This window comes from Bufo gargarizans, chromosome 3, assembly GCF_014858855.1.
Source record: "Bufo gargarizans isolate SCDJY-AF-19 chromosome 3, ASM1485885v1, whole genome shotgun sequence".
Taxonomy (NCBI): domain Eukaryota; kingdom Metazoa; phylum Chordata; class Amphibia; order Anura; family Bufonidae; genus Bufo; species Bufo gargarizans.
In genome coordinates, this window is record NC_058082.1 from 609686324 (window position 1) to 609758412 (window position 72089).

The following is a 72089-nucleotide window of genomic DNA, read 5'->3' on the forward strand; positions in this document are numbered from 1 at the left end:
GCCTGACTCCGTTATACCCAGGGTCAGAAAGTCGCAGCGGTTGGCTGCGCGCTCTATGTAAGATAGGGCTGTTTCCTTATGGTAGCTTTCTGGGTTTGCTTTGCAACCCTTTTTGGCTCACTCAGGGATCCGTAGCTCCTTCTCCTCAGCTGTTCCTTGTCCAGCACTCCCAACCTCCTTATATTCCCCTCTCACACTTCTCTGGTTGCCAGATATGGAGCTTCCTGCCTGGACTTCTATACTAACCCACTGGAGCTGTGTTGCTGCGTTCTCTGGTTGTTGGTCCAGAACGTTTCCCTCTGGATTCCTGTTGAACCTTTGTGGTCTGCTGTGGTCGCCCACCTGGGTTTATGTGTTTGTCTGTATTGTCTGTCCTCTCCCTGGTGTTTCCCTCTTAGTGTCAGTGGTGCGGACTAGCAATCCCACCGGCCCATTCACTATCTAGGGCTCATTTTAGGGAAAGCCAGGGTTTAGGCACGTGATCGGCGTACGGGTGAGGAACCCGTCTAGGCACGTCAGGGCAGTCAGGTGCCAGTCGCGAGGTGAGTCAGGGGTCACCACCTTTCCCTCTCCCTTGGACAGGGCTTTCCCTTTTCCCTCCCTGTGCGTGACGCCGGTCATTACAATGAGGCTGCTGGCAGTGGCTGAGAGTGCTGGCTGCGGCTGGTGGCTGGACTGCTGTCACAAAGTGCTGGCTGTGGCCGAGACTGCTGGCACTGAGTGCTGGCTGTGGCTGAGACTGCTTTCTGCGGCTGGTGGCTGAGACAGCTGGCCCTGACTGGTGGATGTGGCTGTTGCTCAGACTGCTGACTGTGGCTTGTGGCTGAGACTGCTGGCACTGAGTGCTGGCTGGAGCTGAGGATGCTGGCACAGACTGGTGGCTGTGGCTGGTGCCGAGACGTGGCTGTGGCTGAGACTGCTCTCTGTGGCTAAGACTGCTGACTGCGCCTGAGACTGCTGGCACTGACTGGTGACTGTGGCTGAGACTGCTGGCACTGTGACTAGTGGCTGTGACTGGTTGCACTGACTGATGGCGGAGACGGCTGGCACTGACTGATGCCTGAGACAGCTGGCACTGTGGCTGGTGGCACTGGCTGATGGCTGAGATGGCTGGCACTGACTGATGGCAGAGACGGCTGGCACTGACTGCTGGCACTGACTGAAGGCTGAGATGGCTGGCACTGAATGGTGGCTGAGACTGCTGGCACTGTGACCTGTGGCTCGTGGCACTAACTGATGACTGAGATGGCTGGCACTGACTGGTGGCTGAGACTGCTGGCACTGTGACTGGTGGCACTGACTGATGACTGAGACGGCTGCACTGACTGATTGCTGAGACTGCTGGCACTGTGGCTGGTGGCACTGACTGGTCGTGCTGAGACTGCTGGCAGCGACTGGTGGCTAATACTGCTGGCAACAGCTGCTGTCTGTGGCTGACAGTACTGGGACTGTGCGGCTCTGTGATGCAAGTAATGGCGGCACTCCAACGTGGAGAGCACACCATAGGAGGCAGTGATTGGCTGGCACGCAGGTGTGGGCGGTGCGGTTGCGTGTTGGGCGGCTGTGATTGGACGGCACGCTAGTGTGGGCGGTGCATGTGGACCACCGTGTGTTGATTGCCTGGCGCGCCGCGCACTTCAATTATCGGCACACAGACACACAGCACGCACACATTGCTTTTATTAGTATAGAAGATATACTGTGAATTATATGATGGGTTCATGTATAATGTATTCTAGGATAATTAGAACAATGTATATACTGTACAGTCGTGGGCAAAAGTTTTGAGAATTAAATAAATAATGGAAATTGGAAAAGTTGCTGCTTAAGTTTTTATAATAGCAATTTGCATATACTCAGGTGCAATCACTCTTCATAACATTCTGCATATACAGAATGTTATGAAGAGTGATCAGATGAATTGCATAGTCCTTCTTTGCCAAAATTAACTTAATCCCCAAAAAAACCTTTCCACTGCATTTCATTGCTGTCATTAAAGGACCTGCTGAGATCATTTCAGTAATCGTCTTGTTAACTCAGGTGAGAATGTTGACGAGCACAAGGCTGGAGATCATTATGTCAGGCTGATTGGGTTAAAATGGCAGACTTGACCTGTTAAAAGGAGGGTGATGCTTGAAATTATTGTTCTTCCATTGTTAACCATGGTAACCTGCAAAGAAACACGTGCAGCCATCATTGCGTTGCATAAAAATGGCTTCACAGGCAAGGATATTGTGGCTACTAAGATTGCACCTCAATCAACAATTTATAGGATCATCAAGAACTTCAAGGAAAGAGGTTCAATTCTTGTTAAGAAGGCTTCAGGGCGTCCAAGAAAGTCCAGCAAGTGCCAGGATTATCTCCTAAAGAGGATTCAGCTGCGGGATCGGAGTGCCACCAGTGCAGAGCTTGCTCAGGAATGGCAGCAGGCAGGTGTGAGCGCATCTGCACGCACAGTGAGGCGAAAATTTTTGGAAGATGGCCTGGTGTCAAGAAGGGCAGCAAAGAAGCCACTTCTCTCCAAAAAAAACATTAGGGACAGATTGATCTTCTGCAGAAAATATGGTGAATAGACTGCTGAGGACTGGGGCAAAGTCATATTCTCAGACGAAGCCTCTTTCCGATTGTTTGGGGCATCAGGAAAAAGGCTTGTCTGGAGAAGAAAAGGTGAGCGCTACCATCAGTCCTGTGTCATGCCAACAGTAAAGCATCCTGAAACTATTCATGTGTGGGGTTGCTTCTCATCCAAGGGAGTGGGCTCACTCACAATTTTGCCCAAAAACACAGCCATGAATAAGGAATGGTACCAAAACACCCTCCAACAACAACTTCTTCCAACAACAGTTTGGTGAAGAACAATGCATTTTCCAGCATGATGGAGCACCGTGCCATAGGGCAAAAGTGATAACTAAGTGGCTCGGGGACCAAAACGTTGACATTTTGGGTCCATGGCCTGGAAACTCCCCAGATCTTAATCCCATTGAGAACTTGTGGTCAATCCTCAAGAGGCGGGTGGACAAACCAAAACCCACTAATTCTGACAAACTCCAAGAAGTGATTATGAAAGAATGGGTTGCTATCAGTCAGGAATTGGCCCAGAAGTTGATTGAGAGCATGCCCAGTCGAATTGCAGAGGTCCTGAAAAAGAAGGGCCAACACTGCAAATACTGACTCTTTGCATAAATGTCATGTAATTGTCAATAAAAGCCTTTGAAACGTATGAAGTGCGTGTAATTATATTTCACTACATCACAGAAACAACTGAAACAAAGATCTAAAAGCAGTTTAGCAGCAAACTTTGTGAAAACTAATATTTGTGTCATTCTCAAAACTTTTGGCCACGACTGTATAATAATAATAATGTTCTCTGTGTATGGTATACAGCAGCACACAGGGAAAATACAGCCGTGTGTCCTGACATGTGGTCGTCCGGTTGTTTACATGAGTGTTGAAGAGGGGATTTTTGCTTCCTGGAGAATGGAGATTTATGTATATCTCCGTTTTCCATCCCTTCTATTATATTCCTAGAATTGCCCTTGTTTCCCATACAACCCGAATATCCTGTGTATATCTAAGGCTCCTTTCACACTAGCGTTCGCTGGTCCGCTCATGAGCTCCGTTTGAAGGAGCTCACGAGCGGACCCGAACGCAGCCGTCCAGCCCTGATGCAGTCTGAATGGAGCGGATCAGCTCAGACTGCATCAGTCTGGCGGCGTTCAGCCTCCGCTCCGCTCGCCTCCGCACGGACAGGCGGACAGCTGAACGCTGCTTGCAGCGTTCGGGTGTCCGCCTGGCCGTGCGGAGGCGTGCGGATCCGTCCAGACTTACAATGTAAGTCAATGGGGACGGATCCGTTTGAAGATGCCACAATATGGCTCAATCTTCAAGCGGATCCGTCCCCCATTGACTTTACATTGAAAGTCTGGACGGATCCGTCCCAGGCTATTTTCACACTTAGCTTTTTTTAGCTAATATAATGCAGACGGATCCGTTCTGAACGGAGCCTCCGTCTGCATTATTACGATCGGATCCGTTCAGAACGGATCCGATCGAACGCTAGTGTGAAAGTAGCCTAAACCTCTTCCAGTCCTTCATATACCACAGGAGCAACACACAACCCTCACAGATACTTATATATAAAAATAGTTTACTGATAACATAGAGATGACAAAGCAATGGACATTATACATAAAGATACAGATAACACAATACATAGAGGACACCACCACACACAGCCACCTCCGTTCCTGCGCACCCTGGATGCTAAGCAAATGTGGCTAATAATGTGTATGTATATACAGTATATTCAGAGTCCACTAATATATAGTCTACTGGATCTACTCTTCTAACCAACTCACATCCAGTACCTGACCATTAGTATATGTACATATAGAGAGTACTGCATAAACAGCATATATAATCTATTGGTAATACAATTGCCGACTACAAATATCTATATGTACACATATAAAGTCTACTGGGATATTATACTTATATACATACCCACATACGCACACATATAACTTAGCTTGCTCCTGAAGTGCTGTTGGTCCAGTGGGTGGCAGGAAGAGAGAGCCCACCCTCACTCCCAACTTTCACCTATATGTTGCTGTGTCCCAGCCCCCCACCATAGACTCCACCCTGTGACCACCCAAATATCTTCCCCCATCTCTTGGTCAAGAGGATGTTGTTCAACTGCCTTAGATATGCTAACAAGGGACATAATGCTGCTGGCCATACTGAATGGATGAATACCACTGGGTCCAATTATTAGGCATATTTGTGTGGTCATCAGGATGAGGCTCTGGCTGAAAGCCATATTTCCCTTAACAAGTGTCCTCTGCCCCCTTCCTTCTTGTGTTCCCCACCCCCCAGGCTGAGACTGGGAGGGTTGGCTGCTGGCCCCTCACTCCAGCCTGAGGTCTCAGCTCTCTGCTCACAGAGTAGTGTTGATCGCAAATATTCTAATCGCAAATTTTTATCGCGAATATCGGCACTTCGTGAATGTTCTAGATTTTTTTTTTCATCAGTAACTTCCCTTCTTGCTTCTGGGCCAATGAGAAGGCTGCAATGTCATTGTCTGAGCTTAGCGACATCCCTAGCAACCAATAGGAAAGTTGCCTACCCCTTACTATATAAGAACCTCCCCAGCAGCCATTTTCTGCATTTTTTTTTTCTTTTGCAGTTCTGAGAGAGCAGTGGCATTGCTGTGCTCTGTGCTTTCATCTGGATCCTATTCCATATCCAATTACATTAGATAGTTATCTTATATATATATATAATACAGATAGTGGGAGATAGTCAGTGTAGGTTAGATAGTAAATCCCATGGGCTATTGATTGTGTTGTGAAGAACATGCACGGTGGAGACATCTCAAAGAGATTGGCTCAATTGGAATGTAGATGAATCTGGAAGCTGAATATGTTACACCCTAACAGTTTAAATTAGTTGTTTGGCTTTTCATCCTTCCTATAGATATTCTTCTAATCTGCATACTTATTGTTTTAAATATAATATACAGTACAGACCAAAAGTTTGGACACACCTTCTCATTCAAAGAGTTTTCTTTATTTTCATGACTATGAAAATTGTAGATTCACACTGAAGGCATCAAAACTATGAATTAACACATGTGGAATTATATGCATAACAAAAAAGTGTGAAACAACTGAAAATATGTCATATTCTAGGTTCCTCAAAGTAGCCACCTTTTGCTTTGATTACTGCTTTGCACACTCTTGGCATTCTCTTGATGAGCTTAAAGAGGTAGTCACCTGAAATGGTCTTCCAACAGTCTTGAAGGAGTTCCCAGAGATGCTTAGCACTTGTTGGCCCTTTTGCCTTACCTCTGCGGTCCAGCTCACCCCAAACCATCTCGATTGGGTTCAGGTCCGGTGACTGTGGAGGCCAGGTCATCTGGCGCAGCACCCCATCACTCTCCTTCATGGTCAAATTGCCCTTACACAGCCTGGAGGTGTGTTTGGGGTCATTGTCCTGTTGAAAAAAAAATGATGGTCCAGTATGCCTTCAATTTTGAATAAATCCCCAACAGTGTCACTAGCAAAGCACCCCCACACCATCACACCTCCTCCTCCATGCTTCACGGTGGGAACCAGGCATGTAGAGTCCATCCGATCACCTTTTCAGCGTCTCACAAAGACACGGTGGTTGGAACCAAAGATCTCAAATTTGGACTCATCAGACCAAAGCACAGATTTCCACTGGTTTAATGTCCATTCCTTGTGTTCTTTAGCCCAAACAAGTCTCTTCTGCTTGTTGCCTGTCCTTAGCAGTGGTTTCCTAGCAGATATTCTACCATGAAGGCCTGATTCACACAGTCTCCTCTTAACAGTTGTTCTAGAGATGTGTCTGCTGCTAGAACTCTGTGTGGCATTGACCTGGTCTCTAATCTGAGCTGCTGTTAACCTGAGATTTCTGAGGCTGGTGACTCGGATGAACTTATCCTCCGCAGCAGAGGTGACTCTTGGTTTTCCTTTCCTGGGGTGGTCCGCATGTGAGCCAGTTTCTTTGTAGCGCTTGATGGTTTTTGTGACTGCACTTGGGGACACTTTCAAAGTTTTCCCAATTTTTCGGACTGACTGACCATCATTTCTTAAAGTAATGATGGCCACTCGTTTTTCTTTACTTAGCTGCTTTTTTCTTGCCATAATACAAATTCTAACAGTGTATTCAGTAGGACTATCAGCTGTGTATCCACATGACTTCTTCACAACGCAACTGATGGTCCTAGCCCCATTTATAAGGCAAGAAATCCCACTTATTAAACCTGACAGGGCACACCTGTGAAGTGAAAACCATTTCAGATGACTACCTCTTGAAGCTCATCAAGAGAATGCCAAGAGTGTGCAAAGCAGTAATCAAAGCAGAAGGTGGCTACTTTGAAGAACCTAGAATATGACATATTTTCAGTTGTTTCACACGTTTTAGTTATGTATATAATTCCACATGTGTTAATTCATAGTTTTGATGCCTTCAGTGTGAATCTACAATTTTCATAGTCATGAAAATAAAGAAAACTCTTTAAATGAGAAGTTGTGTCTAAACTTTTGGTCTGTACTGTATATTCCTATATATTTTTTTATAAGTTTCACTTTTTTATTTAACTTTTTCCTCACCTTTTGAATATTTGTGAAGAAAAGTAACAATTTTCTATTATTGTTATTCTCGGTATGTATCACAGGAGTTCACATTTTACCATTCTGGTTTATAATTTTTTTCATAATTCTTCATCACCTTATATTTATGTACTAAAAGTTATTGTTTTTTTTATTATTCATTTTTCTTTTCTATTTTTCATTATTTTTTATTCTTTATTAGCATTTTTTTGGCCATCCAGTGTGGATTTCTGTGCTTAATTATAGGGATAAAATTAAGTGAAAAATATGGCGAGAGAGAGAAGGGAAGAGAAGGAGGAATGAGCAAGAAAAATAAAAAGTAAAAGCTTTCTAAAAATATGGTGTGTGTATATGTATATGTACGTTTTGATATATATACATATAGACATTGTTTTTGTGGTATGACAAAATATGAAATATTTTTATTTATTTTTTAATTTATCAATACACTGTTTGTTTTTGCCTATGTTGTTTTTATGCAGTTATTCACTAATTTATTTGTCTTCACAGGTTTTTTATTTTTAGCACATCACATATTTAACATGTCATTATTTTTATATAAGTCACACATATTTGATTATTAATTATTATTTTTATTATTTACATCCATTCACTAGTCTGTTTATTTCATTTTCACCCATCTTCATTTGTATTTCACACCACATATCCACATATATGTGGCACTATATACACATATTTGTCACTTAGATTAAATTAATTAGATTTTATTAATTTATTTATTCCATAATCAAGTGCTTCACGATTTATATATATATATTTTTTATTCAATCATGCTATCACTAGCTATTCAATCTGGCTAGATATGACAATATGCGTTGGGCCCGCGCGTGCGATATACCACGTCTCGCCCTGTCGGCATTTTCGCAATCTAAGTATCGCCATTTTGCCAGGGGATATCACGTGTTTGATGGGCGGTCATGTGACTACAATGTCACCGCTGACATCGCGCAATGTTTTGCTTCATATCAATGCTCTTCCATTCTGTCTCTTCCCCTTTCGGTATACTCAGATGTTTCACATACGGCTTTGATTGCGCAGCGGAGCCTGTGATTGTTTGGCCTTGGCATTTAAAGTGTTTCCCTCTGAGATGACGCCACCTGCAGACAAAGGCGCGTCGGGGCTGGCTCCATCCCAGAGGAGACACATAATGGATAAATAGACTCTTGGTTCTGTATGTATTTAATATTTTTATGCACTATGCACTTGAGTCACCATTTGTGTCTCCTATGTGGATGTCACCTTCCTTTCCCCTGCACTTGTTTTTATGTATGAATTGTCAATCATTAATTATGTCAATAAATTATATTTATACTGGCAATTTTTAATAGGTATATGTATGTTTTTTCCATAGGCATGTGTGGATTGCATATTGCATGGTGTTGATTATATATGGGCGGTTGTTCTATTTTTTTATGCTTGTTTGAAGATTTTTTTGGCTTACATTTTTTGGATATATTAAATAGTGATATAGTGTAGGTTCCAGTGCAGGGTGTTAGGTAGTGTGATAGGGATTACTGTTTCTTTGCTGTGCATACATACATGCTACAGACATAGTGCTGTGATGTCACAACAATACTTAGTGCACCAATCAGTAATATCTACTCAGACCTGATAAAATGTGAAGTTGCATGTATTGCGCAAAAATATGCGCATCATTAGTGCCAATTTGCACAATCGCATAATTATTTTCGCGATTGTGCAAATCGGCACTAATGATGCGCATATTTTTTGCGCAATACATGCAACTTCACAAAAATAATTACTGCAGATTACAAATTCTAGAATTTGTGAATTTATTGCGAATATTATGCAAAAAATTTGCAAAATATCACGAAAACTAATATTGCCTATGCCGCTCATCACTATCACAGAGGACAGGCCCTGGGAATGTAGTTCTGACTGCAGAGAAGGGGGAAGGGAGGAGAGAAGGTAGTCCCTATGGAATTCCGCGACCGAACGGATGGCTCTGGGTACAGTGCACAGAGTGGAGGGTTCTGGGTTAATACCCAAGCAGTAAGGACTTAGGTTCATCGGTGGAGCAGTGCGGTACTCAGTTACAGGACAGGGATCATTCCGCTGCCAGAGCAGGAGGGGGAGGAGAGTATCCGCGGCGGCTTCACACACAGCATGGTGGCTCCTGAGCGGGGAAGCATCAGCCGGGGCCGGGAGAGCGCTGAGCATTGAGGCGCACACTCGCGATGTACAGGGGCCACACGCAGACATGGACGCCGTGCTAAGGAGACTGCTGGTGTGCAGCCTGAGCTGCCTGCTGAGAGGTAAGTGCGGGGTCATGTGACTGCAGAGTCTGTGGGGGCTGAGAGCAAGGGGGTGACTTGGAGAAAAGTCGAGAGAGGAGGTGTGGGCGGCATGGTTGCGTGTGGGGTGGCTGAGCATGCACACAGGGCTTTTATTAGTATAGAAGATGATTGTAAAGCTAGCACTGGGGGTTTCCTTTTCAATAGTTAATCAGTCATGTGCTGCATTAGTCAGCACAGGTTTAGGGGATGCCAAATTGAGAAATTGACCAGGTTCCCCATTTCCTAGTTAATCAAACTGTTTCTTTGCAGCGCTGGGGTTCTAGGTTTGAATCCGACCAAGGACAACATCTGCATGGAGTTTGTATGTTCTCCCCGTGTTTGTGTGGATTTCCTCCGGGTACTCCGGTTTCCTCCCACACTCCAAGGACATACTGATAGGGACCTTAGATTGTGAGCCCCATTTGGGACAGCTTGATGCTAATGTCCCCAGCGCTATATAAGTGAATAACATAAATAAATTATCTCGAGACAGGCCCAACATGGTAAAATATGAACTCCTTCATGGGCTTGAAACACCAATTATTACCTTCAGATCCCAAGACTGCCAAGGATTTAACCATTAAAAGGGCTATCCCATAAAAGATATCTGTTCTATATTATCTGTTCAAAGTAAGGACAGCACTCCGACCCATAGTAGTGAAAGGAGCATTCTTAGGATACACCCAAAATCTGGCATGTATCACTTATCTTTTGGGTAGGTGAAAAATACCCTTCGTGGGATAACCCCATTAACTCTGTCATTACCCTTGACCACCAGGATTTTTATAATTAATCCTATTACTGACCTAGACCAACAAGGATGAACCAATAACCCCTTCACTCTCCCAGACCACCAGGTATTTTATAATTGATTTCTTGTGTCATGTCCTTTTTAACCCCTTCACCACACTTGACCACTGGGTAATGTTAGCTTTAAACTTTTTACCGATCTTGATTAAAATGTAATCTTAAAAAGGAACTAGTATTATTTACAGGGTATTATTTTGTAATTGAATGGCAGTATTATTTTACAGTACATATGCTATATAAATATATATATACTTCTTGTACAGGCATACATGTCTGCTTTTACATGCTCCCGATATGGTCAATTTTGTATTCCTGCAGTTGTTCTGTGGTATATTGTAATGGGGGGACATGCAATTTGTGTCCTGAGATTAAAGGATCCCAGTTATCTATTCTTAGGTAAATTGATTTTATCTTGTAGTTACCTGTGGACGGACACCTAATAAGTCCAAAGATCTGGTTGAAAACCCGTGAACAGTTGTCACTATTGGTTATGACTCCAGTAACCGCCACCACCACTAGTCCATGCTTAGAATTCACACAACTTAACCTTTTGCTGTCAGGTATTGGTGTAAATGTTAGTTTTTGGTATTGTGTCATTTCAAGCAGTTTTGAGCTCACACATTCATCTCCAGTGTATTTGTCGAAGGAATTGTCATGTACTATTGAAAATATTACATCCTTCCATAAGATATTGGGGTCCCAATGAGGTTTTTCCTGCCCAGGAGAGGGGTTCTGAGCATTCAGATGGCTGTAGAACCACTGGCAAAACTGTTGTCCAAGTTCATGACAGTCAAATACCGGAAAAGGTTGCTTGCCTCTATTAGTTACCTGTGAATAAAGAATTTTTACATTAATTGAGAATGATAAAAGAAAGATGGTTGGGTGAGGGAATACATTTTAATATTGCACAGCGACATTGACCAAAACCATGAGTTACTGCAACCTTTATGTGCCTTTGAGGGGTTATCCCATGAATGATGGGAAAAAGAAAAGGAAAGAAAATCAGAAATCATATTGTATATAAGACTCTTTTTCTAACCAAGCTATAACTAGCCCTGTACCTCACATGGATCCAGAGATCTCCCTAATCATTGCTTCAATTGGTCTGCTACATCCTCTTAAGGCTTGCAGCTCAAAGGGTGTGTCCTTCCTCGGGGGGCATGTTCTTTACGCTGCTGTTCTCTCCTTATCGCAGCTCAGGGGGCGCCTCTTTTCTGCTGAAGCTCTTTTCCTATAACTGTCACAGCTTCTTACAGTAGATATGTCTAGTGGCAGTGGAAGGATAGAACTGAGCATGTGTGGCTTCCTCAGTAGGTGGACATGCACATTACTATACAGATTAAAAACCAGGTAGCGCCAGTATTTTTGTAACAGAAAGTAAATTACAAAAATAACAGTTTTTCATGGTGAATTATATTAAAATAACATTTAACGGTGGCACAGCCCTTAATGTTTCCTAATGGATAAAATTTGCAGTCGTTTAAGGGGTTATCCCATGATTAATGTAAAAAATTAAAATTAGACATCATATAGTACAAGACAATGTCTTCCTAATAAGAGATTGGTCCAGATATCTCTTCATTCATTGCTCTGCTAGCTTTATATCAAGCTGATAGCTAAGGGGGGGGGGGGGGGGTGTTGTGTTTCTGCTGCACTTCAGGGGGCGTGTCCATTCTGCTGCAGTTCAGGGGGCGTGTCCATTCTGCTGCACTTCAGGGGCGTGTCCATTCTGCTGCAGTTCAGTGGGCGTGTCTATTCTGCTGCAGTTCAGTGGGCGTGCCTTGAGATTCTCTTGTAGCATGCTCTATATTTTTCCTGTTTCCTGTCAGGCAACTCAGCTGATGGCTCCTTATATCAGATTTTTGACCTCTTAGTAATTTATTAGAGTTCAGTTCTTATCTTACTGATAAAAATGTGACTTAAATGTTTAAGATCTTTTGGTTATTTAGAGATGAGGTTTATTAGATGACCAGCACAAAGTTAAAGTGAAAGTGCCTTTTATATAGCTGGACAGTTAACCCTTTGTGACTGTACAGGTGAATAGTTTTAATAAAGACCAATAAAAAAAAAATATTTTAGCCCACATTGAGTGAAAGGCAAACATTTAAAAAAATTGCCACCGAATGTGTACATAGCCTTTAAGTGTAACAGTTACCTCTGCACCACCTATAGCTATGGCTTCTGGAACTAACTGAAGCCAAGGTTCATCAGTTTGTAGTAATCCACAGACACACGATAAAGAAAACCATCAGATTTCCCTTAAAACATCAGAACTAGTTAAAAAGGGTTTGCAATAAAATGCAATAGTACAACATGTAAGTAGCAAAATGCAAAATCTCACCTCATAATGTGAAAACGATCCAGATTTTTGAGCAGAGCCTTGTCCAGACACACAATGGTGGCCGGTATTGGAATGATATGTAGTTTCTGGGCTGGATGGCTTGTAACATGATGTGTCCTGTGGTTATAAAGACAAATTAGAAATCCTTTTTGTGTTCATTGTATCTTTGGGGCATTATTGCACATACAGAACCGCTATGGGATTAAACAAGTGATTTGTAGACTAGAACTGCAGTACTTCTAGTTCCTCACAGGTAAGTAGTGTATTATGGTGGCCACTGGCATGACTGTTAGGCCTCATGCACATGTCCACTAGCCAGAACAGTGTGGAACGGAGGCACATGTTCTATCTTTTTGCAATGTGGACGGATCACGGGCCCATTCAAGTTTAACGGGTCTACGGCAACCACACGGAAGTTGCGTGTGCATTGGGGACCACGAATTGCAGTCCCCAATGTACGGAATGGCCTGCACACTTTTGTATGCATGAGGTCTTATTGACAGAGCTCCATAGTAGAGATGAGCGAACCGAAGTTGACGAAGTGAAATTCGAACCAAATTTCAGGAAAAATTTTATTCGTCCCAAAGTCTAATTTCTTTGCACTTCGTTGTAAGGAATCACATTTTTATAAAATGGCTGCTGCAAATGTTAGAACGAGGAAGTAAGAAGCCTGGGAACGAGGGATCACCCACAATGCCATGCATGCAGCCAGCCAAACAGCAGCTAGCCAGCCCCTTTGATGTCACAGCCCTAAAAAAGTTTCATCCTGCTCAGTTTCCTCCATTTTACAGGGAACTTAGTGCAGGGAGAGACGTTAGAGGCACTAGGGACAGTGTTTAGAAAACAGTTTTATTCACAAAAAATTACTATTGAGCTGTTCAGAGAAAGATTATTCATAGTGTAGAAAAAGGATAGGGAGGTATTATCCATATTGTAGTGAGATAGCAGGGTCCAACAGGGGAGTGTACAGCCTGAGTACATCCATTCCTTCTTTATTCTGGGTGATGTTGCGTTCTGTTACAAACAGTTTTGGGGTGTATATATTTTACATACAGTATAAGTACTTCCATTCCTCCTTGATTCTGGTGTGAAATTGCAGTCTGATACAAACAGTTTTGGGGTGTATTTAGTTTATATATAAGTACTTCCATCCATCCTTACTTCTGGAATGAAAGTGCAGTCTGGCATGCTGCACGGGGTGAAGAAAGCACGCTCCTCATGGAATAAATGCATAAGATGACATTATATTATCCCATTAGAGAGAGTAGTAGGGTGCACCACTCTGGGGTGTTACAACTTCTCTACACACTTTTAGGATTGTTAAATTATTTTATGCTTAATTTGATGCGTCAATCAGTAGTTCAGGAGTAGTGATGGCCTTGCGGTTCGCAGTGAAATTTGCTCGTTCGCGATTCGCCGAACATGCGAACATATGGCGATATTCGCGCCCGCCATAATCTTTTACATTGTGAATAGGGATGAGCGAACCCGAACTGTATAGTTTGGGTTTGTACCGAATTTTGGGGTGTCCGTGACACGGACCTGAACCCGAACATTTTCGTAAAAGTCCGGGTTCGGTGTTCGTCGCTTTCTTGGCGCTTTTTGAAAGGCTGCAAAGCAGCCAATCAACAAGCGTCATACTACTTGCCCCAAGAGGCCATCACAGCCATGCCTACTATTGGCATGGCTGTGATTGGCCAGTGCAGCATGTGACCCAGCCTCTATTTAAGCTGGAGTCACATAGCGCCGCCCGTCACTCTGCTCTGAACAGTGTAGGGAGAGGTTGCAGCAGCGACGTTAGGGCGAGATTAGGCAGTGATTAACTCCTCCAAAACACTTAAGTCAGTGATCGATCTACAGCTGTGGATCATTGAACTGCTGCTATTCAATTGCTCACTGTTTTTAGGCTGCCCAGAGCGTTTTTCAGTCACTTTTTTCTGGGGTGATCGGCGGCCATTTTGTGTCTTTTGGTGCGCCAGCACAAGCTGCCACCAAGTACATTTAACCATCAATAGTGTGTTTTTTTTGGCTATATCCTACATCAGGGGCAAGCTGTCACCAAGTGCATTTAATCATCAATAGTGTGGTTATTTTTTGGCTATATCCTACATCAGGGGCAAGCTGTCACCAAGTGCATTTAACCATCAATAGTGTGGTTATTTTTTGGCTATATCCTACATCAGGGGCAAGCTGTCACCAAGTGCATTTAACCATCAATAGTGTGGTTATTTTTTGGCTATATCCTACATCAGGGGCAAGCTGTCACCAAGTGCATTTAACCATCAATAGTGTGGTTATTTTTTGGCTATATCCTACATCAGAGGCTTGGCTGTGCTTGCTATTTTATTGAGGGGTGAAATACAATTGCCAAAATAGCAGTATCCTAAATCTGGTGTTTCAGCTGTGGCCAGCCAATTGTAATACTGTCTGCTGTCTGGCAAAGGATATATTTTTGTTCAGGGTTAAAATACAATTCCCAACTTAGCAATTTCCTAAATTAGTGGTTTCTGCTGTATCAGGGCTACTTTAAATCTATTCATTAAAAGGGTATATTAGATTCAAGGTGCTGATAGGGTCATTCTCAATAACTTCACACACACGCTACTGTGCAATTCCAAGTCTAATTATGTCTGTAAACGTATACCTGTCACCCAGCGCCTAAATAATAGGTCTCATATTTATATTCATCTAAATCTGTGGTTATTGCTGAGGCTGGTCAAGTTATTTTGGGTCCGTCAAAGCACCGTTTTTGTTCTGGGTTGAAATACAATTCCCAACTTAGCAATTCTCTAAATTAGTGGTTTCTGCTGTATCAGGCCTACTTTAAATCTATCCCTAAAAGGGTATATTAGATTCAAGGTGCTGATAGGGTCATTCTCAATAACTTCACACACACGCTACTGTGCATTTCCAAGTCTAATTCTGTCTGTAAACGTATACCTGTCACCCAGCGCCTAAATAATAGGCCTCAAATTTATATTCAGCTAAATCTGTCGTTTCATGTCAGACAACTCAGCTGATGGCTCCTTATATCAGATTTTTGACCTCTTAGTAATTCATTAGAGTTCAGTTCTTATCTTACTGATAAAAATGTGACTTAAATGTTTAAGATCTTTTGGTTATTTAGAGATAAGGTTTATTAGATGACCAGCACAAAGTGAAAGTGCCTTTTATATAGCTGGACAGTTAACTCTTTGTGACTGTACAGGTGAATAGTTTTAATAAAGACCAATAAAAAAATATATTTTAGCCCACATTGAGTAAAAGGCAAACATTTAAAAAAAAATTGCCCCCGAATGTGTACATAGCCTTTAAGTGTAACAGTTACCTCTGCACCACCTATAGCTATGGCTTCTGGAACTAACTGAAGCCAAGGTTCATCAGTTTGTAGTAATCCACAGACACACGATAAAGAAAACCATCAGATTTCACTTAAAACATCAGAACTAGTTAAAAAGGGTTTGCAATAAAATGCAATAGTACAACATGTAAGTAGCAAAATGCTAAATCTCACCTCATAATGTGAAAATGATCCAGGTTTTTCAGCAGAGCCTTGTCCAGACACACAATGGTGGCCGGTATTGGAATGAGATGTAGTTTCTGGGCTGGATGGCTTGTAACATGATGTGTCCTGTGGTTATAAAGAGAAATTAGAAATCCTTTTTGTGTTCATTGTATCTTTGGGGCATTATTGCACATACAGAACCTCCATGGGAACGGACAAGGATTTGTAGACTAGAACTGCAGTACTTCTAGTTCCTCACAGGGAAGTAGTGTATTATGGTGGCCACTGGCATGACTGTTAGGCCTCACGAACATGTCCACTGGCCGGAACAGTGTGGAACGGAGGCACATGTTCTATCTTTTTGCAATGTGGACGGATCACGGGCCCATTCAAGTTGAACAGGTCTACGTCAACCACACGGAAGGTGCGTGTGCATTGGGGACCACAAATTGCAGTCCCCAATGTACGGAATGGCCCGCACATGTTCGTATGCATGAGGCCTTATTGATAGAGCTCCATAGTAGAGATGAGCGAACCAAAGTTGACGAAGTGAAATTTGATCCAAATTTCAGGAAAAAGATTAGGAATGCAAATTATGGAGGACCTGGAATAAATGCATAAGATGACATTATATTAGTCCATTAGAGAGAGTAGTAGGGTGCACCACTCTGGGGTGTTACAACTTCTCTACACACTTTTAGGATGGCTAAATTATTTTACACTTAATTTGATGCGTCAATCAGTATTTCAGGAGTAGTGAAGGCCTTGCAGTTTGCGGCGAACTTTGCTCGTTCGGGATTCGCCGAACATGCAAATGTAGTGTTCCCCTGTATGATGCAATAGCAGGCCTAGTTGGGTGTAGTTAGACATCCCAGACACTAGAGGGAGATAGGGAGCCCCTAGTATAAATGTCCAGGCCCAGACAGGGAGTGGTTAGGTCATAGTCAGGAGTCTGTGGAGACAGAAGTGAGAAGGCACCAGCCCAGGATATGCTGAGGGCCTCCTCCTGACATGCAGCTGAGCAGTCCTGGTTTCTAGCTGCACCAAGGGGCTAGATGAAGTACAGCCTGCTTGGAGACCGAGTTCATTCCAGGGGACTAGAGGAGTTACCTCGTCAGCCTGAAGCTCCTGAGGCTAAGCTTAGCTCAGTTGAGATACCCCAGTAGCAGGACAGAACCTCCTGGGAGAAACCCACAGTACTTCACCAGACAAGTCAGGATATTACAAGCAAAGATAAGTAACACTGATGGGCAGATGCTTTAGAAAAGCAAAGCAAGGATTTAATACGAGAGGAAGATATATAGATATACCAAGGATTTAAGCCACCATTTAGGCATCCGGGCCTTGGGATAGAAAGCCAGACAGGAGTTCTAGAAAGAACAGTGTACGCTATTTCTGAGGAAAGGCACAACCTGATTCTGAGTGCATTGTGGATTTACCCTCTGAGTATCTTGCATAATCAATACCTGCCATCTTGTGGAATAAGCCTGCTTGTAAAGCTGTGATCTAAAAGACTGTGTTACCATCTGTATGTATAAAGTTGGACTGTTAAGTAAAGCAACGTTTGGTTCACTATACCACCTGTGTACCTCACTCATTCCAACTACCAACCGGTGTGCCACCGTCACAGACACTGGCGTCACGAACCTTAAAGGGACCTTGCCCCAGGCACTCAAAATACCCATAACATCCAGGGCACATCATCCACCATCAGGCCTGGTCCCTACATACAGAGTGTGCCCCAGAGGAACCGTGTCTACCTCTCCTTTACTGCCACATGCCTGCCCAGGGTTCTCCAATACAGTGAGCAACCCTCGATTGCCCATAACCGTGACCTCACTTCGCTATACCCTGCAGGTCTGGCGTGTTGCATAAACATATGGCGATATTCGCACCCGCCATATTCTTTTACATTGTCAAGAACTTTGACCCATGACACATCCATCAGGTGGTACAGGACAGCCAATTGAGACATTTCAGCACATGGACACACCCCCTACATTATAAATAAACCCGATCTGTCCGCCATTTTACATTCAGTCTTTTGCCAGTGTAGGGAGAGGTTGCTGTGTGGAGCAGGGACGGGCTGTTAGGGACACCAAACGCTAGCTCCTTTTAAGGACTGGTATAGGTTTACTATTGATAGGCATGCAGTACAGAGGGGTGTAATAAACGTATAATATACTTTCTAACACAGAAAGCATATTATAGTGGATTTGTATTGTGCAGCATTTGTTTGCGGTTCTGCAGCGATACTGTAGCTACACAAAGTGACAACCGCAATTAGAAAAAATAATTATAACTGGTGTGATATACCAGTCGCCCCCCAAAAAACTGATAGAAGCGGGGTGTTATATACTAATAATATACTTTCTATATAGTGCATTTGGGTACAGCAGCATTAATTTGCGGTTTTGCTGCGTTCCCTCTGCTACACACAGTGACAAACGGTATTGGAAAAAATAATTATAACTGGTGTGCACATGCACGTATGCGAAAATTATATTGCCGATATTTTGCATTGAAAAATATAATGAATGGAGGTCGTGAATTAGAATAATACATATGGTATGTCACTGTCCATGTTGTGGGACTATCTGTGCACTTCTAGTAAGTATTTCTTGGCTGCAAATATGAGCTGAAGGTTTTTCAGGTTCGCCTGCCATTAAAATGAATGGGACCCGCCGCGAACTTGCGGTTTGCGAACATTTGATTGGGTTCGCGTGATCGTGTTTGCGAACCTGTCCCGGCAGATGTTCGTCCATCACTATTTAGGAGTTGGAGTGAAATAGCGGTCTGATACTACACACTTTAGGGTGAGTTCACACTTCAGTTATTTGGTCAGTTATTTCCATAATTATTCTTGAGCCAAAACCAAGTGATGTAGCTGATCGCACGTGGGAGCCGGGTGAAGAGGGGGCTTCATCATCATCAGGAGAAAAGGGGGGCAGCTTGTTCGTGAGGCAGTGGCTTAGCCAGCGGGTGGTAGCTGTGGTCGTGAGTCAGGAGGGTGGCAGCAGTGTGAGATCCATTGCCAAATGAGCTTACCTGTCCGAAAATAAGTAGTTGTGCGTGGTTTCACAGAGACAGCGGATAGCAGGCAGTCAGCACAGATGTGGTGGGTGGTAAATGCCTTACTCGGTGGTGTGGGAACTTTTTATCAAGTCACCTAGAGGACGTCAGCCACTCTGTGACTGGGCCACTGTGTTGACTTCTCATGTGCAATTCCTCATGCGATTGCCACCCTCACCACTCTGTGGCTGGGCCACTGTGTTGACTCCTAATGCTGTTGCCACCCTCACCACCCTGTCACTAGAGATCTAAGTGGAATCAGCTGACAATGGTGTAAAAGGAGTGCGCTTCTTCACTCTATAGTAGAATGCTTCCAATAGGTAATATACATACATATAAACATTACTATATCTCAGCAACTATTAACCCTATAGAAAAAAGAAATATTATCATTTTACTCAGCATTAACAACCCTACCAGATGCATTGTTTAATAGGGTTAGTCATACTGGGTCTTATCCTCCTTTGTTTGGACTTTTAGTATGGTAAACACATTCACTTCACTTTCACAGTCAGACTTTTCAATGAGACTAGAGAGGGAAAGGGCATAAATGAGTCAATTAGAGCATCACAGATTAAACTGATAAGTCCAATTTTCTGTGGACATCTTTATCTAGGACTATCCAGAGAACAATAAAGCTGTCATTTTGTTATCCTAAATTCTACATCTACTATTATACTGGCAGATCATATTTTTTCCCTCACAGCAGCAGTAAACTGATAATACAATAATTTGTATTTAAGGGAGTGTTTAATACTTATGACTCATCAGTATCTGATCGGTAGGAGTCTGACACCCGGGACCCTCGCTGATCAGTTGTTTGAGAAGGCAGCAGTGCTCACAGTAGCACCACAGCCTTCTCTCTGCTTTCCAAGCAGTAACACAGTGCTCTAAAGTACATAGCGGCTGTGCTTGGTATCACAGCCCAGTCCCATTTCACTTCAATGGGGCTGAGCTGCGTGTCACGGTCTCTAAGTGTGACAGAAACATAGAAACATAGAATATGTCGGCAGATAAGAACCATTTGGCCCATCTAGTCTGCCCAATATACTGAATACTATAAATAGACCCTGGCCCTATCTTATATGAAGGATTGGCCCTATGCCTATCCCATGCCTATCCCATGATGGGTGTCAGAAGATCTAAGAGACTGGCTGCATGTTATGTGATCTGACAGCCTCTTTTTGGTTTCACTTGTTTCAGTGTTGTTGCTGGTAAAGCCCACACCTCTTTTCTCAGGTGTAGCTTAGTGGTCATTCCAACTCCTCTATTTAATCTGGCTTCACTCATCATGCTATGCGGTTGATAGCTTCAGTTTGGTATTGGAAGTGCTGGTGTGTGGTCCTCTTCTGAGTTCCTGCTTGTCCATTTACTTCAGAAGTTAAGTGTTACTTTCCTTTTATATTTTGTTGTTTCCCCTCTGTATTTTGTTACTAGGCCTCAGGGAGATGCTTGTTCTTTCATATTGGAAGGAACAGGTTGTCTCAAGCCCTGACACTATTCCAGGGCAATTCAGGGTTTCCAGGGTCATAGGTTCCAGTGTATGAACATTCCTACCCCCAAGGTCTGTTCATATGGATAGCAGTCAGGGCTAGGATTAGGTTTAACGTGACACTGTGTCTAGGCCATGTGACGGATGAACGTGACATCACATGGCCTAGAAAAAGCTAGTGAACGGCGCGGCGCTACTGTGAATGCCAGTGCCTTCTCAACCAGCTGATCGGATTAGATACTACCAATCAGATACTGGTGACCTATCCAGAGGAAAACCGCTTAAATTTTCAATGGCATAGTACTGCCAACATGAAAAAAATAAATAAAAAAATTTAAATTGTTTTATATAAATATTGCAGGAGGAGGTGTCATTCAGAAGGGCTTTTTACTTTGTACCCTGCGTTAACTTGACAGTGTATATTGTTGCAGTAGGATTACTCCTTAGCATCTTAAATGTTTAAGGGGCACCCATATAACCATATGTTATGGCACCACTGATGAGTATATGACCAGTAAACGCATGAGAGACCTACTGTAAGAGAGAATGGATTTACAATGCGGATATATTATTGTGGTTTGTGTGACACTGAATTCAGCGGCAGAACATACTGATCTCATTAGTGTTAGATTTTAACACTATATTATTTATAAGTAATACATCTTACCTCTCTATTCATATTTACATGATCATCTTGAACAGGCTGCTCAGTTTTGCCTGTAACAGAAAAAAAAGTAATATTAATATTTTTTGTAACAGATTTTCAGTCTTACCATATACAGTACACTCATCGACAAAAAATAACGCAGATAGAAATGTCAGATTGCTGCAAAACTCGGCATGCAGTTATTTCTCAGGCAGATATGTAAATTATTAAAGGTGTGGTCTGATTAGACACTGGGCCTTGCCACAAGAGGGCGTAAAAGTGCTTCCCCCACTGCCCTACAAAAGGTCTCTCAGAAGCTAATTTTGGGTAGTGTACATCTTGGTGAGAGAATTGTTGACAGCTAGACATGTCGCTATAATGCACTCAAAGACATTTTGCCAAGCTGACAGACTTGAAGTGATACAGCATTTGTCACGGCTGTGTCTCGGTACTGTTGTTGCTCGCTGTGACACGTGTGCCGTGCATGCTGGTTGCCAGGGGTAACGTGTTGTTGTTGCAGCATGTTTTTACCTTCCTGCCTTTCTCCTGATTCTTTTCCTGTCTGGTACTGGTGGGATTAACTACCTGGCTGGGTGTGGTCAGGTTTATAGGGGTTTATATTGCCTGTGGCTTTCAGGATGGAGTCAGTTGTCCTCCAGCCTCTGTTGGTGCTGGAGCCTTGCTCCTGTCCTGGGTGTTCTATCTTCCAAGTCCTTGAGGGTCACCGAGTGACCTGAATGTCACAGATTTAGGATGTGCAAACGCTATACAGGAGATGTAACACTGGTAATGTCGCTGTCAGCAGCGGCCAAACTATTGCGCTGAATGTCACAGATATTTAGGATGCACAAATGTATCACAACAGATGTAGCAGAGGTTGTGTCACTGTCAGCAGCAGCCAAACAATTGCACGCAATTTAGCGCAGTTTGCGCTAATTATATATATTGCAACTTGATAAAACAATAGTCTTAAAAGACTTTTGGGTCTCTAACACCTTTCAAGACTAAACCCTGCCTACAAAGAAACAACAAAAAAACCTGTTCCTGTGCCTATAATATCTGTCCCTTCTGCTCTCCAGCTCTCCCTGACTAAGACTGAGCCGAACCACGTGTCATCGGGTGCTATATAGCACCCGATGATGCGTTCCAGCCAGCCAATCACTGGAATGCCAGTAACCAACATGGCTACAGCATTACAGTGAGTGCCAGTACTTCCCCACACGTTAGTTCCAGTACTTCCCCAAACGTGTGGGGAGGAGACTTGAGCATCGAGTCAAAATGGTGTTTGGCCGAGCATGCTTGCCCAACACTAGAACTAGCATCTGCCCTAAGTGGCAGGTAAGCTAAACTAAAGTGGCTGATGCAATCTAGCTTGAAATCTCTCTCAGACAGCTTTTTGGGAATACATACCAGACATAATACAAAGCATGAATAGATTAAAGCATGCGCATTCACACATAGAAAGTAGGGCTAAAAACATATATACACCCTACTTGCCAAGAGTCCTACATTTTCAGTGAGTATGCCTAATTTTCTGAGACAATTATGGCAAATTTGACTAAAATGGATGGCGCTTATGTAAGCGCCATCCAGAAGTGGGTGTTCCTGGATGAATTTACCATTCCTGCGGTAGAGCTTAAATGTCTCAAATTTGTCAACAAGAATGTTGGTAAGTATTGAACACCACAGATGGTCATATGGCTGGATGCAGCTGAATAATTAGAATATGCTGTCCGTTGTCTTTGGAGCAGTGTGTATAGGTTCATGGGGACATGAATGAATGTGGTAACGAGGGTAAGGGAAAACAGGCAGCTTTGATGGATATGCGCTGCTGATAGGGGTCTATCCATAGTGTTGCATCTTAGGCCATACGTCTTTCCCACTAAGCCATGTCCCTTTTTCGTTAAACCACATCCGGCTGGCGAGCTAAGCACAGTAGATTTTTTGGAACTGGATGTGCCAAATTGTAGATTTTGGTGCTATTTATGACAACATCTACAGTAGGTGTACTCACATTGGAAAATGTGGATCAGTGTTTACAAGATACATTAGGTAGGATAATATGCCCCCTGTTTAGGGCTGTGGGCAGAAGCTATTATAACCACTTTAAATATCACTAAGACACAAAAAGACTTACCATTAGCCAGCGCCTGACAGAAAAGTGTAGCTTGCATCTCTATATGCTTTATGAAATCTGCCATCAGCCTGGACTGAAAGTCTTGTTGTTGCTGGAGGAACTGTTTGAAAACGTTGTTTTGCTGCTGTTGCCTTTGCTCCTGTTGTCTGTGTTGATGACTTAGTTGGTCTTGCAGGGTCCTGTTTGCTTTTTCTTGGGACTCTTGCTGTTGCTTGTGATGCTCAGTCATCAACTTTATCAATGGATTCACATCAACGTTAATCTAAAGCGCAAAAAATGGTAGAAGCTATGAGTCGACACAGTGCAAGGACATCCATTGGGCTGTCATTCGTTTTTCTATTACGCACAGCCTTGAAAAATGCTAGGAGAGTTTTTACCCAAAAGCATAAAATTGGCCACATATGGGTTAATCTGATACAGCGAGTTTGGTAATTTGATTTATTTATAGAGAGGAACATGTCTCTTCATACATTTGTCACATCTGCTGCCTGTGCCATAGAAACTGAAATCTACTCATCTAGGAGCCGGCACAGACTTCATTTATAATCTAGACCAGTTTTTTTGGCAATAAACCATTGTAAATGTGTAGGGACAGGGTGGGGCCAGCCCCTGGTGCTAAACTCTGTCCACTCCTATGGTTCCTGACAGCCAGTAGTACTTCCATGCAACTGATTCCATGCTGTCTACCCACATGATTGCTGCAGCCACTAAATGACCTTAGAACTCTTCTACTGTATGTATCTTCCCTCTCTGAAGAAGCCATTGGCGAAACACGTTGGCAGGACCTGGCTTGTGGTCAGTATTATCAGCATGGTTCTTGTGATTTTGATGTAACTTGTTTATCCTACTGTATGCTTCGGTCAACGGGATTTGTCCACGTTGATACTTACTAATGACCTATTTCTTATTTGCTTGTCCTGTGTTGACCACTGCATGTGAATTGCAAGCATTATGACGGTATATATTTGCTATCTTTGACTTATTTATACCATCATACTTACCACAGTTTTCTATTATTTTCATTGGACTATTCCCTCTATCATATTACGTGTTTCTTATTATGATGAATTTAATAAAGATTCTATTCTATATTTATTTTGGTTGGTTGATGCTGTGTTTTTAGGTGTTGTGTCTGTATATATTTACAAATGGCACCATGAACACCAATGATTGGGTGCAGCGATCATATGGGTAGGCGGCACATGATCAGCTCCATCGAAATGGCGACACTAAAGCCGGAAACCCAATTCATGAAGATCCAAAGCACACATTTCTTGTGCTGTTGACACTTTCATGGGTAGTTTTTAACTCTGTAGTGGTACAACAGAAGATAGGCAATTGTTACGAGCCACTCACTTCAGCACCCGATCTGTGAGTTTTCATGGCTGATTTATAGTTATTCCTAGATGCCTTCATGGAATAATAACTTACAGAACTAACAGATCAGATTGGAAACTTCATGAACAGACCTCTCATATTCTCATATTTAAACAATGAGCTCTTCATTAGGAAACATACTGCTACCAATTTTTGTCTATGAATATTGTATGGCTGTGTGCTTGATTTTAAGTGACAATGGCTGCAATTCTGAGTTTTCTGCAGCTGGTCAAAAGTCTTATTGGATACAGGGCCACAAAGTATCAACGCACAGTAAAGTAAGTAGTGTCTGGTTAATTAGATATCATTACATGGTAATCCTACAGAAATAAAAAAATACATGCGGCAAGTTCAGGAAAACATACAGAACCTTGGAGGGATCAGCTGATGACTGAAGAATATGTTCTATATATGTCTCTACTTCTACATGTCTTTCTTCTTCCACGATCGTCTGCGTTTTATCTTCCCTAATGATAGATTCTGGATTCTGCAATATCAAATACACTGATTTACAATATGTATCTAAAAGCAACTAAAAACAATATAAAGCATGTGTAAATGTATGTAGTGTATTACTACTAGTCAATATTGTAACCGACTGATCAATTCAATTCTTCAATATTAATATCAATCTTAAAGGGGTTGTCCTGCCATATATATTATTGACCTATTGTCAGCATAGGTCATCAATATCTGATCGGGGGTGGGAGGGGTTTGACACCTGACACCCCTGCCAATCAGATGTTTCATTGCACTATACGGTGTCTCCTGTGGAGCGTGCGGCGTTATGTAGATACAATGTCAGAGTAGTTCAATATTCAGGTAAAAAGTAATTAAATCGGCCGATAACAAAGACACAGGCAATGTTCGCTGTATCTAAGGAGATCTGAGAGACCACCCCAAATATCTTTATTATTATACCTTTATGATAATTGGAGTAGCTGGGAGTTCCCAGGCGGTTACAATATTTAAATTCAAACGTGACACATTACATAATTACACGTGATAGCATATTGCCAATATCTTGTGGTTTGAAAACAGTTGTCTAATACTGGACCTGACCATCTGGATCCATTAATTGTGGAAAAGCAACAAACTTTTCTTAGAATCCCTGAGAACATTGATACATATCTGTTCACACTGCATTATTTGTAACCTTCTTCATTGTTTTCTGAATTGAGTGAAATACTCCCTTTTCCTTACATATATTCATGTCACAGAACAATTACAGATGGCCTTCATAATATGTTCTAGACCAAGTTGTTATGAACAGTGGAATAGATGATAAAGTTCACAGAGGATACACATATTAAAGATGAAGGTTTATCTATATGGTCATATGTATTATAAATCACTCATATTATACAGTATGTACTATAGGAATATAATGTTAGCATTGACCACATTACTCTCACAACAAGTACAAACCGGATTCCAAAAAAGTTGGGACACTATACAAATAGTGAATAAAAACTGAATGCAATGATGCTGAGGTGCCAACTTCTAATATTTTATTCAGAATAGAGCATAAATCACGGAACAAAAGTTTAAACTGAGAAAATGTACCATTTTAAGGGAAAAATATGTTGAATCAGAATTTCATGGTGTCAACAAATCCCCAAAAAGTTGGGACAAGGCAATTTTCACCACTGTGTGGCATCTCCCCTTCTTCTTACAACACTCAACAGACGTCTGGGGACCGAGGAGACCAGTTTCTCAAGTTTAGAAATAGGAATGCTCTCCCATTCTTGTCTAATACAGGCCTCTAACTGTTCCATCGTCTTGGGCCTTCTTTGTAGGTGAAAGATCTGGACTGCAGACTGGCCATTTCAGTACCCGGATCCTTCTCCTACGCAGCCATTATGTTGTGATTGATGCAGAATATGGTCTGGCATTATCTTGTTGAAAAATGCAGGGTCTTCCCTGAAAGAGATGACGTCTGGATGGGAGCATATGTTGTTCTCGAACCTGAATATATTTTTCTGCATTGATGGTGCCTTTCCAGACATGCAAGCTGTCCATGCCACACGCACTCATGCAACCCCATACCATCAGAGATGCAGGCTTCTGAACTGAGCGTTGATAACAACTTGGGTTGTCCTTGTCCTCTTTGGTCCGGATGACATGGCGTCCCAGATATCCAAAAAAGAACTTCGAATTGTGACTCGTCTGACCACAGAACAGTCTTCCATTTTGCCACATTCCATTTTAAATGATCCCTGGCCCAGTGAAAACGCCTGAGCTTGTGGATCTTGCTTAGAAATGGCTTCTTCTTTGCACTGTAGAGTTTCAGCTGGCAACGGCGGATGGCACGGTGGATTGTGTTCACTGACAATGGTTTCTGGAAGTATTCCTGAGCCCATTCTGTGATTTCCTGTACAGTAGCATTCCTGTTTGTGGTGCAGTGTCGTTTAAGGGCCCGGAGATCACGGGCATCCAGTTTGGTTTTACGGCCTTGACCCTTACGCACAGAGATTGTTCCAGATTCTCTGAATCTTCGGATGATGTTATGCACAGTTGATGATGATAGATGCAAAGTCTTTGCAATTTTTCGCTGGGTAACACCTTTCTGATATTGCTCCACTATCTTTCTCCGCAACATTGTGGGAATTGGTGATCCTCTACCCATCTTGGCTTCTGAGAGACACTGCCACTCTGAGAAGCTCTTTTTATACCCAATCATGTTGCCAATTGACCTAATTAGTGCTAATTGGTCTTCCAGCTCTTCGTTATGCTCAAATTTACTTTTTCCAGCCTCTTATTGCTACTTGTCCCAACTTTTTGGGGATTTGTTGACACCGTGAAAATTTGAATCAACGTATTTTTCCTTTAAAATGATACATTTACTCGGATTAAATGTTTGATCTGTCATCTACCTTCTATTACAAATAAAATACTGACATTTGCCATCTCCACATCATTGCATTCAGTTTTTGTTTAGTGTCCCAACTTTTTTGGAATTCGGTTTGTACTTTCTCAATTCAGGTTAATGTAACGAGAACTCGTCATTACACTGCACTTCCGAGATGACTTGCGGTGTAATGAACAGGAAGTGGTGCTCGCATGGAGCGTCGCCTTTTCTTCAAACAACTTATCAGGGGGGGTGCCAGGTGTCGGACCCCCGCCGATCAGATATCGATGACCTATCCTGACAATAGGTCATCAATACATATGGCAGGACAATCCCTTTAATTTCTTGTCACTTTCAGCCTCTGTGTATCAATCAGACCGTCCTGTGCTCCTAAAATGAATAAGAAGTGATATACATACAATGAGTAGCTGAAAATACTAGTAGATGTCTCCAGAAAGTGGCCTTTAAATTAGAAACCAGATTTAGAAGCATGGAAGCTCATCTGTCTAACTAACTCGGTCTGTCTTTGCATTACATGGATAGCCCACTAGAAATTGAATGACCCCCATAATAATAAAAAAAAAGTGTTAATTGGCGCAGTCTGAGATCTACACATAACCTTACACAGCCTTAGGTCTCATGCACATGACCATTGTTGTGGTCCGCATTTACTTCAATGGGGCGGCAAAAAATGCGGACAGCACTCCGTGTGCTGTCCGCATCCGTTGCTCCGTTACGTGGCCCCCCAAAAAAAATAGCATTTCCTATTCTTGTCTGTTTTGCAGACAAGAATAGGCATTTCTACAATGGGCCGGAATTGCAGAAGGCACACGGGCAGCTTCTGTTTTTTGTGGATCCTCGGTTTGCGGACCGCAGAAAATTGAGCGGTCGTGTGCATGAGGCCTTACAGAGAGATACCCAAACTGTTTGTTTGCATGCCCTGAAGCAGGGCAGGAATGAAGAATACATACAGAGTTGGAGTACAATGGCATTTATTCATTAACATTTGGGGGGTACTATGTCCTTGCGAGATGAGCAGACTTATAGGCCATACATGCTCCTCTGGAATTCTGAAAAGAAAGGGATGCAGATGAGCTCTTAACAAGCTCTGCCTCTAATACCACCATATGTAAGGCAGCTAAGTCAATGTTCAAGCCTAAATGGTCTATAAGTCTCCTCATGCCAACTAACATGTTCTCTAACCAAGGAGAAATGGTACCCACCAAATCCTGAATTGGCCTCTAACCTAGTTAAGCCAGTACAAAATAAAGTTACTTGATTGTTCCTTGGCAGGCATCACCAATTTGCAGCAGAATCCAGCTAATAAAACAGACACAAAACTAGGAGGTAGACAGATAAAATTCCAATCTCCAGAAGCACAATTTTCCAGTGTCTCTCCTGGGTCCGCTTAAAAGCTTTAACCAAAGCTCTTTATTCAGGACGCCCCAGATGAAGCTGAGCGAAACCCGGGTCGGGCATTGTGTAATACTTTTATGCACAAATTAATACAGCAATCTTGTAAGTAATTAAAGTGCTTTGGTGAAAGCTTTTAAGTGGATCTACGTTTCCTCCAAATTAAACCTAAAAGAAGGGAGGGGAGATCTAATAAAAATTTCTATGTGTCAAGTAAAAAAATAAAATAAAATAAAAATCGCTAAAATTATTTTGGTAGTCAAACAAATAAAAAAGCCACCACGTTCACAAAATCACATTCAGGCCTTTTCTGGGCCAAGTCATGAAAGGGTTAATATACAAGTTGTGTCTCAAGGTCTATTTTAAGGGTAGAAAATTGACTTATAGGATAGATGTCTTACATCTAGTGACATTAGAGGCAGAGCTTGTTAAGAACTCATTTGCATCCCTTTCTTCCCAGAATTTCAGAGAAGCATGTATGGCCTATAAGTAGTCTTACGCCGATTAAGGTGCTCTCTCGCCAAGGAGAGATAGCCCCCCTCAAATTCATTAAATACTGACATATTGCCAAACCGTACACCAGTTTGTAAATAGACTGCAGCCTTCTTCAGCACAACGCATTAATACACCATAGCACAGCTACGGAAATGTGATGTCTCTTTCCTTGATCAGGGTTCTACCTATCATAAATGGCTTACATTTTTGTTTCCTTTTTATTTCAATAAATTGCACTGCAAGTGACCGTAAAGGCACACTCCCCTTTTTTTAAAGTTTGAAAGCATTGAATGTAAGGTTTCTGATCCTGTATATTTAGAAAACTAGGCTCTGAGCTTACTAACCTTGAGCAATTGAGCAGCAGTCTTCTCCAAGCAGTACATTACCACATGTAGGGTTAGAAGACTCCAGCGGTCTGCAGGAATGGATGAAATGTTCTCTTTTTCAGCATATTCCTGTATACCCTCTTTGATGAATTTGCTGCATGTTGAAATTATGTCTATGAGGAAAAGAAAAGTAATGATCAAGGATACGCAAACATAAAAAAATAATATTCTAGATTGTACGTACATCTCATTACGTGAAGTAAAACATTTAATTTAAAATATATATTATGTGACTGTCTGCCAACATTTGTGGATTATCATTACAGCCTATCATTGGCAGTTCTAGATGTACTACGTCTTGTGTGTGACCAGAAAATGGTGGGAATTTTCCTTCCTTCTGAATCTTGTTGATAAATGTTCATTTTTTTTCTCAATACATCAGATTTCCCTGATGTGGAGTTTGGGGGGCTGTGCTGCAGGCTCTGACCCACCTTTCCGCTGCTCATTTCCCTAACTCTTCCCCACAGCACAAGTTTTAAACAGAGGTGGAATCCGAGAGACTGCAGCACCATGCCCCCTTCTTCACCTCCCTCTCCTCTGCATCTTCAATAACTCTGTCACTGAAGAGGACTTTAAATAACTGTACAGATGTCTACAGAGAGGCTACAGGAATAGTAACCATGACTAAAGGCAAGTAGAAGTTGAGGGAAATGCCACTTTTACTTCAATAAGGTATATTATAAAGTTTTATGTATCCCAAGAAATGATAATTAAGATGTAAAGCCTGGAATCCAGACCTTTTTTCACATTGTTAATGTCATAAAAATCCTGGATACATAAGGTGAAAGCTTGGAAACACGTATTTAGGGCCCACATTACAGGTCTGGAATATGTCAAAGGAGTTTATACAGAATATGCTTTGCTTTATATCAAATATACTAGAAGGAGGGTCGGTAGAGTACCACAACTGTTCGAGATATCAAACTGCCCATTCTGTGCCCATTTGCCTGAAGGGGTGGCTGATTTATAATTGTAGCTGTGCTGCTACATTTTTATAGCGCACTGACTGCATACCTCCCTAGTATCTGGAGGGACACTCCCGATTTTCAGTCCCTTGATGGCTAAGGTTTGTCTTGATTTCTACTGTGTCTGTGTCCTGAGGATGCAGATACAGTTGAATGCAGTGGTGAGGTAAGGATCCATCAGCTCCCTGCTTCATCATTCACCAGCCGTTGCTCTGCCTTGCAGCAGGTGCAATGAGGTGATGTCATCATGTTTGCTGAGCTGTGGGGAGCACACAGGCCATAGAATCATTCCCAGATGGGGAAACGGCCTAAGCGCTCTGCTGCTCAGATCAGCAGGTGCAATGACATGACTGCATTGCACCTACTGCTGGAAAGAGCATGCTATGCTGCGTTCATCGGGCTAACGAGGCTCGATGAGTATTAATTTTCTATTTCTTTTATTAGCACTAAGGAGCTTCACTACTTTAAGGGGTGAACTAAAGGGATAACATTATTGTAGGCAGACAACACTACTGTAAGGAGGGCATAATTACTGTGTGGGGTAACTAAGGGGGCATTATACTGTGAACAGGACACTAATGGAGCCATAAGTACTGTGCAGGGGTCATTTTACTATAAAGGGGGCACTAAGGGAGGATTCTACAGTGTGGAGGCAGTAAGGGGAAAGCACTACTGTGTGGGGGACACAAAGGGGATATAAGTAATGTGTGAGGACAGCAAGGAGGAATAATTACTGTGCGAGGGTACTAATGGGACTGGGCAGGATTGGATGTGAATAGGTAGGCACCTGGCGGTTACACACACCGCTGCTGTTTTCCCTCCTTGAAATAAGCAGTGTATAAAGTGAAGTAAAAATGAATCCAGCCAGCAAAGGAGGCAACATGGACACTCACACTACATTATAATTTAGACAAAGTTAATACTAAATGCCATTTGCTGAAGTGAGATAACTCCTTTAAGCACTGCCCCAAGATTTGAAGCAAATTGTGGTTTTATTGTGGTTACTGCTGCTCATGGCAATGAAAACTTCTTGCAGTGTTCTGCAGGATCTGCAGAAAGACCTTCAGATGGTCATACTATCATTAGTGTTGGTCGAGCACCAAAGTGCTTGAGTACTCTGGTGCTCGGGGGCTCTGTAGTACATAACACAATGTAAGTCAATGGGAGAACCCGAGCATTAAACCAGGCACCCCCTGCTCTGAAGAGGGGAGGGTGTCGGGACTAGTTCGGCTTAGGAGTCCCTGCTCTGACTCCATATATAGCTATGTCCATATATGGAGTCTGTGCTTGGGGACACCCAGTGTATTTAACCCCTTAGGGACCCATGACGTACCGGTACGGCATGGATCCCGAGTCCTTAAGGACCCATGACGTACCGGTACGTCATGAGTTTAAATTGAGATTGTGGCGCCCCAGGGGTTAATCCGCACAGGATGCTGGCTGAAATCATTCAGCCGGCATCCTGTCACAACGCCTGGGGGGGTCATATGACCTCCCCGTATCGGCGATCGCAGCGAACCGCAGGTCAATTCAGACCTGCGGTTTGTTGCGATTTCTGCTGTTTCTGATCGCCGCGGTCCCTGACCGCGGCGATCAGAAACTTTAGTGTGGCACAAATATATAGTTATCACCCTCCCTGCACCCCTGCATGATTTTAGCCTGGTGGGAGGTGCAGGTGGGGTGTTGTGGGCGGTGTGGGCGGTGTGGGCGGTGTGGGCGCCGAATAATTGTTGGCTTCTAGTGGGTATACCAGGGTGTCAGCACATTGCTGACACCCTGGTATAAACGGCTGACATCTGTGAATGGATGTCAGCCGTTTAACCCTTTCCATACAGCGGTCCGTACGGACCGCTGTATGGAAAGAGTTAACAGTAAGATGCGGCTCCCTCCCTCTCCCATCGGGGGGGCTGCTGTGCCTTTGCAGCCCCCCGATGGGAGGGGGAGAGAGCCCCCAGACAGCCCCCCGAAGCACCAGTCCTTACCCTTCCCTGTCTGCGAAGTTGTGGCCACAACTTTGCAGCGGGGGAAGGTCCCCATGGCAACAGGACGCCTTCTTAGGCGTCCTGCTGTCCATGGTGCTGAACAGATCTATGCTAAAAGCATAGATCTGTTCAGTGTAAGTAAAATACAGTACAGAACCCTATAACTTACATAAATAAAAAAAGTATGCATATTAGGTATCGCCATGTCCGTATCGACCGGCTCTATAAAAATATCACATGAGTTAACCCCTCAGGTGACCACCGTAAAAAAATAAAAATAAAAACGGTTTAAAAAAAGCAATTTTTTGTCATCTTACGTCACAAAAAGTGCAATAAAACAGCCATCTCATCCCGCAAAAAATGAGACCCTACATAAGATAATCGCCCAAAAACTGAAAAAACTATGGCTCTTAGACTATGGAGACACTAAAACTTTTTTTGTTTTAAAAATGAAATCATTGTGTAAAACTTAAATAAAAATAAAAGTATACATATTTGGTATCGCCGCGTCCGTGACAACCTGCTCTATAAAATTACCACATGATCTAACCTGTCAGATGAATGTTGTAAATAACAAAAAAAAACGGTGCCAAAAAAGCAATTTCTTGTTACCTTGCCGCACAAAAAGTGTAATATAGAGCAACCAAAAATCATATGTACCCTAAACTAGTACCAACAAAACTGCCACCTTATCCCGTAGTTTCTAAAATAGGGTCACTTTTTTGAGTTTCTACTCTAGGGGTGCATCAGGGGGGCTTCAAATGGGACATGGTGTCAAAAAAAACAGTCCAGCAAAATCTGCCTTCCAAAAACCGTATGGCATTCCTTTCCTTCTGCGCCCTACCGTGTGCCCGTACAGCTGTTTACGACCACATATGGGGTGTTTCTGTAAACTACAGAATCAGGACCATAAATAATGAGTTTTGTTTGGCTGTTAACCCTTGCTTTGTTACTTGAAAAAAGATATTAAAATGGAAAATCTGCCAAAAAAGTGAAATTTTGAAATTGTATCTCTATTTTCCATTAAATCTTGTGCAACACCTAAAGGGTTAACAAAGTTTGTAAAATCAGTTTTGAATACCTTGAGGGGTGTAGTTTCTTAGATGGGGTCACTTTTAGGGAGTTTCTACTCTAGGGGTGCATCAGGGGGCTTCAAATGGGACATGGTGTAAAAAAAACAGTCCAGCAAAATCAGGCTTCCAAAAACCAAACGGCGCACCTTTCACTCTACGCCCCGCTGTGTGGCCGTACAGTAGTTTACAGCCACATATGGGGTGTTTCTGTAAACGGCAGAGTCAGGGCAATAAAGATACAGTCTTGTTTGGCTGTTAACCCTTGCTTTGTTAGTGGAAAAAATGGGTTAAAATGGAAAATTAGGCAAAAAAATGAAATTCTCAAATTTCATCCCCATTTGCCAATAACTCTTGTGCAACACCTAAAGGGTTAACAAAGTTTGTAAAATCAGTTTTGAATACCTTGAGGGGTGTAGTTTATAGAATGGGGTAATTTTTGGGTGGTTTCTATTATGTAAGCCTCGCAAAGTGACTTCAGAACTGTAGTGGTCCCTAAAAATTGGGTTTTTGTAAATTTCTGAAAAATTTCAATATTTGCTTCTAAAGTTCTAAACCTTGTAACATCCCCAAAAAATAAAATATCATTCCCAAAATAATTCAAACCTGAAGTAGACATATGGGGAATGCAAAGTCATCACAATTTTTGGGGGTATTACTATGTATTACAGAAGTAGAGAAACTGAAACTTTGAAATTTGCACATTTTTCCATATTTTTTGTAAATTAGGTATTGTTTTATGCAAAAAAAATAATTTTTTTGACTTCATTTTACCAGTGTCATGAAGTACAATATGTGACGAAAAAACAATCTCAGAATGGCCTGGATAAGTCAAAGCGTTTTAAAGTTATGAGCACTTAAAGTGACACTGGTCAGATTTGCAAAAAAGTCCTTAAGGTGAAATAGGGCTGAGTCCTTAAGGGGTTAAATATAATTTAGCCTCAATTTCTGAAAAGTTTCTTCTACATTACAGCCAAGAATCTTAACCGCTACACTATATTGCTGCATGGCTAGTTATAAAAAAAAAAATAATAATAATATATGACACTTCTGCTGTATAGGAATCCTTACTAGTAGCAAGTATTCCTATACAGCAGGTCTCATTTTTATTTATTTTTTTCAAGCAACTTGCCATGCAGCTCTACAGTGTAGTGGTTAACATTCTGGGCTGTAAAGTAGAAGGCTGTGAGTTTGAATCCCGTCAGGAACTTTACAGAAATAAAGGCTAAATTTAATTTAAACATATATATACGTTTTTAGCCATAATATATTTACATATATTATTATGTATTTAGAATATATAATATATTATAATATATGTAAATATATTATGGCAAAAACATCAGTAGTAGTTTCCCACATATTATGCATTCATATATACCATAAGTATGATTTTTTTCATATATATATATATATATATATATATATATATATATATATATATATATAGTTTTTTTTTGTAATTGCAAATTTTTTACAAATTACAAAAAAAAACTAAAATTATATAAATTTAATTTAGCCTCTATTCTGAAATGTTTATGGTGGGATTTGAATTCACAACCTTCTAAATTATAGCCAAGTACTTTAACCACTACACTATAGTAACATAGTACGTAAGGCCGAAAAATACATTTGTCCATCCAGTTCGGCCTGTTATCCTGCAAGTTGATCCAGAGGAAGGCAAAAAAAAAAAACTGTGAGGTAGAAGCCAATTTTCCCCACTTTAGGGGAATAAAAAATTCCTTTCCGACTCTAATCAGAATGACTCCCTGGATCAACGACCCCTCTCTAGTAGCTATAGCCTGTAATATTATTACACTCCAGAAATACATTCAGGCCCCTCTTGAATTCCTTTATTGTACTCACCATCACCACCTCCTCAGGCAGAGAGTTCCATAGTCTCACTGCTCTTACCGTAAAGAATCCTCTTCTATGTTTGAAGCTGCATGGCCAGTTGTTAAAAAATAAATAAATACGAGACTTCTGCTGTATAGGAATACTTACTACTAGTAAGTATTCCTATATAGCAGAAGTCTCGTATTTATTTATTTATTTTTTAAAGTAACTGGCCATGCAGCTCTATAGTGTAGGGGTTAAGCTTCTTGGCTGTACTGTAAAAGGTTGTGAGTTTGAACCCTACTGAAAACTTTGAGCACACGCGATATTCAGCCGAGCAGCCCAACACTCAGGCTGGGTTCACACCTGAGCGTTTTACAGCACGATCCTACGCGCTGTAAAACGCTCAACAAGGAGAAACCAATGCTTCCCTATCGGCATGGTTCTCACCTGGGCGTTTTACAGCGCGTACGATCGCGCTGTAAAACGCCCGACGCCCCAAGAAGTACATGAGCTTCTTTGGGGCGTCTTGTCTCGCGTTCCTGTACATAGACTTTCGGGAACGCGCGACAATGGGCGTTCGCTTGTCTCTGCATGCGCGATTGCAAACGCCGGTACAATCGCGCATACAGAGCGCTCCATCGCGAACGCTCAGGTGTGAACCCAGTGTAACTATGATGCCTCTGGAGGTCATCAAGCCGAAGGGGAGAGTAAAAGTGTATGGGCTCTGTATTAATTTAGGGGGTCTCTTGATAGCGTCTTGGGTCTGAATTCTGCCCTGGACCACAGAATTGCAGCTGGAAAATCAGTAGCAATTTACAATAGCAGCAAAGTGAAAGATTAAAATAAATTTCATTCCCACACTATTAGAAACAGTGCAGATCTGCAGTCTGTCATGTAGAGTTCCATGGATCCACAGCAAACTCCACTGCATATAAGGCTACTTTCACACTAGCGTTATTGCTGGATCCGGAAGGGTTCATCAAAAACGCTTCAGTTACTGATAATACAACCATCTGCATCAGTTTGAACGGATCAGGTTGTATTATCTTTAACTTTTTTTTTAACATTGCCAAAACGGATCTGTTTTGAACTCCATTGAAATTCAATGGAGGACGGATTTGTTTTGTATTGTGTCAGAGAAAACGGATCCGTCCCCATCGACTTGCATTGGGGGTTATGACGGATCTCTTTTGCTTCACATCCCAGGGACAAAAAGAAAAAAGCAGCATGCTGCGCTTTTCTCTCCGGTCTGGAAACTAAACAAAACGGAACGGAATGCATTTTGGTGCATTCCGTTCTGTTCAGTTCAGTTTTGTCAATGAATGGGGACCAAACTAAAGCGTTTTTATCCGGTATTGAGCCCCTAGGACGGAACTCAATACCGGAAAACTTTAATGCTAGTGTGAAAGTACCCTTACTCTGCAGATTTTTATACACTATATGGATATATCCTAATTCCTAAGTCATGTAACCATCTTTGCTCTCTAATTAGAACTCCCGCCTGTTACTGAAAACTGCTTCTATGTTCCTGTAGCTGCAAGTTCTCAATGCAGCTGTAAACTCTGCAAGGACGGACAGAGACATTCTTCCGAACTTATATGTAGAAACACCAGATGTTTAACATCTTCTGGCAGTCCTCAAGTGCTAAAATTCTTATCCACTGCACACTGCAGATGTCTTGCATGGAAAATCCACATGGAAAATCTGCACTTTATCTACCCTATGTGAACATATCTTAATACTTTAAGGGATTGGGGCAGCCTGGGTTTTGGGGATTTGTGTTTATTCCTGGGCCTGTATTTATTTATGTGAGCTGGTCTGGGGTCTGAATTTAATTAAGTTGCTATAGAAGCTGGTGATAGCTGAAGCAGTGAGGAACAAACGGTATCTCTGCAGCAAACTTTACAGTCATCAGCAGAAGTTGTCATGGTGGTCTGGGCCAGACAGAGAAAAAAATTAAAGAGAAAATGTCACTGGCTCTGTCACCTCCTCTGACATGTCTGTTTTAGAAAATACTGGTATTACACAAAAAATACAAAAATTGCTTTTACCAATTTCTTTATCAACAGGATATATAATAAAAACTGCACTACTACTACTGGGGATACTGTGGGGGCATTGTTATTGGGCACAACATGGAGGGCATTGCAGTTTTGGAAAGCATTATCACTATTAGGGGCACTATTATTAATGAGTGCACTCTGAGAGAGAATTTTTACTATTTGTGGGACTTTTGGGAGCACTTTGGAGACTATCTGTATGTCACTGTTATTTTGTAAGTATTGTATTTGGGAGCACAGTGGGCACAGTATTGGTCATCGTAGCAGGATAGTACTATTAGGTCACCAGGAGAAGGGATGATGGAAATGTGAGTAAACTAAGATGTCTGTGTGGTAAACTCTGCAGAGATGAGACTCGGCTGAAATACTTTGTCTGGTCTGAATAGAGAAGATAAGGAAAGAGAACATCTACATCAGACATCACTGCATGTGAGAAGTATGTTGTGCTGCATGTAATGTCCAATTCCAATATGACTTTAGCAGTAGGGCTGGGGAGGGGTTGGATTAAGAATTTGGCACGGGGTGGGGTGGGCGTCAGTTTTTACCTTAGGCAGCAGAAATGCTAGAATCGGCCCAGGCCACAGCTTTTATCTGTATCTGATGACAGATAGGGAACCGCTGCCGGGAATAGCGATTACTGGCTAGCCGTCAGGCTTAGGCCTCTTTCACACAGGCGTTGCGGGAAAATGTGCGGGTGCGTTGCAGGAACACGTGCGATTTTTCCCCGCGAGTGCAAATCGCGTGAGAAAAATCGTGCATGTTTGGTACCCAAACCCAAACTTCTTCACAGAAGTTCGGGCTTGGGATCGGTGTTCTGTAGATTGTATTATTTTCCCTTATAACATGGTTATAAGGGGAAATAATAGCATTCTGAATACAGAATGCATAGTACAATAGTGCTGGAGGGGTTAAGAAAAATAAAATAATAATTTAACTCACCTTAGTCCACTTGGTCGCGAAGCCGGCATCTCCTTCTGTCTTCATCTTAGCTGTGTGGAGGAACAGGACCTGTGGTGACGTCACTCCGGTCATCACATGATCCATCACATGATCTTTTACCATGGTGATGGATCATGTGATGACCGGAGTGACGTCACCACAGGTCCTGTTCCTCCACACAGCACAGAAGACAGACAGAAGAGATGCCGGGCTGCGCGATCAAGTGGATTAAGGTGAGTTAAATTATTATTTTTTTAACCCCTCCAGCGCTATTGTACTATGCATTCTGTATTCAGAATGCTATTATTTTCCCTTCTAACCATGTTATAAGGGAAAATAATAATGATCGGGTCTCCATCCCGATCGTCTTCTAGCATCCGTGCGTGAAAATCGCACCGCATCCGCACTTGCTTGCGGATGCTTGCGATTTTCACGCAACCCCATTCATTTCTATGGGGCCTGCGTTAGGTGAAAAACGCACGGAAAAGGGCATGCTGCGATTTTCACGCAACGCATAAGTGATGCGTGAAAATCACTCGCTCATGTGAACAGCCCCATAGAAATGAATGGGTCGGGATTCAGTGCGGGTGCAATACGTTCAACTCACGCATCGCATCCGAGTGGAATACTCGCCCGTGTGAAAGGGGCCTAAGGGCACCAGAAATGCCAGGCCCACCGCTACCTGTACCCTAGGTATGCAGGCTATTGGCAGAGCATAGCAAGCACAGGGCAGGAGCTCCATAGCACACCGTAGCAGCTTTGGTACAAGCAGGAGAGCAATCTGCTATGGAGCGTCAGCCTATGCAGTGCTCACACTGACACACAAATGTGTTGCAGTATAATTCTCACCACGCTTCTCCTAAAAAAATCCACCAATCCTTTGGTTGAATTTTGATGGTCTTTTTTAAACCATACTATGTGGCCCCTTTAGTACATGTGGCAACAACTTTACCATTAAAAAGATTCTTCTCATATCCTGCACAATAGGTTTTCCTGATACAGTTATTTTTTTCTTTTAGGGAGGGTTCACACATAGATTTTAAATGCCATTTTTCTGCACTTGTGCGTTTTTAGTGGTATTATTGTACCTGCAATTTTTGGTGTATTTTTTGTAGTAAAAACACCAAATCCAGATGTCAGCTGAAAGTCTAGGGCAGGCATCTCAAACTGCGGCCCTCCAGCTGTTGCAAAACTACAACTCCCACAATGCCCTGCTGTAGGCTGATACCTGTAGGCTGTCCGGGCATGCTGGGAATTGTAGTTTTGCAACAGCTGGAGGGCCGCAGTTTGAGATCCCTGGTCTAGGGGAAATAAGAAATGCAGGACACATATTTGTTTGCTACTACATATGTTAATGTGTGGTGGCATTTTTTAGGTCTCTTGCTTTAAAAAAAAATGTTGTTGTTTAGAAAAAAGGCTGCTAGACAAAAAACACCATAAAAACAGCATGTGGCATGTAAAAAATGGAAATACTCCAGACCAATTTCAAGTGTGTAGGGGCCCCAATGATAATGTCTATAAGGAGCTGCGGAATATGTCAGCACTATATAAGTGAGTAAAGTAAATAAAAGTGAATAAATAAACAAAAATTAATAGGTGCCCCTTATAGTTATACAGCAAATACTTCTTGTATATTTTCTGCTTTATATTCTGAGCTGCTTAGCTACACCTGATAAGATTACATGGAAACAAAAGAACAAGATGTGACTTTTATATAGGAATATACACCTGTTTAATTGCCTGTAATTGTTACTTTCTGTGAACAACGCCTCTTAGATTGTGATCTCCCTTGGGGACAGTGATGATAATGTCTGTAGAGCACTGTGGAACATGTTAGTGCTATATACTGTAAAGCCTCATGCAGACATCCGTGGAACACGGTCCGTGAGATACCGGACTTAGTGCAGGAGCGCACAGCGTCATTAGTTGCTGTGACGCCGTGCGCTTTGTGCCATAGCCGCAGTACAGTAATACACTCGTATGATCTATAAAATCTGCAATGTAAAAAACCTGCAATAAAGATTTGAAATCTGCAGCATATCAATTTATTTTGCCCTTTGCAATGTATAGGGCGAGATCCACAGCCATTTCTGCAGCAAAATTTGCACGTAGTTCATGTTAATTTTCTTTTTTGCAGATTTTTTGGCTGGATTTAACGTCCCAATCACTTGTAGCGTAGAGTGTCTGGCAATAAAAATTTGTAGTGGCCAAATCTGTGTCAAACTGAGCAGACTTTTCTGTGGATTTAGTTCTTGAAATGTAGATTTCCAGATATTTCACGCACTGCATTCTAAAGGCATGAATTGCTGCGGATTTACACTACGTTTACATGTAAAGAGGCTGCTGCGTATTTTCCGCAATAGAAAACCTGCAGTGGATCCGGCTGAACTGCTGCAGAAAAAAAAAGCCACGTCGCTGCTACACTCTGGATTATCAGGACGTAATTCTTTGGCACGATATTGCAGTTCTCACTGCAAATATTAACAGGAGGACGGTTCCCCAGATTTCTTGCAGAGATTTCTGTGACTGAAAATCTTTTTTTAACGCACCTTCTGATTGGGACTGTTTCTCAAGTATGTGAATGGATTTTTTCAGATCCCATCCAGATGTACATAACAATTTCTGAAATTTCTGCAACAAATCTGTTGAATGTGAACATACCTGGAAAGCCGTACAAAACACTTTCAACTTTACGCTGGGTTCACACCTGAGCGTTCTGAAAGGAGCGCTCTGTATGCGCGATTGTACTGGCGTTTACAATCGCGCATACAGAGACAAGCGAACGCCCATTGTCGCGCGTTCCAGAAAGTCTATGTACGGGAACGCGCGACAAAACGCCCCAAAGAAGCTCAAGAACTTTTTTGAGCGTAGGGCGTTTTTCAGCGCGTTAAAACGCGCTGTAAAACGCTCAAGTGTGAACCAGGGCTTAGGGAACGGCCACACGGTCACAAATCTGCATGCAGTTTTGGAAGCCAAAATCAGGAGTGGATCTTAGGCCCCCTTCACACGGGCGTCGCCGGTGAGGGCCGGATGTGTTCAGGGTGCATTGCGCGAAACCTGCGCGAGTAGGCACGCAATTGCAGTCAGTTTTGTCTGCGATTGCGATCCGATGGTCAGTTTGTTCCACGCAAGTGCAATGCGTTTTGCACGCGTGTGAGAAAAAACTGAATGTGGTACCCAGACCCGAACCCGGACTTCTTCACTGAAGTTCGGGTTTGGGTTTGGTGTTCTGTAGATTTTATTATTTTCCATTTTAACATGGTTATAAGGGAAAATAATAGCATTCTTTAATACAGAATGCTAAGTAAAATGGCAATTGAGGCTTAAAACATAATAAAAGCATAACTCACCTCATCCACTTGATCGCGCAGCCGGCATCGTCTTCTTTCAGGACCTGCAAAAGGACCTTTGATGACGTAATTGCGCTCACCACGTGGTGAGCTTGGTGACGGCAGCGCAGGTCCTGCTGAATGAAGATAGAAGGATCTTCGTCATCAAAGGTCCGTTTGCAGGTCCTGAAAGAAGAAGAAACAAGACGATGCCGGCTGTGCGATCAATTGGATGAGGCGAGTAATTTTTTTTATTTTTTAACCCCTTGAGGCACAATTTTACTAAGCATTCTGTATTAAGAATGCTATTATTTTCTCTTATAACAATGTAATAAGGAAAAATAATACAGTGAATAGAAATTAATGGGGTCCGGGGTTGCTCATCCCTATAATCTCCTAGCAACCATGCGTGAAAATCACACCGCATCCGCACTTGCTTGCGATTTTCACGCAGTCCCATTCATTTCTATGGGGCCTGCGTTGCATGAAAAAACGCAGAATATAGAACATGCTGCGATTCTCACGCAATGCACAAGTGATGCGTGAAAATCACCGCTCATCTGCACAGCCCAATTGAAGTGAAAGGGTCCAGATTCAGTGCTGGTGCAATGTGTTCACCTCACGCATTACACCCGCGAGGAATTCTCTTCCGTGTAAAAGGGGCCTTAACCCCTTAAGGACCGGGCTCATTTTCACCTTAAGGACCAGGCCATTTTTTGCAAATCTGACCAGTGTCACTGTAAGTGCTGATAACTTTAAAACGCTTTGACTTATCCAGGCCATTCTGAGATTGTTTTTTCGTCACATATTGTACTTCATGACACTGGTAAAATAAAGTCAAAAAAAATAATTTTTTTGCATAATAAAATACCTAATTTACCAAAAATTTTGAAAAATTAGCAAATTTCAAAGTTTCAGTTTCTCTACTTCTGTAATACATAGTAATACCCCCAAAAATTGTGATGACTTAACATTCCCCATATGTCTACTTCATGTTTGAATTATTTTGGGAATGATATTTTATTTTTTGGGGATGTTACAAGGCTTAGAAGTTTAGAAGCAAATCTTGAAATTTTTCAGAAATTTACAAAAACCCAATTTTTAGGGACCACTACAGCTCTGAAGTCACTTTGCGAGGCTTACATAATAGAAACCGCCCAAAAATGACCCCATTCTATAAACTACACCCCTCAAGGTATTCAAAACTGATTTTACAAACTCCGTTAACCCTTTAGGTGTTGCACAAGAGTTATTGGCAAATTGGGATGAAATTTGAGAATTTCATTTTTTTGCCTAATTTTCCATTTTAACCCATTTTTTCCACTAACAAAGCAAGGGTTAACAGCCAAACAAGACTGTATCTTTATTGCCCTGACTCTGCTGTTTACAGAAACACCCAATATGTGTCCATAAACTACTGTACGGCCACACAGCGGGGCGTAGAGTGAAAGGTGCGCCGTATGGTTTTTGGAAGCCAGATTTTGCTGGACAGTTTTTTTGACACCATGTCCCATTTGAAGCCCCCTGATGCACCCCTAGAGTAGAAACTCCATAAAGTGACCCCATCTAAGAAACTATACCCCTCAAGGTATTCAAAACTGATTTTACAAACTTCGTTAACCCTTTAGGTGTTGCACAAGAGTTATTGGCAAATTGGGATGAAATTTGAGAATTTCATTTTTTTGCCTAATTTTCCATTTTAACCCATTTTTTCCACTAACAAAGCAAGGGTTAACAGCCAAACAAGACTGTATCTTTATTGCCCTGACTCTGCTGTTTACAGAAACACCCCAAATGTGGCCGTAAACTACTGTACGGCCACACAGCGGGGCGTAGAGTGAAAGGTGCGCCGTATGGTTTTTGGAAGCCAGATTTTGCTGGACAGTTTTTTTGACACCATGTCCCATTTGAAGCCCCCCTGATGCACCCCTAGAGTAGAAACTCCAAAAAAGTGACCCCATCTAAGAAACTACACCCCTCAAGGTATTCAAAACTGATTTTACAAACTTTGTCAACCCTTTAGGTGTTGCACAAGATTTAATGGAAAATAGAGATACAATTTCAAAATTTCACTTTTTTGGCAGATTTTCCATTTTAATATTTTTTTTCCAGTTACAAAGCAAGGGTTAACAGCCAAACAAAACTCATTATCTATGGCCCTGATTCTGTAGTTTACAGAAACACCCCATATGTGGTCGTAAACTGCTGTACGGGCACACAGGCAGGGCGCAGAAGGAAAGGAATGCCATACGGTTTTTGGAAGGCAGATTTTGCTGGACAGTTTTTTTGACACCATGTCCCATTTGAAGCCCCCCTGATGCACCCCTAGAGTAGAAACTCCAAAAAAGTGACCCCATTTTAGAAAGTACGGAATAGGGTGGCAGTATTGTTGGTACTAGTTTAGGGTACATATGATTTTTGGTTGCTCTATATTACACTTTTTGTGCGGCAAGGTAACAAGAAATAGCTTTTTTGGCACGTTTTTTTTTTTTGTTATTTACAACATTCATCTGACAGGTTAGATCATGTGGTAATTTTATAGAGCAGGTTGTCACGGACGCGGCGATACCTAATATGTATACAATTTTTTTTATTTATGTAAGTTTTATACAATAACTTCATTTTTAAAACCAAAAAATTGTTTAGTGTCTCCATAGTCTAAGAGCCATAGTTTTTACAGTTTTTGGGCGATTATCTTGAGTAGGGTCTAATTTTTTGCGGGATGAGATGACGGTTTGATTGGCACTATTTTGGGGTGCATATGACTTTTTGATCGCTTGCTATTACACTTTTTGTGACGTAAGATGGCAAAAAATTGCTTTTTTTACACTTTTTTTTTTCTTTTTTTTTACGGTGCTCACCTGAGGGGTTAGGTCATGTGATAATTTTATAGAGCCGGTCGATACGGACGCGGCGATACCTAATATGTATACTTTATTTTTATTTATAAAAGTTTTACACAATTATTTTATTTTTGAAACAAAAAAAATCATGTTTTAGTGTTTCCATAGTCTAAGAGCCATAGTTTTTTCAGTTTTTGGGCGATTATCTTGAGTAGGGTCTCATTTTTTGCGGGATGAGATGACGGTTTTATTGGTACTATTTTGGCGTACATGCGACTTTTTTGATCACTTTTATTACCTTTTTTGGGAAGTAAGGTGGGCAAAATTTCAATTTTCTCATAGTTTTTATTTTTTTATTTTTATGGCGTTCACCGTGCGGGGAAAGTAACATGACCGTTTTATAGATCAGGTCGTTACGGACGCGGCGATACCTAATATGTGTAGTGTATTTTTTTATTTTTATTTTTATTCAGTGATAAATGTTTTTTTATTTTATCTTAACTTTTTTCACTTTTTTAAAAAAAAATTGGACCCAGACCCACTTGGTTCTTGAAGATCCAGTGGGTCTGATGTCTGTAAAATACAGTACAGAACCTATATAGGTTTCTGCACTGTATTTTACTTACACTGAACAGATCTATGCTTTCAGCACAGATCTGTTCAGCACCATGGACAGCAGGACGCCTGAGCAGGCGTCCTGTTGCCATGGGAACCTTCCCCGTCTGTCACAACTTCGCAGACGGGGAAGGGTGAGGACGGGGCTTCGGGGGGCTCTCTGGGGGCTCTCTCCCTCTCCCATCGGGGGGCTGCAAAGGCACAGCAGCCCCCCGATCGGAGAGGGAGGGAGCTCCTTGCGCTGTTAACCTTTTCCATACAGCGGTCCGTACGGACCGCTGCATGGAAAGGGTTAAACGGCTGACATCGCATCACCGATGTCAGCCGTTTATACCAGGGTGCCAGCAATGTGCTGGCACCCTGGTATAACCCACTAGACGCCAACGATTATGCAATGGGAGGCGGGCGGGGGATCGCGATCCCGCCTGCCGCACCGCCCGCCTCCCGCAACGCCCCCACTGCCTGCGACACCCCCCCTGCACCACCCGCCGCCATCAAATCATGCAGGGGTGCAGGGGGGGGGTGCGCAATATTGATTTTAGGCACTCTGAAGTTTCTGATCCCCGCGGTCAGGGACCGCGGGGATCAGAAACTGCAAAAAGCGCAGCAAACCGCAGGTCTGAATTGACCTGCGGTTTGCTGCGATCGCCGACACGGGGGGGTCAAATGACCCCCCCCTGCATTGTTACGGGATGCCGGCTGAATGATTTCAGCCGGCGTCCCGTTCCGATTAACCCCCGCGGCGCCGGAATGCAGATTTTAAGTCAGGACGTACCGGTACGTCCTCGGTCCTTAAGGACTCGGGAAATAGGGCGTACCGGTACGTCCTCGGTCCTTAAGGGGTTAAGGAGGGAGAAAGTATAAGAGCTCATGCACACCAACGTATTTTCTTTCCATGTCCGTGTCGGGATTTTTTGGGGGGAACGTATGCAGAACCATTCATTTCAATGGGTCTTGTGGTGATGTGAACGCTAAAGTGAATAAGGATCCCGGAAGAGGGGTATATCTCACCCAGGTTCCTCAACTGGGTGAGATAAGTAAAGTTCCAGAGTGGTGCTGGCTTCAGCAAATATAGTTGCTGGAGCTATTTTGCTTAGTATTTAAGGGCTGGATTTTACTTGGATTGGGAACTAGGTTGGTAGTGGGATTTCCCAATCCACCCCTCCCATTCCAGGGCAGGTTTTCCCTAGCATGAGGGATCTCCAGGTGATTACTGTCAGTTGGGGGCGTGGTTGCAAACAGAGGTCGGGCTAGGCTGAGAAACCACGAGGCTGGGACACAGCCTGGGGGGTTAAAACATAATAAAGAAACCACGAGGCTGCAACATAGCCGGGACTGACCGCGTTACAGCCTGGGGGTTGGTATATGCTTGGCCGAGGAAGCCGGACCTGACGCTGTATCTGAACAGCACTGTACAGGTGAGTCAGGGATTGTATCTAGTGATGAGCGAACTTGTGTTTTAAGTTCAGCGTCTAAAGTTCGGGTTCGGGTTAGCGGAGAATCCCGATATGGATTCCGAATTCCGTTGTGGTCCGTGGTAGCGGAATCAATAATTGGCCATTATTGATTCCGCAACCACGGACCACAACGGTATTCGGAATCCATATCGGGATTCTCCGCTAACCGGAAGCCGAACTTAAAACACAAGTTCGCTCATCACTAATCATGTGTTTAGTTAGAGCCTAGCCGGGCAGGTGTTTGTTTTGTATTATTTATGTTTTTCTGGAGCGAGATTAAAGCACAAGTTTGGCCCTGTAACCCTGCTGTTTGTGGAGATAATTGTGAGAGTGACCCTCGAAAGAGAGCTAATCCCTCACAGTCTGCAAATAAACGGAAGTTACTCCATGTGCATTCCATTTTCGTATGTCCGCATGTCTGTTCTGCAAAAAAATAGAACATGTTCAATTATTGTCCGCATAACACACAAGGATAGGACTGTTCTATTAGGGGTCAGCTGTTCCATTCCTCAAAATACGGAACGCACACGGATGTCATCCGTATTTTTTGCAGATACGTGATGTGCATAAGCCTTAAAGGGCAAATGCGACTTCTCCTCTGTTTTGAATTCACTCCTGCTTTTGGCTTCCAAAACTGCTTTAGGAAACCTGACCGTGTGGCCGTACCCTAAGGCCGGAGTCACACATAACTGATTAGCTGCATATTTGCTGTTGTGAATTTTCATGCAGCAAATCCGCAGAGTTGCAAAGTGGATGAGAATTTCTGAATTTTCATCCACATGCTGCATACAAAAAACAAAAATGAGGGAAGGTGTGGCATTGTGGATCTGAAATCCGCAGCAGGTCAATTTATACAGCGGATTGCTCCTGTGGATTTCACCCTTTGCAATGGGGGGGGTGAAATCCAATGGCTTTTCTGCTGTAAAAACCCACATGTAATACAGGAAACTCCACAGCAGACTTCTCCTCTTGATTTTCAATCACATGTGAACCCAGCCTAAGGGCTTATTCACACGAACGTAATGGTTCCGTGCCCGTGCTGCAGGGCACAGACCGTGGGGCAGCCGCATGCGGGTCGCAGACCCCTTCACTTGAATGGTGTCCGCGATCCTTCCTTTTCGCAAATAGACAGAAGAAGTTTTTTTTTTTTTTTTTTTGCGGAATGGAAGCACGGAACGGAACACCACGGAAGCACTCCGTTCCGTGCTTACGTTCCGCACCGCATCTCCGGATTTGTGTACCCATTCAAGTGAATGGGTCCACATCTGTGATGCGGAATGCACACTGCTGGTGACCCGTGTATTGAAGAACCGCCGTATGCGGTCTGCAGCACATACAAGGAGCCCTTACGTTAATGTGAATGAGCCCTAAGGGGACATCTCCTGTCTTTCAGATTCATTATAGGCTACTTTCACACTCGCGTTTAGTGCGGATCTGTCATGGATCTGCACAAACGCATCCGTTCAGATAATACAACCGCATGCATCCATAGCCAAAAGGGATCTGTCTTTAACACCAGTGAAAGTCAATGGGGAACGGATCCGTTTTCTATTGTGCCATATTGTGTTAGTGAAAACGGATCCGTTTGGCTCAGTTTCGTCAAAGTGGAATGGAGGCGGAACGGAGCCAAACTGATGCATTCTGAGCAGACCCTTATCCATTCAGAATGCATCAAGAGCAAAACTGATCCGTTTTGGACCGCTTGTGAGAACGGAAAGCCGAAACGCCAGTGTGAAGGTAGCCTTGCATGTAAGGCTTCATCTGCACAGCCATGTTCATATTTCAGTTCGTAAAAAATGAATCCGCAAAATATGGCTGCCTTTTGTGTGCATCTTTCTCACTCCCATCAATAGAAAGGGCTGCTGTCGTCTGCACTTGTGGAGCGGCCTCCTGAATCCACCAAAACATGGCTGTGTGCATGACCTGAGTGCTCTCCACGAAAAATGCATGTGGCACTTGGATAAAAAATACATTCCTAGGCATGAAGTCTGTGTCTGGAGAAGAGAAATGTTTGTTCCCTGTTTTAAATGTTGCAACTATGTTGTTGTTGCTGTTTTTCCTTGCACGCGGTGCGCCTCCTGCAGTGACCTGATTACTGTTGGGTTTCCCAGTAAAGTTTCGATTCTCTAACAATAAGCTTTTGTTTCTCTCATACCTAATATTTCAGTTTCGTTTTCGCTCAGCAGCGACATATGGTTATGTGATTTACAGATCCCAGTGGCGTCATGTGATTGTTTATACCCAAAATCTGCACTCACACTGCTTTTGTTTTAGAAATAGAGGAATCTGGCTAAGGGCTCATGTACACGGCCGTGTGCTGGCCGTTCCGTGCATTGGGGACCGCAATTTGCGGTCCCCAATGCAAGGCAACATCCGTGCAGCTGCCGCAGACAGATCCAGACCCATTCAACTTGAATGGGTCCGTGATCTGTCCGCACCGCAAAAAAGTAAGGACCCATTCAAGTGAATGGTTCCAAGATCCGTGATCCAGGTTGCACACGGCCAGCGCCCGTGTATTGCGGACCCGCCGTACGCACGCCGCAATACGGCAACGTCCGGCATACGTTCGTGGGCATGAGCCCTTATCCTGCTGAGACTTCATTGTACCCTGAGGCCTCTTTCACAAATCACAGACACGTTGCGTACGAGCCATGTATAATGTAATGGAAAAATGAATCGAGCCAGCAAAGGAAGCAATATGGACAATCACAATACATTAGTAAGTGCCTGGTATTAACTTTCTCTACATGATAAATGCCATGCTTCTCAAGCTGCTTATCTCTAATAACACCCAACTCCAGCTTCCCACACAGGAGGAGGCTTTTGCCTCTGAGCAGTTGTAAAGCCTTATCTTACTAGATATAGTAGAGTAAAAAGTGCTAGTGTTATGTAGCAGAGATAAGAAACTGCAAGTTGTCTGTCTCTCATCCAGCAGCTTCTTTCATCTTTCCATAGGCATCAATGTAACAAGCAGAAAAGAATGAAGCAGCCTGATAAAAAGCAGATCGAAGTCTTTTTCTTTAATAGAATATATTACAAAGTTTCTGCTGATTTCTCCTGCAACTGGGGCTGACATATTAGCCCCAGTAACAGGAGAGATACAGCCCCAGAGAGAGTGTACAAGCTAGTAATGGAACTTGTCTGGGTCTGCTACCATCACAGCCGGGACCGGAGTCGTGACCACAGCCCAGAATGGGGGATAGCAGCAATAAAGGGAAAAGAAATACATCACAAAATTACAGCGAACTTCATCAATGATTATTTTAAAGGATGTTGATGCAAAATGGAAAACCCCTTTAATTCCAAAATTGGCCCCCAAAGTTGCAGGCTATTAATGGCACTATAGCGGTGTATGGACTGCACAGTTCTACAGGAGCAGGTGCTGCAGTCAGAGCAGTACCAGCAGGAGCACACATCGCTGCTCTGCTTAGTATATCATAGTAGGAGACCCTATGTTCTCTGCTAAGCTTTAGCTGGTACAGGTAGCGATGTTCTATGCAGGACTCCTTCCTGTGCCTGCTCCGCTAAAGTCAGCGCTGGGTCTCCTACTATGATGTGCTATGCAGAGCGGAGCTGAGGCATGGACCTGAACGCCCTCGGAAAGCGTTTCCATGGGCTTTCGGGTCCGTGCCTCCACACTGCAAAACATAGGGCATTGTCCTATTTTTTTGCCACATCTTGTGGATTGCAGACCCATTCAAATCAATGGGTCCGCACTGCAATACGGGATTGACACTGCTGGTGCCCATGAATTGTGGACTGCTATTTGTGGTCCGCAACATGGACATGGCGACCATACAGGCATGTGAATGAGCCCTAAAGCACCTATTCCTGTGGAACTGCGGAATCCATAAACCACTATACTGGCCTACTTTGTCATTGGTTTTCTGAGACTTTACAACTCATGCCATTAGTATATGATTGGTGGGAGTCCGACTACCGGGACCCGCACTGGTCAGCTGTTTGAGACAGCACACCGGCACTCTCAGACGCGCTGCAGCCTTCTCATGCTCTCTAAGCACAGCACCATCCATTTGATAGTGGCTGTGCTTGGTATTGCAGCTCAGCCCCATTCATTGACCAGCACCTAGACCATGTGACCAATGACCGTGACGTCACATGGCCAAGGCAAAGCTGGACAAGGCCGCGGCACTACTGCAAGCTCTGCTGCCTTCTCAACCAGCTGATCGGCAGGGGCCCCCACTGATCTGATACTGATGATCTATTCAGGGGGTAGATTATCAGTATATAAGTCTTAGAGAGCCCTTTAAGACAGTAAAATGAATTAATAAAATACAGAATAAGGCCTCATGCACACGACCGTTTTTTCTTTAAGGTCCGCAAAAACGGGGTCCGTAGGTCCGTGATCCGTGACCGTTTTTTCGTCCGTGGGTCTTCCTTGATTTTTGGAGGATCCACGGACATGAAAAATGAAAAAAAAATCTAAGTCAAGTTTGCCATTGAAATGATAGGAAAAAACAGACACGGATCACGGACACGGATGACAATCTTGTGTGCATCCGTGATTTTTCAAGGGGCATTAATTCCGGATCCGGCCTTGCGGCAAGTCTTCAGGATTTTTGGCCGGAGCAAAAAGTGCAGCATGTTGCGGAACTGAAGACATCCTGATGCATCCTGAACGGATTTCTCTCCAATCAGAATGCATTAGGATAAAACTGATCAGGATTCTTCCGGCATAGAGCCCCGACGACGGAACTCTATGCCGGAAGAAAAGAACGCAGGTGTGAAAGAGCCCTTAGACAGCCCTTTAAGACAGTAAAATGAATTAATAAAATACTGAATTACAAAAATGAATTTTAGGGCATTTAGAATAGTTTTAAAGAAAATTCTATGAATGTTTAGTTACACTTTGAACTACTAGTAATTTTCTAATAATACGTTCACGTTATAATGACAATTGAATGCTGAATAAGTCAGTATAGATGAGGTTAAAATTAGGCCTTGTTCACACATCAGTTATTGTGAACCAAAGCCAGGTGCGGGTCAAAACACAGAATAGGTGTAAGGCCTCATGCACACGACCGTATGTATTTTGCGGTCCACAAAAAACGGATCCGCAAAAAATCCGGGTGCATTCCGTAATTTTGAGGAACAGAACAGCTGGTCCTTCATAGAACAGTACTATCCTTGTCTGTAAAGCGGGCAATAATTGGACATGTTCTATCTTTTTGCAGAACAGAAATACGGAGATACAGAAACGGAATGCACACGAAGTAACTTCTGTTCTTTTTGCAGACCAATTGAAGTGAATGGTTCCACATACAGTCCACAAAAAAAAACTAATGGACACGGAAAGAAAATTACGTTTGTGTGCATGAGCCCTAAATCAAATCATTACATCTGATCTCAGAGTAGGCTTGCAATAACTGATGGAAATAACTGACCAGATAACGGAAGTGTGAACTCAGCCCTAGTCACAAGATGAGACAGAAATAGATACTGAGCTGCCAATGATGTCCCTCTCTGTTACAATTTCTATAGGAGATAGATACTACACTGTATGTTATCCCTTACCTGAGACTTGTAATGTTTCCATGCTGAGATACCGCGGACAATATCGCAGTGCTGTTCTCCACAAGCGATGTTGTCTTGTGTTATGAAACCTCAGTCAGGAAGTTGCAGTTCGTCTTCTTCTGGACATCGGGAGGAGCCTGCTCTGCATAAAAGAAAGCATTGCAAAATCTAAAAGGACTGAAAGGAGCTTCCTCTCCATGTTAGGGTAAGTTTCCCTGAGCTCAGTGTAAGGGTACGACCACACGGTCAGGTTTCAGCATGCAGATTTGAAAGCTACGATCGGAAGTGGATCCTAAAAGGAGAGAAAGTATTAGGAAAGGAAGCTGCTTGTTCATAGGCTGTAGCTGATATCGCCCGTCAGACGCCTCACTTGACTCCTCACATTGGGGTGGATTTATTATTGCTCTATATCAGGCATCCTCAAACTGCGGCCCTCCAGCTGTTGCAAAACTACAACTCCCAGCATGCCCGAACAGCCTACAGGTATCAGCCTACAGCGGGGCATTGTGGGAGTTGTAGTTTTACAACAGCTGGAGGACCGCAGTTTGAGGATGCCTGCTCTATATTAAAGGGCATCTGTCAGCAGATTTGCCCCTATGACACTGGCTGACCTGTTACATGTGCCTGGCAGCTGAAGACATCTGTAGTTGGTCCCATGTTCAAATGTGCCCGCATTACTGAGAAACATGAAGTTTTAATATATACAAATGAGCCTCTAGGAGCAACGGAGGCGTTGTCATTACACCTAGAGGCTCAGCTCTCTCTGATACCTAATTAGAGAGTAAAATAACAATCACGGTCAATTGACCACCAAATCCCTTTAGGAGTCCTAACTTGTATATGATAAAACTACATACTTTATTATAATTTATTAAAAACGACAAAACCGAAAATGAACCAAATGTGTAATTTAAAACTGTCAGGAGGTGAAAGAGGGGCAGTTGTTCATTTCACTGGTAGCGGCAGTACTAGGGTCAGTGTTTTGCTATTTAAACACTTTTTTAAAAAGTGAATTGTGCTGGTGTTTTATTCTCCCCTGAGGAAGCCGCACATGCGGTGAAACATGTCGGGAGGGGTAGTGTCTGTTAGTTTTTAGCCAGGACTGAGCAGAGGGACGCCATCAATCATCGAGCAGGGAAAGTGTAGCTGGCCCTATACAATCACATACAACAAACAGTGTTTGAACCGGAATTGTGTGGGTTAAGTTCCAGCTGAATGTGTGTGTGAGATAGTGGGTTAGCTCCATTATTATATATCAACAGTTATAACATCAGTTCAAAGCAGTGAAGTTCCTGCAGTCGACACATTTACTACCAGGTTGTATCTAAAGTAACAATGTGGGTAGGAAAGTAAACCGAACGAGGCTGTGCTATTGCAGCAAGTAGGAGCATTGCATTAAGCCCCATCTCATCTCCACAGGAAACTGCTATATAGAAAATCCACTCCATAAAGCATTTGACGCGTTAATAAAAGGCAGTGCACACGGTCAAAAATAAAACATATATGTTAATGAGTGTCAATAAAAGAAAAGTTGTGGCAACAAAAACACCGCACAATTCAATAAAAAAAAAGTGTTTATAAATATCACAGTGCTGATACACAACACTGACCCTAGTACTGCGAAATGAACAACTGGCCCCTGTTTCACCCTCCTGACAGTTTTAAATTAGGCTACTTTTACACTAGCGTTCGATCGGATCCGTTCTGAACGGATCCGATCATAATAATGCAGACGGAGGCTCCGTTCAGTACGGATCCGTCTGCATTATTTTAGCATATAACAGCTAAGTGTGAAAATAGCCTCGTACGGATCCGTCCAGACTTTCAATGTAAAGTCAATGGGGGACGGATCCGCCTGAAGATTGAGCCATATTGTGGCATCTTCAAACGGATCCGTCCCAATTGACTTACATTGTATGTCTGGACGGATCCGCACGCCTCCGCACGGCCAGGCGGACACCCGAACGCTGCAAGCAGCGTTCAGCTGTCCGCCTGTCCGTGCGGAGGCGAGCGGAGCGGAGGCTGAACGCCGCCAGACTGATGCAGTCTGAGCGGATCCGCTCCATTCAGACTGCATCAGGGCTGGACGGCTGCGTTCGGGTCCGCTCGTGAGCCCCTTACAACGGAGCTCACGAGCGGACCGACGAACGCTAGTGTGAAAGTAGCCTTACACGTTTGGTTCATTTCCAGTTTTGTAGTTTTCAATAAATTATAATAAAGTATGTAGTTTTATCACATACAAGTTAGGACCCCGAAAGGGATTTGGTGGTCAATTGACTGTGATTGTTATTTTGGATTTATCCACAGGGTCCCAACCAGGGCACAGAGGTTTAGTGTTCTAATTAGAGAGTAGGCTTGGCTCCTGAATAGAGATGGGCAAAGTTGGAAAAAATTCAATTAGCCGGTTCGCCAAATTTTTGGGAAAAAATTTAGTTTAATCCGAATTTATTCCCGGCAAATTTTCTGGCTGCAGAGAGCCTTTATAGTGGTGTAGAACACTGTGCCTTGCAGTAACATGCATAGGGAGTCTGCTCTGGTAGTGAAATAATACTATGAGTCAGTATGACATGCACATGACAGGCGTCGCTGTTAGAATCACTGCACACTTTACTTATTTGGGCAGTCACGGAGCCAAAACTGACCAAATAACTCAAGTATGAATGTTAGCGCCAAGAAGAAGCGCACTCCTTTTACACCGTCGGCAGCTGATTCCACATAGATGTCTACAGAACCTGTTCTATTAAAGGGGTTGTCCGAATTATGAAAAAAAATATATAGCACTGTAAATCTGATGGGCAGCAATATATAACTGAGCTAAGCAAGTTTTAGGTAAATTTTTTTTTTTTTTTTTTCTCATTTCCCTGGTTCTCTTGTGGCCATTTGTTTAACTGCAATAGCAACAATCTCTGCCCCTCCCCGTGCTCTGCAAAAGGAGTGAATAAGTCTGCCCTGAGCGACATGTCTGCCTGCTGGGAGACTCAGCAGCATGTTGTATGTGTAGGTCCCAGCTGTATAATGACATTGCTAATACACACAGGATCCTCCCCCTACCTGTTGTGCAATGCTCTGCAGAACTCCTGTGCCCAGCATTTGTCTCCTCACTGCCTGTAGCTACTCAATAAAGCCTTCAGCCCTGAGTCTGTGCTGCTGAAGGGGTTGGGAGAGAGCAATAAGCAGCAGCCGGAAGTGCAGGGGGCGTGGCCAGCACCGTGACATCTGGTGTACAGCTCTCTCAGGTCATGTGACCCTCAGTGAAATCTGAGAAAGGAACAAATGCAGACGTGCATGGCAAAGCTGTTATATTTGATTATTTAGAAACATATAAAGAACAAAAAAAACTTGGACAACCCCTTTAAACGCTTATACAAGTAGAGCCCCCCGACAGAGAGGGTGTCAGCAATAAGTTTATGTTGACGTCACTGATTATTTTGTCCTTCCTCTGATCCGTCAGAACAATAACCCACAAAAAACGGATCCTGTCTGTTTAGCATCCGCCTTCACTCGGTCAGGATTTGGTCAGTAATCCATCAGTATTGCTAATGCCAAAAAAAAACAGGAGTGGATCCAAAACAGAGATGACTTGTGAATGATGAGACCACAGAGTGGCCCAATGACAGAGTCTGGAGGTGGCGGCAGCATCAGGAGGAGCCCACAGAGTGGCAAGGTGACATAGTGTTGAGGTAGCAGCAGCATCAGGAAACCACAGAGTGACCTGGTGACAGAGTGGGGAGGTGGGTGGCAATACGAGTATCAGCTGAAGATGGTGGGTGAAAGAAGGAGCACTTGGCATCAGATGTGTGGCATCAGGCGGTCAGCATCAGAATAGTAGCGGAGGCAGGTAGCCAGAAGAAACCAGTCTCTTTTGTCAAAGTGTTGGGTGAGGCAGCATGGATGATGTAGTCTGATGCATCAGCCATTGGTGGACGAAAATCCTGGCTGATCCACGCCTGTTTCATCTTGACAAAGGTCAGTCTTTCCACAGTGCGTTCCAAAGGCCAGAAATGCATCGAGGGGCTGGGAAAACCGGTGTGCGCCTGCGCCAGGACCCGGAACTGCACACTAACGTGCATATCAGGTGAAAAGAACAAAAAATACAGAAACAAAGGATAATGAATGAAAAAGAATTTAGATAAAAATCCATGAATAAATAATGAATAAACCTATTATCATAAATAAACATATTATGCCCTAGAGTAATTATGTGCACATAGGTGCAAGAATGGATTATACATGAAATATACCAACGGTAAAAAAAAGGCAATATAAAAACAAAATTGTGTATTAAAGTGACATAATTATCTAAATAGGTGACATAATTAACCATACAAATAATGATAAAAGAATATTTAAATAAATAATTGCATCCTAAATTGCACAATCAATTATGTCAAAAAGACCAAATGAAAATGTAAAAATGATGAAAGTGAACCATGATTGGAAATAATCAGAAGAGAATTGATCAAAGGAAACACATGATTAGAGATTATCAAAAAAAGAATTGATCAAAGGGAGAAACATAAATACATGAACCATATATGTGCATATATGTACCAATTCTCCCTAACATACTGTAAATACATACGGTATATAAAATAGGTATAATATAGTATACCCTATAATCCTAAAACTACACATGCCAAATAAGCCATACCCCTCAAAGTGAACCATGATTGGGAATTGTCAAAAGAGAATTGATCAAAGGAAAGCCATGATTAAAAATTATCAAAAAAGGATTGATCAAAGGGAAAGACATAAAAATATGAGCCATATATGCGCAGAAATGTACCGATTCTCCCTGACATAAACACATATAAAATTAGTGTCATATATTATACCCTATGATCATATGACTGAACATGCCAAATAAGCCATACCATAATAAAGCTAAATAAGAAAAGTATTTTATCTCCATTCATATAAACTAGGACATGATTAAAACCATAACATAATCAAATCAAAATCTGACATTTTATTTTTTGGGCAGGGACCCAAGGACCTTTGTGAACAATTCATTAATCTACTAAATCAGAATCGGTTGAACATCTCTCTAACCCACAAGATCTCGGAAACTGAGGTAGATTTCTTGGACCTAAAAATACGGACGAAAAACTCTCATATTGTTACATCTCTATTTCGGAAAAGTACCGCCACTAATACCGTAGTTTGCTTCATTGCCGAAATTGTACATCCATGACAGACTTCAAGGAAGCTGCTGTTGATCTCTCTTCACACTTTTTGGAAAGAGGTTACCCAAGAAAACTCATTTCACAGGCCTATCATGAAGCTAAACGTTCAGACCGCTCGGACTTGCTTAAACCTAAAATTAGGACCCATGACAACAAGGTACACTTGATCACCCGCTTTAATAACCAGACTTATATAAGATCCTAGAGACCCATTGGTTTTTACTCAATTCTGACGGGAGACTTGTTCCGTACATTGACACCAAGCCTAAGATAATCGCGCGAAGAGCACCCAACATAAAGGACAAACTGGTGTAAAGTCACTTTCAATGTCCATCTACAAATACTGGCACAGGTAGAAGACTAAAAGGTACACATCCCCATGGTAACTGCAATGTATGCCAATTCGCACTAGGCTCTGATAACTTGATGATCTCAAATGATCATAAGATCACACCTAAACAGTACGTAAATTGTCACTCCAGGACCGTGGTTTATGCGCTACTATGTCCTTGTAACAAGAAACTGTATACGTGAGACAAACTACACAAGAGCTACGCAAGAGAATACAGCAGCATCTCTCTAATATTCGTCTAGCATCACGAGACTGATTGAAAGGGAATAGACCTCTAACATCGGTAGTCTCTCATTTCTTGGACTTTCATAGAGGTAGGGATAGCGACCGGAGGGTTGCTGGGTGGGACCTTGTCCGTAATAATATTAGGTACACGGGGGTCTCAACAGCTACTTAAATTGGAATCTAGGTGGATTTTTAATCTGAGGTCACTCACACCACATGGTCTCAATAAAGACCTTTCCTTTACTGGCTAGTACACATATTAAATTGATTATTTTACCTGTTTATGTACACTTTTTCTAATTTAGTTTTTTTATATTCTAGATCGGTATTCTTCGTTGGTATTCTTGCACGATTTTTGCACGACTTTAAATGCTCACCCTTCTTTGGATACACATTGGACACTTGGAATTCTTCTTCAAGAGACACACAGTATGAATACACTTGATGGTTTTTGTGAATGCTTAGGATGACAGCACATTAAAGAGCAACTTTGGGTCCTTACCTCCCCTCATTTCCATCTTTTATTGAATATTTATGGACTTATTTTACTTACACATACCCTTTCGTTTGAGCTTTGAAAATATGACAGCTATTTCTTGGTACCTTGTCTTCTTCCGGCCTCCACTCAAACGGCACCAACATTTCTTTTTTGAAAGTTGGGCCACCTTCTGTCTCCACGGTACAGGACTGTTGGACCCCTCACGTCCTGCGCACTTTATACATGCATTTTTATCATGAGTGGATTTTGATTTGATTATGTTTTGGTTGTAATAATGTCCTAGTTTATATAAATTGAGATAAAATACTTTTCTTATCTAGCTTTATTATGGTATGGCTTATTTGGCATGTTCAATCATATGATTGTAGGGTATACTATATGACACAAATTTTTTATGTGTTTATGTCAGGGAGAATCAGTACATTTGTGTGCATATATGGCTCATATTTGTATGTCTTTCACTTTGATCAATCCTTCTTTTTTGATAATTTTTAATCATGGATTTCCTTTGATCAATTATCTTTTGACAATTCCCAATCATGGTTCACTTTTAAGGGTATGGCTTATTTCACATGTGTAGTTTTATGATTATAGGGTATACTATATTATTCTTATTTTATATATGTATTTATGTTAGGGAGAACCGGTACATATATGCGCTTATATGGTTCATGTATTTATGTCTCTCCCTTTGATCAATTCTCTTTTGATAATCTCTAATCATGTGTTTCCTTTAATTGATTATTTCCAATCATGGTTCACCTAATTGATTGTGTAATTTAGGATGCAATTATTTATTTAAATATTCTTTTATCATTATTTGTATAATTAATTATGTCACCTATTTAGATAATTATGTCACGTTAATACATGATTTAGTTTTTATAGTTCCTTTGTTTTTTTTTTACCGTTGGTATATTTCATGTATAATCCATTCTTGCACCTATGTGCACATAATTACTCTATGGTGTAATATGTTTATTTATGATAATAGGTTTATTCATTATTTACTCATGGCTTTTTATCAAAATTATTTTTCATTCATTATCCTTTGTTTCTGTATTTTTATTTATTTTCACCTGATATGCACGTTAGTGCGCAGTTCCGGGTCCTAGCGCAGGCGCACACCGGTGTTCCCAGCCCTTTGATGCTATTTTTGCGATTTTTGCGTCTGGCACCATCACCTGCGCATCCGGTCCTGCACCGTGGAGACAAGGGTATCGGTTCTAACTTCTTTCTCCCCTACTCCTCCCCTCAATTACTTTTAACCTAATTACTAACTGACCACAGTAGTTGCCTGTTTACCTAATTACTAATGTTTTGTGTGTATGTGTATGTGTGTGTGTGTATATATATATATATATATATATATATATAATATAGGCATAATGGTCTTTTGTATGTGAACCCCTGAGGAAGCCAGTACTTACTAGTGATACACGTGGGGATACTCTCCTTCCTGCACACCATGCTCACATAACTCTGTAATAGATAAGTATTTGATGCATATATATTCTTTGATGTCATATTCCTGTATCTTGCACTTTATGCTGATGGCACTTTTTATCATAAGGAATGTGTGATATTAAATGGATTAGTACTTGGTGCATTCTTTTAGGATATATTGATACACTTTGCACCTTACTTTGACAGTACTTTATGTCTATACTGGATATATGGAACGTGTAGGTTTCTGTGCTGGACAAGATAAGTCGTCCGCACACGGGTATATGATCGTGTACAATTGGTTTTAATGTTTCTTGACTTGCTTTTTACAATAAATTATATATTTATTAGAAGTGCGGCCCATCTGTGTGGTATTTCTTTTTTCTTTTTCTGGTACATTTACTTCATATTGATACCAGGGCCAGGACTCTGTGACATTTACTAGGTGTGCCCAATTCTCTTTTGTTTGTCATAGATGAACTGGTCGAACCTGAAAGTGAGGAGACGGTGACACAATTTCTGCAAGCAACAAAAAGATTCATTAGCGAGCTAGAGAAGAAGAGGGACAATGCGGAAATCCTAAGCTTCAGTGAGAAACCCCCCAACCAGAACAGCAATTAGCCGACTTTAAACAACAGTATCACACTATGCAGGAGACGTTCCGGGAAATGTCCAGAATAATTGAAGAACGGATTAAAGAGCTGAGTACCAAAAGTAAAGATTCGAGTGACAGTCAGCCAAAACCAGAGCCAGCTCCGCTTAATCAGAGACTACACCATGGTAGCTTGCCAGAGGTGACAATCAGAAAAGACTTCAAGATCACAGGCCAGATTGGAGCAGAAGGATAAGCTTTCCTACACCAAACTAAAGCACCAAATAGACCTGGGACTACAGAAAGGGTATTCTGAGACTGAGATCATAGAAGCAGTAGTCAAAGCTATTAGCCCTGGTCTAAGCCTCAGAGGTATTTTGGAGATGAAAAATGGATTGACTCTAGTGCAACTTAGACGAATTTTGAAAAGTCACTACAAGGAGCAGAACGCCTCCAAACTGTGCCAGCAACTCCTCAACATTTCCCAGAAGATTAATGAAACGCTGCATAATTTCTTGTTCAGAGCAACTTGAATTGAAAGATCAGTTGCTATTTGTCTCCCAAGGGGAAGGCTTGGAAGAACATTCGGGACTGAGCTGATACAGAAAAAATTTCTATTAAAGCAGTATTTAGACGACCCTACCATTCCAGATGAGGTGCTCATTGAGAATACGAATGAAGCCGCTAATATGGAGATGGAAAGGGAACAGAAGCAAAAACTCTCAGCACAGTAGTTCAACGAAAGGGAAAGAATGTCAGTCTAATGCCTTAGTGTCCTCAAGAACCAAGTGTCCTGACAACGAATGCCGACACAACACCTTGTTCCCCACCACAGGCAAGTAGCCCAACGATTCAACAGCTGTCCAAGAGCAACCCTGAACTGAAAAAGCTGATGCTACAGATGCAAAAAGAGATTATAGAGATGAAGACACTTCTCCGAGATTAAAGATCCCGACGAGACCATGAATTCCGAGGGCCTTGGGTAACAGTGGGTACGAGCAATAGGATGTTGTCAATTCTGTAAGAGGATAGAAGTGCCTGCGATCATTGCTTCAACTGTGGACTGATCTGGACATAGAGCCAGATATTGCCAAGCGCCCAGACCAAACTAGTTAAACAGTAGAGGGTTGCTGTCAAGAGACCGACAGTAACCTGTCCTAGGACCAGACCTGTGTCCCAAAGTGCAACTCTTGTCGGTAGCAAACCAGCAAGCTCCAAAACCATAATCATTGCCACGGCTGGTAGGGGAAATCCAAACTCCTTTCAAAGAGTGCTCAACTGCTATAACCAAAGATCCCTCCAGATGGCTGAGCAAGTACCAACTTACGTGGACGGTGTTACCATGAGACAAAACAACAAGTGCCTTGTGAACTGTGAAATAGACAATACTCTTGTCCAAGCACTATGGGACACCGGCTCTCAGGTGAGCATCATCAATGATAGCTGGAGGCAAAGGTTTCTGCCACATACAGTGCTCTGATCTTTTGAAGAATTGCTGGGGCCAGGAGTCCTCCTTGGGTAGGCAGCCAACGAGACTGAAATTCCTTTCTCTGGGTGGATTGAGGTAGTTTTTCAACTAACAGCAGGAAGTAACAACAACAAACAGCTAGTAGTGCCACTTGTGGTATCAGCAGATGAGAAAGTTGCAGAGACGCCTACTAGGAACCACATTGGAATTGCCGAATTCCCAAGCAGAAGTCCTGGTGAGTCAACTACAAGCCAGCCTTAAAGAAACTGGTGGTACTGCGCTAAAGACTGATACCAAGAGCCAAAGAATTTTGGTAAACACTGTGACATATATCAGATATAGGGCTCACGCCAAACCAGCCTTGCAAGATGAGACGATCTTGTTTACACCTGATGAGACTTATGATGTGCCAGAAGGACTGTATAACGGGGAGACGTTAGTGTCACTCCAAAAGGGACCGTTATCCAAACTATCCATTCCAGTTTGGAACACCATCAAGCGAGATGTTTGTTTACCAAGTCAGACTAGGATTGGGTGCCTCAAGCCTATCAAGACAATATTACCAGCTCAGGTGAAACCAAAAGAATCAGTGAGTGTGGCCACTCACTCGATGACTCATAGTCAACAGTCATCCAGATCAGGACCGGAAGGTCGAGTGGATAATTTCAACACCAGTCAGTCAGTCAGTCAGCTATGCTCATCTAGAACACTGGGATCCACCAGTACCTATAGAACACCTACTGGAGGAAGATCAACAGATAGTCAAGACAATGCTAAGGGAGGAATGCCACGCCTTCGCTAAAAATGATTCTGGCGGATGCATCCGTTCACTACAATTACAACTGCACCTCAAAGACAATATACCGGTTAGAAGAACTTACATGTCTGTGCCAAAGCCACTACACCAGGAGGTGAAAGAATATTTGCAGGATCTGCTGAACCGGAATGGATTGCAGAGTCAAAATCATTATACTCTTCACCCATTGTGTGCGTGAGAAAGAAGGACGGTAGTTTGAGACTGTGTTGCGACTACAGGGAGTTGAACCAGAAGTCCATCCCTGACCATCACCCAATCCCTAGGATCCAAGACATGCTGGACAGCCTAGGAGGAAGGTCATAGATTTTGGTGCTAGACCAAGGGAAAGCCTACCATCACACCTTGGGGTCTGTATGAGTGGCTCAGAATACCCTTTGGCCTTAGCTCTGCGCCATCTGAATTTCAACGCAGCATGGAAACTTGTCTAATGGGACTGAGGGATGAGGTCTGTCTGCCGTACCTAGACAACAACCTGATTCACAGCAGATCATTCCAAGAACATGTGGAATATGTTCGGTTGGTACTGCAACGGTATCAGAAACATGGAGTCAAGTTAACAGCGAGGAAATGTGAACTTTTCCAAAACAAAGTCAGATTCTTGGGCAAGATCGTGTCCAAAGATGGCTATTTCATGGATCCAGCAAACATTGCGCCTGTGCTGGCCTTGAAGAACAACCAGCCAAGATCTGCTGGAGAACTCAGGAAGTTATTTGGATAGGATTTCTTACTATCGTCCTTAGGTTCAAATTTTATTCAGGATTGCAAAACCCCTGTATGAATTACTATCAGCGGATACAACACCTACCATAACGTCAGTATCGGCTAGCCAACCCAAGAAGAAGAAGAAGCCATCACCAAAACTAAAAGGTCAACTACCTTCTCATCTTCTCATCAGTCTATAGTCTGGACTGACCACCACCAGGTAGCTGAACCGACTTATTGAGACCTTAACTCATCCTCCAATTATAAGTTACCCTGACTATAGCAAATCCTTTGTTCTGCACTGTGATGCCTCGCAAAAAGGACTAGGAGCTGTGTTGTACCAAGAGCAGGAGGAAAAGTTAAAAGTAATTGCTTACGGGTCTAGGACTCTCACACCTGCCGAGAAGAACTATCACTAGAATTCCTAGCGATGAAGTGTGCCATATGTGAAAGGTTCCGAGACTACCTATACTACTGTCCATTAGAGATGTTGCGAACATAACATTTTCCGTTGGCGAACGCGAATTTCCGCAAATGTTCACGAACGGGCGAACCGTCATAGACTTCACTCTTCCTCTTCATGCTCATCTACGGCCTGATCCAGCACTCTTCGCAGGGCACGCTCCAGAAAAAAAACGCATATGGGATGAGGTCGATGATGTTGCCTTGGGTTTGACTGACCAGGTTTGTCACCTCCGCAAAAGGACGCATGAGCCTACAGCCATTGTGCATGAGTGTTTAGTAACGCAGCCAAAAAATACCCAGCTCCACAGAGGCTGTCCTCTTTTTTTTTAATTTTAATAAAAAAAAACTGTTCTTAACAGTTTAATCTCTGTTTTGTCCCCTATCAGGGGCCAGTGTATGGAATAGATTTTAGGAAGCGGGAGATGGAAACAGTTGGTTGGTCGGTCCTCTTACTTCCAATTTGGGGCACTGCACGTGCGCCGTGCAATGTACTGTGCCACCCTATATGAGTGGTGTGTTAAGTAGTACTATTCTTATCAGTTTATCCCTGTTACGTCCCCTATCAGGGACGTGTATCGAATAGATTTTCGACAACCGCAAAGAGTTGTCAATAGTTGACACACTCATGACATAAATTTTATTCCTCTATGCGTCAATCTTGGTGTAGTGATGACTGTGCTCGTGCGCACGTTTGGGAGATTGCAGGCGATGGCGGTTTTTCAAAGCCTATGGTTGTGCTGAGGTAGTTCAGTGACAGTTAAGTGACCCAGAAAACAATGATTCTGCAGTGTGGGCCCATTGTTGGCCTAGTAGGCTTTAACCATCTCAGCTCCCCTAGCTTAAACTCCCTTAATGACCAGACCACTTTTTACAATTCTGCACTACACTACTTTCACAGTTTATTGCTCGGTCATACAACTTACCACCCAAATGAATTTGACCTTCTTTTCTTCTCACTAATAGAGCTTTCATTTGGTGGTATTTAATTGCTGCTGACATTTTTACCCTTTTTGTTATTAATCGAAATTTACCGAATTTGTTACAAAAAAATGACATTTATCACTTTCAGTTGTAAAAATTTTCAAATAAAACTACATTTCTATATAACTTTTTCTCTAAATTTATTGTTCTACATGTCTTTGATAAATAAAAATGCAATAAGTGTATATTTATTGGTTTGCGCAAAAGTTGTAGCGTTTACAAACTATGGTACAAAAATTTGAATTTCCGCATTTTGAAGCAGCTCTGACTTTCTGAGCACCTGTCATGTTTCCTGAGGTTCTACAATGCCCAGACAGTAGAAACACACCACAAATGACCCTATTTCGGAAAGTAGACACCCTAAGGTATTCGCTGATGTGCATAGTGAGTTCATAGAAGTTTTTATTTTTTGTCACAAGTTAGCGGAAAATATGATTTTAATTTTTTCTTACAAAGTCTCATATTCCACTAACTTGTGACAAAAAATAAAAACTTCCATGAACTCACTATGCCATCACGAAATACCTTGGGGTGTCTTCTTTGCAAAATGGAGTCACTTGTGGGGTATTTATACTGCCCTGGCATTTTAGGGGCCCTAATGCGTGAGAAGTAGTTTGAAATCCAAATGTGTAAAAAAAATGCCCTGTCAAATCCTAAAGGTGCTCTTTTGAATTTGGGCCCCTTTGCCCACCTAGGCTGCAAAAAAGTGTCACACATGTGGTATCACCATACTCAGAAGAAGTAGGGCAATGTGTTTTGGGGTGTATTTTTACATATACCCATGCTGGGTGAGAGAAATATTTCTCTAACAATCAACTTTTCCCATATTTTTTTTATACAAAGTTGTCATTTTAGAGAGATATTTCTCTCACCCAGCATGGGTATATGTAAAAATACACCCCAAAACACATTGCCCTACTTCTTCTGAGTATGGCGATACCACATGTGTGACACTTTTTTGCAGCCTAGGTGCGCAAAGGGGCCCAAATTCCTTTTAGGAGGGCATTTTTAGACATTTGGATTCCAGACTTCTTCTCACACTTTAGGGCCCCTAAAATGCCATGGCATTATAAATACCCCACATGTGACCCCATTTTGGAAAGAAGACACCCCAAGGTATTCCATGAGGGGCATGGCGAGTTCATAGATTTTTTTTTTGGCACAAGTTAGCGAAAAATAGATTATTTTTTTGTTTTTTCTCACAAAGTCTCCCTTTCCGCTAACGTGGGACAAAAAGTTCAATCTTTCATTGACTCAATATGCCCCTCAGCGAATACCTTGGGGTGTCTTCTTTCCAAAATGGGGTCATTTGTACTGCCCTGGCATTTGTGGGTCTCCACAATCATGAACGGCACAGATTTCTTCATTCGCATCGATCAATGTGGATGAAAAAATCTCTGCCAAAAAAAAAAAAAAGAGGGGAAAGGCATCTGCCAGGACATAGGAGCTCCGCCCAACATCCAAACCCACTCAGCTCATATGCCCTGGCAAACCCGATTTCTCCATTCACATCAATCGATGTAGATAAATAAATCATTGCCGGGATTTTTTTTCATATACAAAGTGTTTGCCAAAGCATATGAACACCGCCCCTCAGCTCATAAGCCTCGGCAAACATATCTTTTTTTACTGCAGAGGAAAAATCTCGTCTTGCAGCGCCGCATACACCGACTTTTGTATAATCTGACTACAGTGCAATGCTTCTGTCAGAATGCGCATCAGTGCTGGAGCTGGTTCATCGGTTGGTCCACCTAGAAGGTAAAGAAACAACAAAAAAAACTGGCCGCAACGCAATACATTTATTAACATTAACTTTATATAACATTTGAACAGAACATTAACTTTTATAAACTTTATTGAACTTTTAGAACAGAACATAAACTTTTTTGCTTACAGGTGATTTTTTTTTTATTTTTTTTTTACCTTTATAGGACAAACCTCTCCTTCCCCATAGGACAATGTGCAAAGCGCAAATCGCCCAGAGATGTGGCGAAGTACATTATGCACTTTGTCCCAGGTGAAAGGAGAGGTTTGCAGCAGCTGTGAGTGAAAGGGCCCTAAGAGCCCTGTGTGCCTGTCCTGCGTCACGCAATCCCTATGCTAATAGTGTACCTGTGTGTGGTACTTCCGGATACACTCCCCTAAGCATAGGGCAGGGTGGTCAGGGCAGTCAGGACAGAAATAGCGGGTGTCACGCCTTATTCCACTCCTGCTACAGACACATCTTTTTCGGGGTGGCGCTTGGGTTGATACACCAGCAACGACATTGTGAAATGTCGCTCGTGTAGACAGCTCACTACACTGGTGGATGGGGCCACGGAACCTCCTGGATACAGGAGGATCTCGATGATCTCTTCCTGAAATTTGAGGAAGGATCCTGTTCTCCCAGCCTTACTGTAGAAAACAAAACTATTGTACATAGCCAATTGAATTAAATATACAGACACCTTCTTATACCAGCGTCTGGTGCGGCGGGACACTAAATAAGGAACCAACATCTGGTCATTGAAGTCCACCCCTCCCATGAGCAAATTATAGTCGTGGACCGAGAGGGGCTTTTCAATGACACTGGTTGCTCGTTCTATTTGGATTGTCGTGTCTGCGTGAATGGAGGAGAGCATGTAAATGTCACACTTGTCTCTCCATTTCACCGCGAGCAGTTCTTCGTTACACAAGTCAGCCCTCTCCCCCCTTGCAAGATGGGTGGTAACGAGCCGTTAGGGGAAGCCCCGGCGACTAGGTTGTGCGGTACCACAGCAGCCAATCTGTTCTATAAACAAATGCCTGAGGAGGGGCACACTTGTGTAGAAATTGTCCACATAAAGATGGTACCCCTTGCCAAATAAGGGTGACACCAAGTCCCAGACTGTCTTCCCACTGCTCCCCAGGTAGTCAGGGCAACCGACCGGCTCCAGGGTCTGATCTTTACACTCATAGACTCGAAACTTGTGCGTATAGCCTGTGGCCCTTTCACAGAGCTTATACAATTTGACCCCATACCGGGAGCGCTTGCTTGGGATGTATTGTTTGAAGCCAAGGCGCCCGGTAAAATGTATCAGGGACTCGTCTATGCAGATGTTTTGCTCAGGGGTATACAAATATGCAAATTTGGTGTTAAATTGGTCTATGAGGGGCCGAATTTTGTGGAGCCGGTCAAAAGCGGTGTGGCCTCTGGGACGAGAGGTGCTATTGTCACTAAAGTGCAGGAAACGCAGGATGGTCTCAAATAGTGTCCTGGACATGGCAGCAGAGAACATGGGCATGTGATGAATTGGGTTCGTGGACCAATATGACCGCAATTCATGCTTTTTTGTCAGGCCCATGTTGCGGAGATGGCCCAAAAAAGTTTTAAATTTGGAAACTTGGACGGGTTTCCACCGGAAAGACTGGGCTTGAAAGCTTCCTGGGTTGGCGGCTATAAATTGAGTGGCATACCGGTTTGTTTCTGCCACGACTAAGTCCAAGAGCTCCGCAGTCAAGAACAGCTCAAAAAAAAACAGTGCCGATCCGATCTGAGCTGTCTCAACCCGAACTCCAGACTCGGCGGTGAAAGGGGGAACTACTGGTGCGGCTGAAGTTGGGGGCTGCCAATCAGGGTTTTCCAGCACCTCAGGGACTCTAGGAGCTCTACAGGCCTGTCTGTGCGGTGGCTGCGACGGGGGAACTAATGCACGTGCCACCGTACCAGCTTCAACTGCCCTTCTGGTGCTCGCCACTACACCATGTTCTACGGCAGTGCTGGTACTAGGTCCAGGATGGGCTGCGCTGCTGGTGTATGCCTCACCACTTAATCCGACAACGCCAACCGAACTCTGCTGCCCTTGAAGTGGATCCTGCGCAACGTGTGGTCTAGCAACACGGGGCCGGGTACGCCTGGTGGTATCAGGGACCTTAACCTCATCTTCCGAACTTTGGGTCAGACTGCCACTTCTTTCTACAGGTTCGTATTCTGACCCGCTGGATTCGTCATATGAGGGTTCCCATTCCTCATCCGACTGGGTCAGAAGCCTGTAGGCCTCTTCAGAAGAATACCCCTTACTTGCCATTTGGTCAACTAAATTTAGGGGGTATTCCCTGAGACTACCCAAGAAAAAAAGCAAGCCTGTCTTACAAATCGGAGGCTAGCGAAGTACCGGAAGCCGCTGCGATTAATAAAAAATATGATTTTTTTATCGCCGCAGCGCTTGTTAAGTGATTGTGCAGTGATAAAAAAATAATAATAATTTTGTCATTGCAGCGGGGCGGGCGTGGGCAAACACTGCGTTTTGGGTGGAGGGCGAACTAAGGTGACACTAATACTATTATAGATCTGACTGTGATCAGTTCTGATCACTTACAGATACTAGAAAAGTACCAATGCTGATTAGCGATACGCTAATCAGCGAATCAGTGACTGCGGTGCGGTGGGCTGGGCGCTAACCGACGCTAACTACCTACCAAAGGGGCCTAAACTAACCTAAAACCTAACAGTCAATACTGGTGAAAAAAAAAGTGACAGTTTACACTGATCACTTTTTTCCCTTTCACTAGTGATTGACAGAGGTGATCAAGGGGTTATTTGGGGTGATGGGGGGTGATCTGGGGCTAAGTGTGTAGTGTTTGGTGTACTCACTGTGATCTGTGCCCTCTGCTGGGACCAACCGAGAGCACAAAAGCCATTTAACACACTATATTTATAAATATAGTGTGTTATATGGCTTGTGATTAGATTTTTCAAAAGTCACCAGCCTGCCAGCGATGATCATTGGCTGGCAGGTTGGTGACGAACTTCTCCTGCGACGATTCCCGGCCCGCACTGCGCATGTGCGGGCCGGCTATGCTCAAAATCTCGCGTCTCGCGAGAGGACGCATCGACGCGTCCAGGAGGAATAACAGGGCCGCCGCCAGGACGCAATTCTGCATGCGGCGGTCCTGAGGTGGTTAAAGAGCAGCTGCAAGGATGATTCCTATCCCTAATTAAACAGTCATTGCATTTTAAAAGGCATAGGAGCAGAAGAAGTGACAACCTTGCTGACCTCCGTTATGTAAGTGTGACCTCATACAGGACTGTTTTATTTGTTTGATGCACTTTGTGGGTTCAGCTGTCGGTGCTGGGACGGTCTATAAGTGATTGATTCACCCTTTGTGAACTTAACAGTGACTGTTTACACTGGAAACTGCACTATGATGTATCGAGCCATTTCAGGGAAACATCATAATAGTGGATCTTCACTGAAATGCGACTGTAGGTAAATGAGATCCTGCTTGTTCTAGGCATCTGCATCGTCAGTGTATGTTCCAGAAGTGGATTGGTAAGCTGCGTAGGGGAGGCATTTCAGAACATTTATATGAACATACATGGAATTCATGGGCAGTATTTGTTTTGTGAGTGTAAGTGCAGGTATTAGGATTTACAGTGCTGCCGGAAATTCTTCAGACCATTGCACTTTTTTCAGTCTATGTTGTGGCCTTGTGCTAAAATTTCAAAAAATCTAATTTTTCCTCATCATTCTGCACTCAATACCCCATAATGACAACATTTAAACAGAATGTTTGAAATCTTTACAAATTTATTGAAAAGGAAAAACTAAAATGTTGCATTGACATAAGTATTCACACCCTTTACTCAGGAATTAGCTTAAAGGCAATGTACACCTTTGGGGGAAATTTCTTTTTATGATTGCATTTTACTTCATTTGGGGCTAAAAATAATTTTTTCAATTGGTCTTCAGCCATTCTGTCATAAAGGGTTAACTGTCTAGCTGTGTGAATCCTATGTTCACTTTCACTTTGTGCTGGTCATCTAATAACCCTTATCTCTAAATTACTAAAACATCATAAACACTTATTTAAGCCACATTCTTATCAGTAAGAAAAGAAATAGCTTAGAAGGTCAGAGATCAGAGATAAGGTAAGATAAGCGTAAAAATTGAGAGCATGCTACTAGAGAATCTGAAAGCTCTACAGAGTAAGGGGCTCAACATTTTTAATAAAGACCAATTGAAAAAATGATTTTTTAGCTCAAAATGAGTACAATGCAATAATTAAAAAAAATGCACCTTTAGCAACAATTCAATCTTTTTTGGGTATGATATCACAAGGTTTGCTCCCCATTAATTTGGGGATTTTCTGCCATCAGTGACCAGGTCATCTATGATTATAGGTCATCCGTATCCAAAACCCGGGACCCAGTTTGAGAAGGCACTGGTATGTGAATTAGCATTGCGGCCCTATTGCAGCTTAGCCTGGGCCATGTGACAATCACATGGACAAGGCGAAGCTCAGACCCACTGAAGCAGTACCAAGCACAGCCACTATACAATGTACGGCACTGTGCTTGGTGAGCTGAGAGAAGGCCACGGCACTACTGCGAGTGCCGATGCCTTCTCAAACGGCTAATTGTCGAGAGTACCGGGTGCTGGACCCTAACTGATCAGTAACACACTGTCAGAGCAATGTACATAAATGTTAGGTCCACCAAGCCTGTATCCTTTCTAAACTAGAAAACCTCTTAAAAGGAAGACTTGCTGGCATTTTTGTAATGACAGAGTGTCATTACCACTCTTTGTACCTCGCTACTGTCTCCTAAGGGCTAATGCAATGTCATCTCATGTATTTTATTGCAGGTCTTAGCAATGTGCATTCCCTATGTTTGTAACTGTTATGTTCAAGTGTAATGACCTGGTTCACCAGAAGGTGGCAGCAGACTTGGCAGTGTTTCTTTAGGAGGATGGAACCTGTTTTTCAATCTCTCTTTAAGGAGA

At 42.7% G+C, this 72089-nt stretch overlaps 1 protein-coding gene and 1 non-coding gene across 3 annotated transcripts; one reads left to right on the plus strand and one right to left on the minus strand.

The window, feature by feature from the left end:
• Positions 1 to 8908: 8908 nt before the first annotated feature.
• LOC122930855 (circadian locomoter output cycles protein kaput-like) lies at positions 8909 to 55709 on the minus strand. 2 transcript variants are annotated; one of them, XM_044284517.1, is made up of 9 exons: positions 55665 to 55709; positions 52614 to 52755; positions 29938 to 30092; positions 25205 to 25321; positions 23458 to 23719; positions 21342 to 21391; positions 16120 to 16236; positions 12606 to 12722; positions 8909 to 11092 (listed from the first exon to the last, which is right to left on the minus strand). In XM_044284517.1, exons 2-9 carry the CDS (start codon positions 52633 to 52635, stop codon positions 10544 to 10546), a joined length of 1389 nt encoding a protein of 462 aa, XP_044140452.1. In that variant the 5' UTR covers positions 52636 to 52755; positions 55665 to 55709; the 3' UTR covers positions 8909 to 10543. The 2 variants fall into 2 exon arrangements, with proteins under 2 accessions (XP_044140452.1, XP_044140451.1); XM_044284516.1 differs by lacking the exon at positions 55665 to 55709 and having other exon boundaries at positions 52614 to 52940.
• Positions 55710 to 64679: 8970 nt separating this feature from the next.
• Positions 64680 to 64862, plus strand: LOC122933604. The gene has a single exon (XR_006388521.1). It is a non-coding gene; the product is annotated as a U2 spliceosomal RNA (small nuclear RNA).
• Positions 64863 to 72089: the final 7227 nt, after the last annotated feature.

Excerpts from the sequence above, each read along its gene's own strand:
- LOC122930855 (XM_044284517.1), bottom strand. The coding sequence starts at position 52,635 with ATGGAAACATTACAAGTCTCAG. Across the intron at positions 16,237-21,341 it reads ATGTAAATATGAATAGAGAG|GACACATCATGTTACAAGCC; the intron begins GTAAGATGTATT and ends TTATAACCACAG. Across the intron at positions 11,093-12,605 it reads GATCGTTTTCACATTATGAG|GTAACTAATAGAGGCAAGCA; the intron begins GTGAGATTTTGC and ends CTTTATTCACAG.